The sequence below is a fragment of the Argopecten irradians genome, chromosome 5 (genome assembly GCF_041381155.1).
Source record: "Argopecten irradians isolate NY chromosome 5, Ai_NY, whole genome shotgun sequence".
NCBI lineage: Eukaryota > Metazoa > Mollusca > Bivalvia > Pectinida > Pectinidae > Argopecten > Argopecten irradians.
Window position 1 is genome coordinate 11,705,128 of NC_091138.1, and position 67,405 is coordinate 11,772,532.

Sequence of the window (67,405 nt, forward strand, 5' to 3'; positions counted from 1 at the left end):
TTCGTATAGAACCCTTTTGGACAGAAATATTTTGTCTGACCCATCCTTTAAATCAGTAGCTGACATTAACTTGACATAATCCCATAAACAATACAAACAACAAAGACTTTGTGTAATATATATAACTTTATTTTGCTTCCATGTTCTCAGTTCATCAGGTTCCGACCCGTCAGTTGCTTTAGATTGGACCCTTCATTGGAGACGTAGGTAGATGTGTCATGCATCTGTTTATAACAGCACCGGGAGTTCTGTAAGGGGGAGATAATCAGTCACTACCACTACTAACGGAGTCATTCATTATATTACAATTCACTTTACATTTATATCAACAAGTGAACATTTGTATTTTTTGGTATGCCAATACTTATATTTTAAATTCACATTACTAAAACAGACTTGAATGTGAATCAAATATATTGCAAAATTTTAATATGTATTTTTTATTTTGTGTATGTTTTTTTATCATTTTTTGTTTTTGTTTTTTGTTTTGTTTTTTGTAAACATTTTATGGTTGTTAAGACAGTACAACCCTATTCCCTGTTTAATTGTGAATTTCACAACCCCATAAATGTTTATTTAATACATACATTATGTGGAACTGACCTTTATACTACAGTTATGAAGTCATTGCTTCAGGAAATGATTATCATTTAGATGCTCCTGACGATGCCCCTACGGCTTCGACAGCCTGAGCGCACAATGGGTGAGAGGCATTGTCACCTGTAATTAAAAACAAAAGTTGATAAGACAGGGATACAATAAATATCACTGACAGAGATAATGATACTATGATGACACTATGTTATAGTGTACATGTTGTGTTATTGCGTGTCTCGAGGATGGTGAACAGTTAACAACTAAAACATCACTCACTGTGTGACAGTAAATGAATGCTTTAACATTATATGGTTTCATATTGATAATAGCATACAATTTAAAGAATGAAGTATTTATAACAGGACACCCTCCTCCTCCCCCCCCCACCAAAAAAAAAGAACAAGAAAAGACATATTTGTAAACAGTGTATAAAACATTGTCAGCATACGGTACACACCTTGTTTGAACTCGGTGATATTACAGGACCACACCAAGTCGGACTCTCGGTATAACTCACAGGCTTCAGACTTTGTGGATTTTTGTGTGGTGACCTTGTGACCCGCGGACGCCAAAGCCGCTAAAAGACAAAAGTCAAATATTTCAATGTAATAAAGCTACTTATAGTTCTATATTTCATCTTTTAAGCATATTTTATTAAAATAAAATACATGATGTTTTGTTGTGTTTTCTTCGATATGTATTAATTTCAATTCACTTGAGTGTATAAATCACAAATAAATATGATATAACATATTTATATGTAACAAGCTTAAGCATTTTACTGGCCAAAATCGCAAAACTTTGCGCTTTATTAGATGACAGCAATATCTATATTTATAAAGTGAAAACAAGTATCTCTAAAGAACTGCATTTGCAATGAAAAGTAACTTGAACTCGTCTAAAATATTACAGCTTATACACGAAGGTGGCGAGGAATCACTAGAGTTAAAGGTAAATATTATTCTTCTTCAAACATTTCTTTAAAAAGACAATACTATTTTTTTATTGAGAAAAGTTTAATGTCCTCGCAAATGCTTTAATAGACTAGCGTATGTTGATTTAGTTATAAATAAAGAAACAATTATCAATATAAGACTTTGTTTGATTTTTATCTTTAATGACACAGCAGACTTATGTTCTTTTCTTACATAGTAGGCCGGACAGTCGCTTCAGGTTGGTCACCACACCAGATCACTTCTGAACAGGTCCATATTTCAGGACAAGTCGGACCATCTACAACAACAATTGTATAATTAATGAAAGACTTTAACTTACATCTACGAGAAAACAATATAAGCATTACTTTGCAATTATAGAACATAAAAAAATCCGTACTATATTAAATATTGTATAGAAATAACATTTTAATCAGCATACAAAAACAGATAATAAAGAAGCTTAACCACCCCCTCCCACTAACACACATTCAATCCCATGCAGATTGATGAAAACGATACTCATTGAGCCTGTTTCCTCCAAAACCATTTCCCTCAATTTGATGTATTAAGAACTGAACTGTACATTACCATTCACCTATGGTTCCCCTACTTAGGTATGTGTTGGGTATTGTATTTCGACATAAAGAAACCCAATATTGGGTGTTTACTGAAGTATGTGTTGTAATTGGTTTCCATTGTCTAATGATAAGTTAAGTACATTATGAATATCTTTTATGCGGTGATATACTCACTTTGTCCAAATTTCTGCCTATTCCCTCAGTAGTACTATGTGACCACCTCTGTCTGCTCAATCTTGTCGATGCCAAATATACAGGTATGGCCAGCACTAACGATAACCCTATTAACTATAAATAGATTACGACCAATACATTTAAATACTTATTTCCACACATGCTATTGTGTACACGAACTTGTGTTTTTGTCTCCATGATACTTTGGTAAACTTATACGGTGATATGTAGATTCACGTATAGTTTAAATGTACAGTATTCTCAAGAGCGATCCGTAATCGGTTATCTTCCAAACCTTTTTAAAAGCTTGATTGTTTGAGTAGTATAAACTAATGTAAAATGATAGTCATGTATTGTTATTCCCGTCAGTGAAAGGTAAATAGAGCCCTGTATAGTATGTCTACATATCCTATCTCCAATAGCAGGCCTTATTTTACAAGGAGGGTACGCGAAGCTTTTCACCAACATTAAATAATGATTTGATCATTCTTTTGAAATGCTAATTGACCAATAAAGTTTTATTCCTATATGGTAACTTACGCAGACATTAAGTGTTCACCAGCTTACTTTTTATTTGGCCTTTGGTTTGTCCTTTTCGGTGATTTTTTCTTTTAAATTGTATATTGGATAACCATGTAATGTTCACACATACCAATGCAACTTTTTTATTATAAAAGGTGAGTTTTCAAGTGATTGCGCTTTCTTCTCCGCTAACATATTTCAGGTTTTTTTTATATATTTTCCGGAGTTCTATATTTCATAAGGTTTCTGTTAATATAAAGTAAATTACAGGATAATTAAAAAAATCATTACTGCACCATATGGAATTACTTCAGGAAAAATACAAAATATAAACATGTTTGTGGAGAACAAAAATTGAGCGCAAACCTTTAAAAGAGCATGCATAAAATAGTCATTGAAGACAATTATCAATACAATAGTATGTACCCGTTGAAATTTTGTAGAAGCCGAAAGCTACAACATGGTTCATCTTGTTTTATTGCTATACTAAAGTACATCTATGTTATTGGTATTTTAATTAGTATTGATCAAGTTTCCTTTACAGAAGAAAATCATTAAACATATAGTGTCATGAATGAAAATAGAGATATAGAATAATTTTTCGAAGAGTGTAATCTTTCACCGATTTCAGTAGTCAAAAACAAAACTTGTTATCTTGCTTGAAAAAGCATTGCCCCACAATTAGGCACTCGGCACTCAAAGGTAAATTGTAACAACAAAGGAAAGTGTTTTTTCTTTCAAAATTTGAAACTGAAAACAGATTTGAACAAGGGCATATAAAATGGCAAAATTACAACCATATGAACAAATATTTATTAAAAATAAGTGTTTGTTTTCATTTTGTTTGTTTGGATGTTAATTCGTATATACAATCAGTGGCGTAGGAAGATGAAACGTAATGGGGGGCAAAGGTCCTCAATATTTTGTAACCGCCGCACCTACAGGAGGAGATTAATTCAACTCCAAACCATGTATGCTATATGTACATTTTTCATATATCATTAAATTTAATCCTTGTACACATCTATAGACAGTGGGGTCGCTAAAAGGAAATTAACGAATATGCAAATCGGCCAAATTAGCGTGTGAGCGCCGAAGGCGCGAGATTTTGGGGTTTCAGGGGTCTGAGGGTGACCCCCCGGAAAAATATTGTAATTTAGAATGACTGAGATGAGTTTTACAGTGTATTTTGATGATTTTGCGAGCGCCTGAAAGCGCGAGATTTTGGTGTTTGGGGGGTCCGGGGCCTCCCCCGGGAAAAATATTACGATTTATAACAGCTTAAATGAGTTTTGATGAATTTGCGAGCGCCCGAAAGCGCGAGCTTTTGGTGGGTCCGGGGGTCTCCCCCGGGAAAAAAATTACCATTTAGAATGGCTTAGATGAGTTTTACGACGCATTTTGATGAATTTGTGAGCGCCCAAAGGCGCGAGAATTTGGTGTTAGGGGTCCGGGGGTCTACCCCGGGAAAAAAATTACGATTTAGAATGGCTGAGATAAGTTTTACGATGTATTTTAATGATTATAAAGCGTTCTCAACATGGTAATTTTTCGATTTAAAGCTACCTGCATTTAGAAATGATAATTGTGTCGTCATAACATTATGCAACCCTACTAAATGAATTAATTGTCTCGCTAAGACATAAACAAATTGATCTTTTAAGAGACATTTTTTTTAAATAGTACATAGAATCCCTTGATGGACATGTTTAGTCTAATATTTGTGTGTATTGAATTTTCACTATTTTAGGTTTGACATTATATGCTTGAACGTTTTAGTAAATGCGTCGCGCAGTGGAAAATTTTCTAGAATGAAGTACGAAAAATGTGCAGGAGGACCCTTTTTTCTTTCAAATAAGCATTTTTCGAAAATTTCAGTCGGCGAAAATGGGGGGGGGGGGGGGGGGGGGGGCAAAAAGACATGTTTGCCCCCCTGCCCCCCCCCCAACCCCCCCCCCCCCCCCCCCCCCCCCCGCTTCCTATTCGTATATACAATATCAATAGCAAAAGCAAGACATTGTAGGATTGATTTATTTGTTTATTTTCTTTCAGCAGTCTAGGTACATCAAACTCCAACCCGCTAATGGTTTAGGTAGGAACTGTCATTTAACTGGAGACGAAGAATGAGGTAGGTAAGACAGCAATGTCTGAAAGTAACAAATTTGTTATATTTGTAATCAATCTATTAAATGTTCTTTCTATATTTGAGAACCACTGGGGACCGTCAGCGTCAGTCTTTCTCCACTTTTCTATAGTTTGACAAAGGGCTAGGTTGAGAGTCTACAATTATATTAATTAAAGGCCAGTCCGCAATATATTTACACGTAGAGATCTAATTATATTTGTTAGAACACATATAAGAATATATTGAAATTGATAAGCAGCGATAGAGGAAGGCGAGAGGAATAGAAATTTCACATTTTGGTAGTATGTAAGTGAAATTTCTATTCATTGTAGAACATAACCAATAAGTATTTTCCAATCAAACTTTCCGCTTAAGACCACGACATAATCATTTGTCACATTAAATAGCTGAAATTGTTATTCCTATAGTACAGTTGGATAAGGCTGAATGTGGTCTTTGTAATATTTTCAAATTAAGGTTATAATAATACATGACTCGAACACTTACATCATTGCTCTACGATGCTAGATGAGCTTTTATGGCCTTCAGAGCGTCCACACATAATGGGTGATTGTGTCCGTCACCTGGGAAAGAGCGTTAAGTTGTGATGAGTTGTGTTAAAAACCCATTATGTTCTTAAAATATGGTCATTTGCAGGTAATCAGTTTTCAGGTTGAAATCCTTCAATTAAAAATTTTAATTTCTCATTTATTGTTCATATATTTTTTATTATTCAAATATATGAATAATATTACTTGTCCAATATATAACATACATAGTTGTAGTCCAGTGATGTTTAAGATATTATTACTAGCCCGATATATAACATACCTGGTTGTAGTCAAGTGATGTTACAGATATTATTACTGACCGGATATATAACATACATAGTTGTAGTCGAGTGATGTTACAAATAGTATTACTAGCCCGATATATAATATACCTGGTTGTAGTCGAGTGATGTTACAAATATTATTACTAGCCCGATATATAATAAACCTGGTTGTAGTCGAGTGATGTTAAAAATAGTATTACTTGCCCAATATATAATATACCTGATTGTAGTCGATTGATGTTACAGGTAATATTACTAGCCCGATATGTAACATACCTGGTTATAGTCAAGTGATGTTACAGATATTATTACTGACCCGATATATAACATAAATAGTTGGAGTCGAGTGATGTTACAGATATTATTATTAGCCCGATATATAACATACATTGTTGTAGTCGAGTGATGTTACAGATATAATTACAAGCCCGATATACAATATACCTGGTTGTAGTCGAGTGATGTTACTAATATTATTACAAGCCCGATATATAATATACCTGGTTGTAGTCGAGTGATGTTACAAATATAATTACAAGCCCGATATACAATATACCTGGTTGTAGTCGAGTGATGTTACAAATATTATTACAAGCCCGATATATAATATACCTGGTTGTAGTCGAGTGATGTTACAAATATTATTACAAGACCGATATATAATATACCTGGTTGTAGTCGAGTGATGTTACAAATATCATGACTGACCCGATATATAACATACATAGTTGTAGTCGAGTGATGATACAAATATTATTATTACTAGCCCGATATATAATATACCTGGTTGTAGTCGAGTGATGTTACAAATATTATTACTGACCCGATATATAACATACATAGTTGTAGTCGAGTGATGATACAAATATTATTATTACTAGCCCGATATATAATATACCTGGTTGTAGTCAAGTGATGTTACAGATATTGTTACTGACCAGATATATAACATACATAGTTGTAGTCGAGTGATGTTAAAAATATTATTACTTGCCCGATATATAACTTACATAGCTGTAGTCGAGTGAAATAACAGATATTATAACTAGCCCGATATATAATATAAATAGTTGTTGTAGAGTAATGTTACAGATATTATAACTAACCCGATATACAACATACATAGTTGTAGTCGAGTGATGTTACAGGTTATATTACTAGCCCGATATATAACAAACATATGTGTTGTCGGGTGATGTTGTAGATATCATTACTAGCCCTATATATAACGTACCTGGTTGTAGTCGAGTGATATTACACGACCACACCTGTTTAGAATCAATGTAAAGTCCACAAGCTTCATGCTTCTGTACTTTCTGTGTAATGACAACGTGACCCGAGGAAGCTACTGCCGCTGGAAGTAGTAGAAACATAGACACAGTTAATCATTTGGAAAAAAAATCCAGTGTAAGGTGAATTTTGTTTTTCTGTCATCCTAGGAAACGTAAGTAGGGGAAACTGACACAAAAACACTTACATAGATTATACGAAATTCTAAATAATAATTTGAATACTTCTCATAATTCAATCATTTGTAGATTAAAAAAATGAACTAAGAAATAAAGCGTTAAGAACATATGCAAATTGAATGTGTATTTTCATAAGTGTATTTATTTTTTATTTTTGAGGAACAATTCATTATATGTGAAAGCTGTCTTATTTATTATGTAGATTTAAAAGGTCGACGACAATTTTTGTGCATATTTTCATAATTTTATCTCATGAAAAGCATCGAAGCATTTGGTTAAAAATTCACTCAAAGAAACCTTCATTACCACTGTGGTTTTCTTTAGATAAATAGTTCCTTTTCAATTAAGGAAGAAAAGTTTGCATGGACGAAAGACAACTCTGTCAGACTTACACAATAAGCCCTGAACCTTCCCAGCATTGTGGTATACACCGTTTCACCTCTGGTACGGGCCATACTTCAGGACAACTCGTACCATCTACGACAAAATAAACCCTGACAGTGTGTAAGGAGGCTATAGTTCACAAGAAAACATAAACGGTACCAATTAAAAGGCATCACACATCAGTAGTGTAATTAGCATGTTGATTGATTAATATATTGAATGGTCGATTAAGTATTGTCAGCTTTACGGCGAAGAAATACATTATTAAACAGATGTCTATATATACACCAACAGTTCTAAATATTGTAGGTTTTAGAAAAGAATAAAGTAATACGGATTGATCTTTCAATAATCCATTATATATATACCATCCGGCCATTCATGTTAAGATGAAAAATACGTTTTTGTATATAAGAATATATGCAGACAATTATTTTATCATGAAGATAACCAGGAACATGATTTAAACATGTTGGTTAATCAAGGCAATGTCAATTATACATACACATACGTATGTGCTAAAGTTCTATCAGCTTTAAAAATTAGGATAGAAACGATAAATCGATAAAGCTGTGATATCATAAAAAATATAACTATTATACTAATACGAAAAAACCAGTAAAAGCTCCTGGTAGATGCGTTTGGTGTATTGTACCAAATTTATAAATGTTTGATATTTCGATATGTAAATCAACTTTATGATCTTCTAAGCTGACAAGGGACAGCGACAATACGTACTTTGACGTGTAATGGTGATCACCAGATTTCTAAACAATAAATAATATTTTTACGTTTACGGTTAATTAATCACACACTACAGTTCTATGCTGTCGATACCTACGTACAGATCTGATTGTCAGGCATTAAGATTGTTGGTTTTTGTTTATAAAGATAGCACAAATAGGTTGACGAAAATATCATGATATTCTGTATGTACATGATGAACCACCAAACCGTTATTATGTCTGAAATCTCCACAACACTATGGGACAAGGAATTGTGTGACACAAGAATAGTTGTTCAGAACATTGAAACACGTTTCATGAAGCAAACCGCTGAAGGGTTATTGACATTTGAGCGCTACCAACGCTGACATATTGAAAAATTCAGTTCTTCAAATTTGAGGGACTGTCTTTTAAATGTTATATCCAACTGAACATCATTGAACCGTTACACAATTTCACACATCATCAATTATATGTCAATACATTTACGAATGTATTTCGTCATGTCATGAACTTACGTTTAATATTTGATACTTGCCTTGTATAATTCCGAGTATGGTATTTCTCGTATTAAATGGCGACGTAGACCAGCCCTTTCTAGTATTATGATATACCTGTAAACATAAACCGAGCGGTTTAAATATAGACCGTGACCAGTATCGATCTATGTTAATCTATGTACGGTGATGTTTTGGTCTACCCAGGATACGGATAGTGCCATAGCCAAATGACCCCTATTTATTGTTCGCTGCGCCTTTAAGCAGTACTACTTTCTCTCACTGGAAATCATACTGTTTGAACGATTTGACAAAACAATCATGTTTGATGCCATGAATATGTCTGTAAGACCTTACTACGGATTTGACTAAAAGTTGTTTGAATTCTCTGTAGTAGAGATTGCTTTCTGTTCCGGAAATGTTTGGGAGTCGACAAACAGTACTTTTGGTAGTTATTGGCATTTTCATTTACCAATAGTTTCCAAAGAAAATAATAGGTAGGGTCATCATAATATAAAGTTATGACGACAACAAGCACTTGTGTAATCTCCTTTCACTATTCCCTGCATCTACGAACCCATCTTTGATAAAGGATTTCTGTCATTTATATTGTATCATATTGTGTTACACTCAAACTTTTTTTTGTACATTTATAACAATAAACTTTGATTGAATCAATTAATCAAATTAGGGATGTTAAAAACACTTGGACCAGGGAAGGAATTACACTAACATAAACTTCACTTCTTTGTTTAAAAATGCTCCACAGCCGACATATCATAAATGATACTCATCATTTGATTAACAACTGATGTTTAATCGTGTAAAATATGTGTCTACGTAACGCAAAAATACAAATAAAATTAATTATTTTGCTTTTGGTGCATGCGTTATTCCTTCCATATAGGACAAAGCGCGATGGAGTTTTTTCGTGACGCAATTAATTATTTTTAATATTTCTATCTTGAAATAAAACAAGAACCTCATTTTTTTCAATGGTGTAAAAATAAAACTACGTAACTTTTGTAACTGAACGAAATTACTACTCCGTCTGCTCCTGTTTTTATAGAGATAAAATACCAGTCGTCAGCGGTGTAGAACACTGCTATATATAAATACATGTAGACAAAATGTATGTGTAACCCTCTTGTTTTGGATTCCAGAAACTAGTTCTATAGTAAACAATGTATCCCTTTTCACCTTTGTGCCTAGACATGTTTATATTACCTTTCGAGCTGACTGAGGCTTCAAGGGCCAGTCTATTAGTGTTTATATGTCTGTTTCACTCCAACGAACTCAGGTGACCGTTAAGGCCCATGGGCCTCTTGACTTCCTTAAAATGATTGTTCTTACGCATCACATCCCTTGTAATTCTAAATTAATATAGAAATAAATGTGACTTATAACGGATTACATGCAGTATTTCAATACTTAACCTGGTCATTAGCAACGCCGACGCCAGGGTGATTCCATAAATTCTCTCTCTTCGAGCGGCGAGCAAGAAAGGGATGTCTAGAATCTTACAGAAAGCAAGCAACACTCCTACCCTACCGTCAATTACAGGCTCTAATTTATGGCAAGTTATTATTGCTTCGTTATGCTATCATCGTATGAAGTTTGAACAAATTCTGTTGCTGTGCTCTCAAGAAATGAAGTTATCGTCTGCAAACTTAAAACAGAAACATATATTAGAGATTGGCAACTCCGCCATTTTTACATCCGGCAGATGTACAGCTGTATGCGCTTAGTTTTTTTTTTTTTAGATATAATCTTGAATAGTTAGATACAGCAGAATAACTTTGATATGTTACAGAAGTTCAGTAATTTTTAGATGGTTTGAGTACGGACTTTTGGATAGAATTTTTTTTATATTTTAACTTAAATATTAATAAAACAAAATGCACTTCCGGTTTTGAAAGGCTTATTTTTCCTAAAACTAGGTAAAATTGGTCATTTTCATAATTCCAAAAATAATATTAAATTATATCTATCTTAAATGTAACCTTAAGGTATGTGCGTGATTGAAAGTGCGAACGACGAATAAGTCTCCTCCTGTGAGAGGACAGATGTGTATTTTGTTGTTATGCTCATTATAAATAAACATTTATTTTGAAAAAATATATATATATATATATATATATATTTATCGGGACAGTTGGTCATGTCAAACCATAATATAATGTTTAAAATTTATATTGATGCAAAAATATCATATTTGCACTTGCCAAGGTAAACTGCCTATAAAGTGAGGACCCTCTGCCTGTCAACAAAGACAAAGAAGGATTTTCCAATCTCTTTGTATTTATATTTAGCTTAAGGGTGTATTCTTCTGATGTTTCAGTCCCGTTGAAGTCTCTTTTCGACATAGATCAAAGAAGTTATGAGATCTTCTAATAAAATCTATCAATATCTGTATCAACTTGCCAGTTGCAAATTTTGTCAAAAAATCACATTTCTATTTTTAGTAGATCTTTTTATACGGGGATTTTAAGAACTGGCCCATTTGGCGGCCATTTTGAAATTTTTTTTTTTTTTTCGCTTTGAGTAGAACCACAGTTTTACAATTTTTTACTGAAATTGTTTTTACTTAAATCATCACTGCGCCAGTATTTATAGCTGTATCGGGCTTATTTTTGCTGTAAATATTTACTGGGTTCGTGGTAATCAAAATAATGAGCATTAATGTGTGAAATGATACACTTTTGTCACTTTATTTTTATATTTAATGCTAATTTAAGCACTTTTATTTTTTACTCGAAAATACTGAAAAATAACAAATATTCAAATGGGGCAAAAAAGTAAGCTCACGGACCCTCCATTTTTCTGCCTGATTTAGAAAGAACAACCCTTTCCCTGTTGATATGCAAAATATTAACAAAAGTTTATACCAGAACTTTTTCTATAAATGGTTATATTTGACAAAAATGGCTGAAAATGGTGCATTTTGTAGCTCAAAATTAAGGGGTAGGGTTAGCATATGTTGTTATTCTGAGAAATTTTTTTAGTCTTATTTATCAAAACTGGTATATTTTTAAAGAAGACTACTGGAAAATAAATTCTACAATCATCCATACATATCAAACATCTCGTTAGGAAATTATGGCTTTAATCTCTTATGTATGTGGTCAAAACGGCAAAATTCCTATAAAATCCAGTATTTTGTCAATTAGGTATCTTTGAGTGACAATAGCTCAAAAACGAGCACATGGACATACAATGTAAGTCTTTTCTTCTATTTTCTTTTATGGTATGAACTCCTATTTCCAAAATTCTCTATGAGAAAAAAAGTTTAATACTAGAAAATGTTGACTTCTCAGAGGAGTACGTCCTTAAAACAGTGACCTTTGTAGTTTTTACCCCAAATTCAACCTAAGCTGTATTTTCTCATATGCTATTCGTTGTATTAAGTTTTAAACTGATAATGGTGGGCTAAAAATAGAGGATGCATTTGAGTTTCATGATCATTTGAAGATCAAGGTCATTTTTTTTACAAAATCGTTGTTTGCCTTTCCTTCTTTGTTATGCAGCTTCAGGGGATATTTGACGTTTCATTATTGCCAGGTCACGGTCACTATAGAAGCTTGCAGGGACTGGCAGGGATTATTGCTTAAACAACACTCATCATGATTGTTATGAAGAAGTTTTTAATGTAAATTGGTCCTGATGCAGGATAGCTGAAGATACCACACAAGGGTTTGCCTCGACTGACTATGGAAATCAACATCACGGCTCTGAGATAAACCAGACATTTTCATCAGCAATTATTTTATTAAGTAATTCTATAGCAACACAGCCATCTGAAGCAGGCCAATCCTGCAGTAAAATTATTTCACATTAAATTCTTAGGCTAAATCCTGAAAACTTCAAAATTGATCAGAAACCCACTGTAAATGTACACAAGTAATAATTACATTATTGTACATTTATTTCAGTTCATTGAAGTGGAAAGCTTAGAAATTAATTTATAGTCACATTAATATGATAAATATCCATGTTGAATTTGAGAATGTTCTAAAAGAGAAGGAAAAAAAGGTTTTAGAATTAGAAATGGAAAGTAAAGAAAAGATAAGAATGTTGGAATCGGATAACCAATTCCTAAATATCTATGTTTGGATAACAAAAGAAAATGAATCACTTATTAATAAACAAAATGACAACATGCAACAAACATGGAAGCTTCAACAAAACATACAGATTCTACAGACATATGGTACACTACAGTAGCTCCTGGCTACATGTCAAACTGAAATTAATGCAAGCTTTTAAAGCCTGAAAATTTAGTTTTTATGCATAGAATTTAACACATCAAACTTTGTGTAAATATTACAGGTATATAGCAGGTACTGTCATTAAGTGGTACTCGCTCAGGTTAAATGTCACCAATTACAGGTCCACTACCTATCCACAACAGTTTCTGATTTTCAAAATTGGAATATACAACGTGATTGATACTTTTGTAGAGTGGGCAGTATTTAGCTTGCCCTTAATACTACACTTACCATCACCTTCTAAACAGTTTAATTACCATAAAGTAAATGTTAATTTTCATAACGCGGGTCGCCTTATGTTTTCTGCCATTGTTCTAATCACCGCACGGTAGTTGACAATAACTGCGCCAGATGACAAAAGAGCGAAATGAATCTTCACTGTTAACATATATTACGCAGGAAGTCTTGTATTTCTTTGGTGTTGTAATTTCGTCTTAGGCCATTGATTTATCTTTTATATGTTATTTATCTTTTTAGGATTTTGTTTTTTGTTTCGGAACGGTAGTGGGCCCTTAAGTGTATGTGAGTCCTAAAGTAGAGCCCCAAATCTGTTCCAAAACATTGCTGATACAGAGAGCACAATAATAGAACTATACCCGAACAAAGAACTTAAGTATACATTGAACCTTGCAAAGAAATCAAATCATAAATCTCTGCGTATGTCTTTCAATTCATTTTTTTTTAATAATAATTACACATCTTGTCCAATGTAGACAATCAAATATACATTATTGCACAATGACATCATTGTGAGGAATAGATAACAAAACTTTCAGGTACACCTACAAAGCACTATAAATACCAAGACTTCCGCCTTCATTAGAACAGATTTCCTGATCTTTTTATACAATACAACAGCTTTGGAAAAAGACACATTGATTCTTTTGTGATAAGAAAATAGAATTAATCACGTTTGCACAAAATACTGTTAGCAGCAAAGCAGTAATTCAAACCATCTCAGTGGATGAGTAAGTTAATTTCTACACATGGTCCACTGTATTTTCTAGGCCTATCAGACACAGCCAGACACTTGTATCAGCGGTTGTTAAACTTGCTGTTGTAGCACTCAGTCCGTCTTTTTATAAGCAACCATAGTGTCAAGCTTGTGTATGCTGGTGGAGAAAGAGCGCAGTCTCACTTCTTCAGAGTTGGCGATGAAGTGAGGGCCATCTTCTCCCCAGGAGCTGGGCACCTCAACATCCTTATCTGTATACACCAGTAAATCAAACGCACCTGGAAGGAAGAACACCAGATAAGTCATAATAACAGGGATTAATCAACGATTGGGATCTAACTCAATATTGGAAGAAACAGCTAAATTACAATCTAAAATAAATTATTTGCTTCATGTAAATAATATAAGGGACTTTGACAAATCATTAGAAAATCTCAGGTAGAATATGTATTGAAATTTATTAATTATAACACTCCCCCTGCATTACTATATCAATGCTGACAGATGAAACATGCATGATGACTATAGGTCATCCTGACTCTTCGGGACAGATGACCTAAACAGAAAACTATATGCTTACATGCACTCTCTAGCAATGGTAGGAATGTCACTGAGGCTGTTATTTGTCGTATCACAGAACAAATCTCTTTGTTAATCTCTTTCACTGACTTTTCTCTCGGCTTACTGAAACGTAAAGTTAAACACTTGTTTATGGAGATAACTTTATGGTTGAATTATCATGTTAAATTAACAAGAGACCCATGGGCCTTAACGGTCACCTGAGTTAGAATATATAATGAAAAAATAATGAAACAAATAAAAGACATATAAACACTATATACTGGGCCTTGAAGTTGGCCAGTGATTTATAAATTTGACTTTAATACTTTGAAGAGTATTTGCTTCCATCAAACCTGTGAACTTAGAAGTATATTTGAAATTTTAATCATTTTGACCCTGTTTGGTCCTGCCCCTCTGGTCCCCCAAGGGGTCATCGAGGACAGATATGGACGTAAAAATGCTATATCTTAGGCTAATAATTCTAACCAAGTTTGACTCATTTCCTATGAAAATTGAGCAAAAAATACTCATTAATGTGTTTTTCCTATATAAACTATAGTAGACTTGACCCCCTCCCCAAGGTGAAACACGAGATCCCAGGGTCATATAATTCACAACTATTATAAAACACCTTAAGACCTTTCCATCTAAAATTATTTGATTCTACTACTTCCAGAATTTTAGAAGATTTTTGAAGTTTTAGCCTATTTGACCCTTTTTTAGCCCTGCCCCTCTACCCCCAGGGGGTCGGCCAGGACCAATATGGATATGATATTAAAATGTTATCTCAGGCTAAGAATTCTAACCAAGTTTGACTCATTTCCTATGAAAATTGAGCAAAAAATACTCATGAATGTGTTTTTCCTATATAAACTATAGTAAACTTGATCCCCTCCCCAGGGGGAAATGTGAGACCCCAGGGTCATATAATTCACAATTTTTGTAAAGGACCTTAAGACCTTTCTATCTTTGAAAAGTATTTGATTCTACCATTTCCAGAATTTCAGAAGAAGATTTTTGAAGTTTTAGCCTATTTAACCCCTTTTGACCCCGCCCCAATGGCCCCTGGGGGTCAGTCATAGAAAATTTGTTAATAGGATTTAATGGCCATCTGATACTGATAATTCTGACAACATTTGACTCATTTCCTATAACAAATGACCAAATAATTATCAAAAATGTGTTTTTCCAATATAAACTATAGTAAACTTAACCCCCTCACCATGGGGAAACTAGAGACCCCAGGGTCATATGATTCACAATCTTTGTAAAGGACCTTAAGACCTTTCTATCTATGAAGAGTATTTGATTCTACCACATCTGTGAGTAGAGAAGAAGATTTTTGAAATATTACTCAATTTTACCCCTTTTGGCCCCTCCCACAGCCCCCAGGGGGGTGGGGACCATATAATTCACAATTTTGATTGGCCTTATGCCTTAGAAGGTTTGTGCAAAATTTCATTGAAATTGCTTCAGCAGTTTTGGAGAAGAAGTCCAAAATGTAATTATTTTACAGACATATGACGCACGACGACGGACAAAAGGCGATTAGAATAGGTCACTCAAGACTTCGTCTCAGGTGACCTGAAAATGGTGTAAATAAATCAACACTCAACAGTTAGTGTACTAGCTCTCAGTCTCCAGAATTGGCAAGGTATGAAACTCTGCCTATTTAAGACAGACACCAGTAATTCAACAGATGTTCTTCATATCATGTTATACCATTAATCAGATTGTATTCTAAATGTACACAGGCTTGTGAATTGTAAAGATGAGGGGTTTTAACATATAAACATTTCTCTGGTAGGCTCATAAATTGTATACGAACTAGGGCTGGATCAATATATCGATATACCGATACGTATTGGTTTTCAGCAGCATATCGAATATCGATACGCAAACATGCTGTATATCGCTGTATCGTTTTAACAATCCAACCTTTTGCTTTTGTTATAGAAATAGGAAATTCCAAAAAAAACTTCATTTTAAAACATCATTCAAGTAAGAGCATTTCAATCAAAAGGAAGAGTTTAATGCATCTGTGTCACCTAGATTGATTAGAAATGTCTTTTCATAACTAAGAATACGAATTGACAGAAATTAATTAACACAGATGATATAAACCAAATCAAATGTTCGGTAGATTTTTTCAAGATTATAGAATGTTTTATCAAAATTGTCTTTTATTGTCATAATATTCAAAACACTATGGTCAACTGAATTTGAAAAAGAGGTGTATTGTATCGTCAATATGTATCGTGTATTGTTTCGGTGTATTGTCAATACGTATTGTATCGTTTTAGACCTTCCAATACCCAGCCCTAATATGAACATGTCACTTGTCATATTAAAATGAACAGGAGAAAGAAAGACATTTAATTAATTAATATATCTCTTAATGAATGTTATGATACTTATGGTCTGTACCAATATAGGACCTTCAAATAAAACTCGAAGTTATATTTGTATGTAGTACTAACTTTATCCAACCACTGATAAACTATTTGTAAGTTGTTTATAGTCAGAATACAAGACACAGCTGTTGTTTGATAATTTATGTATGTAAATTAAATATTAAATTAGCCAATATTTTACATGCACTTGATTATATATTTGTTGTGACATTTACTAGATTATGTTAATGCCTTTTTGGTGTTCAATGAGTAACAGAGATATGCATGTTAAAATTTATTAGCTCTGAAAGTGATATATTTTTTAAAAACATATTTTATGGTCATAACGAAAGACAAAGGAATAAGGTAAAAGTTATTACAACTTATAAAAGCCTTATCCTAACATACAATGACGAGACAAGAGACAGTTGGCCTAAACAATATAAGTGATCTATAGCGGTATATAAGAAATACAAAGGAGGAATTCGTACATGAACAATGAAGCTCATGGTGACAGATGTGGGATAACCAACATCGTACTACTAGTACCTTTCTTCTAAGACAGTTTTGTCACATTCTACATCAAACTGCCAGCGCTCCATCACCTCATTAGTGTCAATGTCTTTGATGACAACCACTAGCTTCTTCACGGTCATACTCAACAGCCATTCTGTAAAGGTACCAGAACATTATAAAATTACATTTCATTGACATATATCCATTAAACTTCTAGAACATTTTAGCAGAATATGTACAAAATTTTGTAAATTAAATTTGATGCTTTTTGGTTATTTCAACTGTGAGAAATAAGAAATGTTCAATGGACTTTCTGTTACTTAATTCATTGGTCAAATTTAGGATCTACAAGGAGGACCTTTTTGACATTTTAGAGCTTTCTCAAAGCTTGGCAAACTGACAACACACTTTTGGAAAGCCTGTAGAGTGGAAATATCTACAGGGTCATTGAATACAAAGGAGTAGATATGAAAGGACCAGTATTTGGCCTTAATTTTTTAGGCCGAAAAATATTAACCCTGATCCACATCAATTTCACATCAATAAATACTCTCATAATTGCCATTCATCAAAACATAACTTTTTATAACCATGTACACGATGTGCTCCACCTATGACGTCATCAAATTGATGATTTGCCTCTTATCGCCAAATTTTGCTAGAAATTTTATCATCTTTAAGTTAGAAATAGCTTGAAATGGATTTGGCCGCCACCTTGGAGCAACTTTATCTTTTGCATGAATATGCGTAAATACACGATACACAACGTGTGAAAATCTCTTTCTGCTCCACGAAGGCGGCCACATTCATTTTTAAAGAAAACCACTCAAAAAGTATGATTTTACAAGGATTTTTGTGAAAAATGGCGGGAAACTGCATGTTTATGATGTCATAGTGAACATAATTGGCACATGCGGGATATTTTCGGGATGTAATGTGTTAGCAAATGTATTCAACTGTTATATGGCAAAATATATTGTTCTTTACTGGAAAATTAATTTTGCAGCTATATTTGAGTCTTAACGTACCTTCTCCTTTGAACTAAATAGGTTACTGAAGAAAAATCTTTTGAAATTTGTTGCTCAAACTTTTTCACAATCTTCAATGTTATATTTCATGAAATTTTAACTCTAACAAACTGTTGTAAAACATACAATGTGTGAATATGGATTCATATAATATGATGTTTCAGATCCATAAAAGCACCAATTGCAACATACCATTTGGATAGATGGAAGAAATATCATAGATTTTAAAAGTGGCCACCGATCAACGTCATGTTAAAAACCTTCAGATAATATTGGAAACTTGAGTTAATTACATGACCAACATCAGCATTACCCATACAGATCAGAATAGATCTGAACACTTTGGAGGCTCCAAGCTATGTAATGTGTAAGGTACAAAAATCAATATTTATTTAATTACCTAATTGCTTTACAAGTAAAACTTTATACAAAGTCATGTATCTTATTTTAATATTTCAAAATGGTAATTCTGGTTGATATGTAGATTTTGTTAATTAATTATCAACTGTTACACACTTTTGACATGTGATAGCACTTCGTTTAGATAGTTTTTGAGAGCGTCGTCTGATGACACCAGGAGAGTCAGGCCATATTGTTGGACCCTGGTGAAATCCTCAGGAGGGTAGATTCCTCTCTGGTACAGTATACTGTTGATTCCATACCCTGAAATACAAATATAATTACGGGTGATTTAGGGCTGCAACACATGGTATTCAATTTAATTTCTGATTGATAGTTTGATACATGTACACATACAGGGTTGTGATATCAACCTTGTGTATCAATATAAGCATGCATTGTAGTTAATCATATATATTAAGATTCAGAACACGTGCACTAATTCAGGTTTCTCTTGTACGAAACTGAGATAGTTTCAGAAACACTTGGCATTATTATTATCATTTATTCTTTTATTTCCTCCATTTCGAAGATAACATAAACAGAGTAACATGATACATCGAATCCCATCGACATATCTTGTAAAGACATCATCTCTTAATAGTTTAACACTAACCAGGAAAAATATTAACTAGGACCCACAGTACGAAGTGAGGCCTAGTCTGCTAGTTCAACTGTCATCCGATTATTACTGTCTACACTTGGCCTGTTGACAGCGACCAAGGCTTCGCGTAACAACTATATGTGTCAACAGGACATGTTTTAGTAATGAGTGACATAGATCTGACACTTGAATACTCACAAAAGAACTCAGAAACAATCTCTGTCGATCCCTTCAAGGTGATGGCGTTCTGTGATGAAGTAGCAGCCATTATTCTAATGTTCGCGCCATTCGTTGCGCCCTCTATATAATTTGACAAAATAAGGGAGGCAACTCATCGTATATATAATTATACCTATAATTATACCTATTATGCAAGGGAAATAACTCTCACATTCTTATATGCATTTTCATGATTCCTTACAAAACAAACTGAGGCCTACCGTAGAACGAATATATAGGTGTATACACCTTTCGGCCGGCTACGAATTGGTCCCTATTTGTCGTAGTTGGAGCACTGCCTCCGAAAATCACTCGGGCATAGTTTTCTAAACTTTTTTGTAGGTTTCCAATTATTTTATGCGTATACATGCATTTACATATTATTTTTGTCAAAACAAACATAACTACTATTCTTAATATCTACCGTACCGCTCACAAGACGTCAAATTCACAATTTGTGGATTTGCCGTTTAATTCCCTTCAGAAAGACCTTCATATGTATTAAATAAAAAAATAATGCAAACATAAACATGCAAACAAACGTTTTATAATGTTTTGTATAATCATTACTTTGCTCCATTAGCAGTAATAGGCACCAATTGTAGCTCTAAAGACGACACCATTTTCTGTCAAAAAGTCTTTTGAGCTACAATATTGCAGCTAAGGCCTACCGGTGATAGAAAAGTAAAGTCTCAGCTTTAAACATAACCATCCATTTTTCTGTTCAGTTTTGAATTTTATCTAAGATATTATTGGTTTTGGTTTCTAACTAAAAGTGAATTAAGGCATGATTATTTAGTATCAACTGCAAATATTTTTCAAATACTTTCAAGATTAAGAGATGTGTCATTGAAATACAAATACAAATGTAACGTAATAATGGACCTAAAACTGACCCTTGCGGAACGCCAGGCATATGTGCAGTTTTAACGGAATGTCTACTATTTCATACAAAACTCCATTTCTTGTCTGCTATTACTGACATAATTTTCAACTAATTTTAAAATTAACGAATCTATACCATATACTGCTAATAAAACAATAAACAAAACATCGATTGAAAATTGTCAGTCGTCGAGATGCTCACACACAATTTGACATACACTTTATTTTTCATTTATCTTACGAAACATTTACATCCCATACAATCTAAAGAGGTATGACGCATATCGGCCCTCTTCGACCTAGATCTTATTTGCGAAGAAGTAGTGTTAATTGCAGTATAAATTAATCTAATGATCGCAAAGTTGCATCATTGTGCGACTTGTGAATTATGGGTCCTGTTTTTCCTAAACTAAATTCCGTGATCAACTTCTGCTATGGCTCATTTTATTCAGTGTAGTAAAATACAACTTTAATCCTATTCCTAAAAAATGGCCCTCTCGTGCGCTCGTAACCAAAAAAGGAGAAAACTGTTGTTGATTAAATCTTTTAATCTTTTAATTTGATTTATAATCAGCTAGACTGCGTATGAATTTTAAAAAAAGAACAAGGTTTGTAACTAACTACTTTTTTTTTAACTAGCTCATTAGTTCTCTTTAATCATGCGGTTGAGATTCTGCACTGTAATTCGAAGATTCAGAGTTCGATTCACAGCAATTTTGCCTTTTATATTTATTTTGATAAGCAATAGAAATTTGTTTCGTTATGATTTTCAAATAGTGGATTATATATTACACTGCACTCCAAAAGTTTTGTTACACATGTATTTTTACAAATATACATTGGTAAACTACAGACATATGTAAACCTTGTTATTACAGGCATCAGTTTATGTTATTTATCAACTTATTTATCATCTCGAACTCATTAATTGCATTTCCGAGTTTTCTTACAGATAAATTGTCAGAAATTTTAACATAAGTAACAGAACTTTTGGAAGGCAATGTATGTAATATTTGATAAATTAGATGAAAGTTTAAACAATTTTATCAGAAAAAAAAATGTCTTGAAGTAAAGGATACAAATACATTTTTGTTTATTTTTCTTTCTTTTGTGCTTATTCAACATCAGTTGTAAACAATGCCACAACGTCAACCTCGGTAGGGAAAGAGAAATAAGGTGTAGATTCAGATATCTTATTCGTGTTGTCATTGCCGTACTAAGCAGATCATGCCATTCTATTTTTGACCGGGGAAATCCATGATGTTACTTGCCATTTTACCTGTTGCGTATTTTTAGCTCGGGCAAGAGTTGTGCTCGGTCGCGTAGGTTGTGGCAAGCGAAAAGTGTTTGTTTCTCTTGAAGGAGACATTACAACTGTTAAAGCCCAATGTCTTGGTCAGATTCCAATGTCCAAAGAAGATCATAATATTCACTGGAGAAAGCACAGTCATACCTTCTAACATAGTGAGACTGATTCCGTCATGATCACAACTTTATTTTTATGTAAAGATTTAGGATGTCGAAATTCGATGTCACATATTGTATAATCCGCCCTAATATAATTTTATGCGACCTACACATATTCATATACTATTTGACGATTTGCTTTTGTAACGTTTTTTCCCTGCACCAGTGAAAAAAATTAAAAAGAAGACAAACACATATCCATGAGACCCACCAATTCATAATTTTATTACATTTTCACAACATAATTTTCATCAACAATAACTTGGTCGTATAACAGCTTTCAGCATTCATTGCACTACACGTTTCATATTTAACACTGTCGACAGTTTTTATGGAAAACTTAGCGATGTAAACTCGCTGTTTCGGTAAATCATCTTTTTGTAATGACCTTCTATATAGGGTTGTCTTTATAAATATTGAAAGGTAACGATAAGAAAGGTGTAATGATTGAAGAAATCATAGACAGTTTATAATGATATTTTTATTCAACCAGGGTAACATATTTAGACATTGTCTACAACATGGCCCTGCAGCTTTATTTTGTAAATGGTCTGAAACAAAATAGAAAACGAAATTACATTATATAATAGGACAGATGTCTTTATAGTGGACAGACAACTGTGTAAGACATGCATGTAGAAAAATAGTGAAGGTAATATCATGTCATTGTTATGTTTTCTATTTAGAGGGAGAGAGAGGGGAAAAAGGAAATAAACTACAAAACAATAATCTTGTACTTGCTCTTTCAATTAATTTCCTTAGCATTCTAACTTATTTAACCTTGACAGCTGTCTCCTAATTTAAACATTACCAAGTTAAAATTAAGTACTATTTACATAGTTAATATCAGTAGGTATCAACTTTAAACAGAAATTAAAAAAAAAACAGGTAATAAAACATAATGTTATTTGATAGTATTTTAGTAATACAATGCAGTTACAAGTTTGCTGTACTTAAAAACATCACCAGTTGTTCGTCTTTTGTCAAGTATGTAGAAATATAGACGTAACGGGGGAATGACTCCTCACGTTTTATTTGAATACAAACTTACAAGAGCACATAACTCTGGATAACTTAAAGATGGAGGGTATATATGAAAAATGTTAATAACCAGATATCGTTACAACTTATCATTCCTCACAGTCGATAAATAATTGTCTAGTGGTAGTCAGCATAATCATATGAACGTTTTATTGTAAATATCGTATTACTAAGCGAACATGCCATTCAAAATCACATTTTAATATGCTTGCTTTAGATTTCACTGTCTCCAAATCAGACCAATGGGACTCATGAAATACTGGATATCGTTTCTACATGGAAAACATAAATGATTCCTTACCGAGGATGGCATTGATGTAGAGCCATTTTACACGATATCTCTGCTTTATAGATTACTATCAAAAATAAGAAACAAGCGTAATATCTACTTGCATATTATCACTCCTCTATCTTGTGTTACATTCGTTCGAAGTACACCTACTTTAGACTCGATTTATTGTACATTCTTAAGCAGCCACACAAAACGTCAAGTGTATACACTCCACACATATACGCAGTTCGTCCTGATCAAAAATAAAGATCAACGAAATATGCATCAATTTAAATAATTAATCATAAGCAAAATATCATATTTGAAAAAAACCCAAACAACATATATACAAAAAAAATAAAAAAAAAAATTAAAAAAAAATCAATACGTATTAAAATCTCCGAACTATCAACACTTTTTGTGACCAGATATGCAACCGGTTAACCATTGCTGAAAAAGTTTAGTATTTAACGTAATGAACAACATTGACATCCATAAAATATACAAAAATATCATAAATGGAAACATTACGTATGAATCCAACATTAGTCACTTCACTTTATAAGCTATTCACTTATACAAGAAGCCCAAGGGCATTAACGGTCAACGGCACCATTTTAATAGGAAAAGATTAAAACATGTTCCAAGATGGTGATTTTAACATCATTTATGTTTTAGATGTCTTCCTAGACAGCCCTTCCTATACATTCAAACACATTTTCAGCACTGAACCTGAAGAACTTAATATATTCTTTCAAGATGGCGGTTGCCGCCATCTTTGAACTTCGGATTTACCCGAAAAACAACAACACTTCTCATGTCGAGACCATGTCAGGATCATTTCAGGCAAGTTTCAGCTAAATCATACCAGTAGAACTTGAGAAGAAGTTAAAAATGTAAATTTTTACTGACGGTCGACGATTGACGAAACAGGATGCCTATAAGTCATCCTGACGCTTCTGGTAACATGACATAATAAAAGATATCTATAGTCTTCTAATTTGAAGTTTCCTCGTTCAAAGGATACACAGCAGAACATGAAACACTTAAGACGACTTTACTGATCTATCACCTGTCCTCCCTTTCCTCATCTGAATAGTTTTAGGGGAGATAACTTTTCGGTCGGATACTAAACCTAAAAGTGCAAAGAAGTCTATAAACATTGTAGTGAAGTTGTAACGTAGACCGAATTCACTGGTGGCATAGTCGTGTGGGAACACGTGATGGTAGTTATGGAAACCTTCACCAAACGCACAAAATACCACCGCGAGGTTGTTCGAGGGGTTGATTGTTCTGTCGTAAGGTTTAGAGCCCCACATGTGGGCAGCGCTATTGACTAACCACGTGCTATTTAATACTACTGTGTACCGCAAAATGGACGCAAGGTAGAAAGAGTTCCAGAGAGTCTCTCCCCAGAAATACCACGGCACAATCGTCGGAACTATAAAGCACATTAACAAAACCGACAGCTTGTAGAACCTGAAACATAAAGAAAACAGGATCAATGCAATCCTCACAACCATACAGTGCGTCAACCTATTCAGAACCACTAGAGGGCGTTGGATGTTGTCGTTCAACAGTAAGACGGTACCAATACTAACACTAATACACTAAAACTTTAGCACTGCTTTATATCTATGGAGTACTTCTAATCTAGTCACATAGAAACAGTTTGACATGCATTTCGTTATTTTGATTTATTGCTGTGGTCGATTCGACCATTCGTGATATTGTAAAATTATATAAGACTCAAAAGGCAAACGCAAAATCAATGAAACTTATGAATAATGAATACAAACACATAATGCACCATGCAGCTGTTTCGGTCTTCAATGAAATTATGACTGATAAAATAAGGACCCAAAAATATATTACGGTGATTTGATTCTGCGTACAGGTTCCTGGTGAACAAACGCTTATTTTCCAAGGACACATACATTGTATGTCTGGGTATCCGATGTCAAAGAAGCCACTTGGTCATCCATGCAAAAAATCTATTTTTATATTTAGGAACATACATTATATGTAAAAATGTCATGGAGTTGGTTGGAATACCATCTTTTATTGACATGAAATCCTATTTTACATTATACGTAAAAAAAAACATGTACTGCGTTAAGCGACTTAGAAGGTATTTATTTTGTACAGTATGAAAGTATAATTAATCTGTTATTATGAAAACAAAGAAAGAGGACCAGCTCTAGAATTCATCAGTACAATTGAATAAAGATAGAAACAACCATACTTTTTATCCAACCATAACCATAATGGCCTTGTGAATTCTGTGCCACTATAAGAACGACCGATCAGCCAGTAACATATGACATTAAAGTCTCAGTTGGTAAGTACCTTTTCTGGATCATCACAACGGGATCATCATACAGATCCTGCAGGCTTATTAGTTTGCCCTTTGCGATGACTTTGGGATGTTTCTTCACTAAGAGCCAGCCGATGTGAGAGAAGAAGAAGCCACGTGTAGCATTGTGAGGATCAGCATCAGTCTCAGAATATTTATGGTGTACTCTGTGGTCTCTCACCCAGTCGAAAATGTCGTTCTAAATAAACAAATGTCAAAATTAGTATATACTATATATATCAACATCTGATCTGTAAATACTGGAATCTTTCTGGTATTGAAACAATGTGTGGATGTATGGACGTCTGTGGGACATCACAACAACAAATAAAAGAGCAGTGGGCTGGTAATGTTTGAAAACAAAACCAGTGGGATTAGTGGATATTTCCGGAAACAATGGCCTCCATGTCACAAAGAACTACGGGACAGGGAACATTTCAGGAAGCAATGCTGTCCATGTCACAAAGCTATCTCGACCATTTTCTGTTGTACGTAATCATGACGACGTCCATGACAAGTAAAATCTCAGCACTGTAAAATGAATATATTGTATTTAATATGCCGGGGAGACAACGGACTTTTCGTGTTGATGTACAGTGGAAGATGACACCGGTTATGTTTATGACAATGCAATAACAGATTGAGGACAATTCAGGTAATGGTTAGGTGTGATTTGTATTCCGGTAGGACGATATGCTTATGTTTCATATGAAATGTGTATCTGATCGGACGATACTGTTTCATTAGCCGTACTATAAAACGTTATGTAACATATGTATTACCACGCCAGCACAGACTCCATCTAATATTACAGATAAATATAAAACGAAATTCGAGTGGATCGATAAATGCACCATTACATTGCGCTGGTGGAGGTTGTGAACAGTGCCGAAGTGGAGAACCACAGTACAAGGCAAGGTCACAGAGACAATAAATGAACACAGCAACAGCAAGGTGGTGCAACCAATGTTTGTGGTGTATAGACAAGGCTAGACAATATCATACTTTTAGATTGTCGTGGTGGCGATCACGTTCCAATGCACAGTTCATAAGAGTTCATTCAATGCAGCAACAACTTGTATACTTTACTCATACACTGTACATGGACTTTGATATTACAAGGTTATTATCTGGTTTGATGGATAACAGTGTTTTTTTTACGTAAGTGGTCGGGTTTTTACGTAAGTGGTCGGGTTCATAAAGATAATATAGTGTCTGACACTCTAGTTATCACTCTCTTACTGTTCTGAGTTCGATGTTAAAGCGGTTGCGAGGTGCTGGTCGTCGGTTGTTGTTTTTTCTCTCATGGTAATAGTCTAACTTGGTCAATTGCTATTTCATCTATTTCTATACTTCACGTTTTGTGTATATCTAGAATAATTTTTTGTTATCCGACATAAGTGTTGTTTAACTACGGTCTTATAAATCACATACAACGTCCTATTAAGAACTCTTGTCCTCTTTATAGTGCTGTCATACTGAAACATGATGCCAAATAAACCAAACAACGCATCCTAAACTATTGGTGCCGACATATAGTTCACTTTTACTGGTGCTTACTTCATATGTTGGTTTGAATTACTTTATTGGTTAACGATAAAGTTGTTTACCTGTAAGGCTGCCGACTGGCAGACCGCCAACAGGACTCGGAGTGGGGTTCTGGCCTTGTAAGAGCGATGTGACCAGAGTCGGTGGGCTCCGGCTGTTACTCCCATGCCGGCTAACATGAAGTACATAACAGCTGGAATAAAAACATTTTGTCATACCGTCATTAATATACATATCCTCTCCGTGGTAATTCTTGATGTCGTCATTAACCTACATTGACAATAGGGTATATTATAAAGGTTTTGAAATTATGATACTCATTTCAACAACTTATGGATTAAACTGTTGTCTTATATATCAGTTGGGTTTTGTCACATTGTTCAAAACATAAATAAGGGAAGTTTACCCTTCATCTAAATATTAACATACATACATTCATATGCTATTTGAATCCAGTTCCATATATGCTTTCACAAACTAGTATTTTATACATTACTTTTCTATGACATATATAATAGACCACGCGACAATACCGTTGTATATGAATTTTGTGATCCAATTTATTTTAAGAGCAGCGTAATTCTTCGTTTTCAATACTAATGTTCTAAGCTTGCTTACTAATAGCTTTTACTGAACCCCTAGGTATTTAGCATCATACCTCTGAAATGTCGAGCAAGGCAACATACAACCATAAGTACCATTTCATTTCAAGCATCTAGTAATTCATTTACTGTATCTGTTTGAGTTTTCAACAATATTGATATTTTTTCAAGAACGAAAATTCATATGCAATTCAAAGGATTCTTTTGATAGATATAGATTATGCGCATCTTACATCGAAGTTGTTATCGATTTTGTACAGTGATCCATTTTGCGAGGAATGATGTCAACCTAGTTTCGCAATAAAATACATTTTAATTGTTCCGTACCATTCTAAAACGATTTATGGGAGGTGAATACGTTAATATCTGGAACCGTCAGCAAGTATGTTAAAATGCATCCCTGGAGGTTTTTGGAAAGCTTTTGGACAAGAATACGTTTTCTCCAGCAGACTGTCTGCGCAGCCTATAAGATTACAATGGATCCCTAGAGGTCGGGATTTAAGAAAGCTAAAATGTAACGACATGATGTATACACTGTTCACGTGAGCACGTGAGAGTTAAACGTTGGTAATGTTCACGAGCTTGTTAGAGTCTTGTAGAAAGCGTAAGCCCCTAGCATGCGATCGAATATGAATCGATAGGAAACCATTTTACGCCAGACGATAAAGATGACGTCACTCAGACACAGACGGGATAGAACAGTGGTTCATTCTCCTGTGCATTTCAATTTGAATTTACCGTAATTTATAGGAATCCTCTATGAAAATCCCTGACGTCAGACAGACAACCCTTTTAATTAAACTCATGGCCTATGAATAACAGTGCTTAAGTGGGTGTGCATGCGTTTTACCTAATGTGACATCGAACATTTTTATTGATGAACTAAAGCCAAAATATCAATTGTCCATCAATATATATCAAAGAGCTATCAAAAGGTATTCCGCTCACCATCGAAAATAGATAGATTTATAATGAAAGAAAGAAACGCCTATAGCCTATGCAAGCAAGAGAAACGTATATTAAAACATATATGGTGAAATACATTTAGTGATTTTTCATCATTTTATATTAACAAGTGGTTATAATACAGATCTATCCCGCAGTATGATTAAAACTCCACAAATAATACTTACACCACACCCATGTTAGTGGCTGCGATCTGGGGATCAGTGTCACAGCGTATAAAGCAGCCAGATGGAGTATTGCAAATATCACAACATTCCTCCAAACGATTTTCATCGGAGGCTTGTCATCGTTTATCGCATCCGCTTTAACCACGTTGTCAAGGCCTAGTTGATCTTCATTGCACGTGGTTACAGATTCCGGTTCCAGGTTCCTTGGTGCCATTTCTATTTGGCAATCGGTTACAGCAAATTGCTATGGATACAAATGTAAATTTCATCATTTAGTCACTGTCTCATAAAACAATCTCTGAGGCTTATAATCGATGAAGGACATTGTGCAGCCAGTCAGCCGAACATAATTACAATTGTATCTTTCTCGGGAAACTCTCTCGCACATTCATCAGGTGCTGTCTCCTCTGCCTACAGCTACAGTAAATATTTATTAGGTTTTCACTGACCACGTAAAAAACGTGGGCAATACTTGAATTTCTGTGTATCTCGTGTCAGTGAAACATATGTGACATGGTTTTGATAAAAATAGTTGTGTTCGAAATGTGATGTATGCCAATTAACCGAAAGTTTATATGTCTTATTGTGTGGTTACTAATGTAATTAACAGCAAGGTCCATAAGAGGCCATTCCATCTGTAGTAACTGGAGACGTTTACATAAGTTTGCTCGGCGTTACAACTGTGCCTGCTATCCCAATTGCATGATCGTAAAATATGACTTAAACTTAAAATGCTATTTTTTCTCTTCTTCCTAATTGACTATTATATACCTAACGTCTCCCTTGACAACGCCTCGATATTAACCTTAAGTTGAGCGCTCACCCCTGTGGGGAAGGTTATGGGTTTTGTCTCCTGGCCGAGAAGCACCGTAGTCTATAAAAATGATAGTTTCTGTTCCAGCTGTAGTTTCTGTTCCTGCTTGGCGCTCAGGTTTAAGAGTGTGTGAGGACTAGGTCGCCTGTTGTCAGTATAATGTGACCGGTTAGGGTGTGTTGCTTGGTGTTTTCGGCGGCATGTTTCAGTAATAGCACTTAAAAAGGGTAAGAGTTCAAGAAGACATAATATGAATATACCGCAGTCTCCAAAAACATGCACCTTGCACTTCACAGACATCATTACACGGGAGGCCGTCCTTAAAATGACCAAGATTGTTGATAGCACGTTAATATAATACACCAAACCAAACAACCAATGAACATGAGATCAGTGCGGTATCGAAAGTGGAGTTTAGCATTGTGCTAGTGCGGTATCGAAAGTGGAGTTTAGCATTGTGCTAGTGCGGTATCGAAAGTGGAGTTTGGCATTGTGGTAGTGCGGTATCGAAAGTGGAGTTTAGCATTGTGCTAGTTCGGTATTGATGATGGAGTCTAGCATTGTGGTAGTGCGGTATCGAAAGTGGAGTTTGGCATTGTGCTAGTTCGGTATTGATGATGGAGTCTAGCATTGTGGTAGTGCGGTATCGAAAGTGGAGTTTAACATTGTGCTAGTACGGTATTGATGATGGAGTTTGGCATTGTGTTAGTGCGGTATTTAGGGTGGAGTTTGGCATTGTGCTAGTGCGGTATTGATGATGGGGTTAAGCATTGTGCTAGTGCGGTATTGGTCATGGAGATTAGAATTGTGCTAGTGCGGTATTGGTGACGTTTAGCATTGTACTAGTGCGGCTTTGACCATTGGTTAGCATTGTGCTAGTATGGTATTGATGATGGAGTTTAGCACCGTACTAGTGCAGTATTGATGAGTTTAGCATTGTACTTGAGCGGTATTTATAATGTTTAGCATTGCACTAGTGCGGTATTAATGACGTTTAACATTGTCCTAGTGCGGTATTGACCATAGCGTTAATATTGTGCTAGTGCGGTATTGGTGATGGAGTTGAGCACTGTACTAGTGCGGTATTGATGAAGTTTAGCATTGTACTAGTACAGTAGGATGACGTTTAGCATTGTACTTGTGCGGTATTGACCATGGCGTTAGCATTGTGCTTGTGCGGTATTCAGAATGTAGTTTCACATTGTACAAGTACAGCATTAAGGATGGAGTTAAGTATTGCACTAATGCGGTGTTAATAATGAAGTTGTGCGGTATTGATAATGGAGTTTATCATTGTATTGATGATGTTTTTGCCATCAATTGACAATCTGGAATAGAAAGGAATGAAACATTATTATGCACACTGCAGTCATGTCAAAGAAGAACCTAAATGTTATGCCTTCACCTGTGGTATTGTCTTCAGAAGCAATAATGACCATAACGTTGAGAGATCCACACAGAGGACCAGGGATAACAAACAGCTGGAGACAATGCTCGTGTAGTGTTACCTTCTATAGGACAATTGTGCTATTACGTTCTATCAACATAATAAACATGCTTAGATAATGCTGTGTACGCGAGTAAGGCATGGAATTACGATGCTGCTATGGTAACGGAATGTTACTGTTTGAATAAGCTTGTTAGAAATAGCAAGGCTGTGTTTTAGGGAGGCCTGTTAGACGATAATGTTATCTTCTCTTTTCTGACCAGCATGTGTCCTCTTAATGGTTGTGATAAGTATAGCTCAATAATGGATGAAGGTGATATACTATTTATGAAGCATGTGAGTGTACATGGTGTGTATTTAGTAAATATTGTTATCCATATATGTCAAATAAGCACAAGATGGTAATGGTTAATGCAATGTATGTATGCGTGTGTTTTCCGTTGTCCAAGCCCACTTTTTAATTTTAACAAGTTCTATTATACATGAAGACACATATAAATGGATCAAATAACAAACTAAGCCTATATGAATCGTCTCCGAAGTGGTGTAAATACATATATTACTTAAATATATTGTTTTAGTTTTATTTACCTGCTTACACACCTGTCATTCCAGTAGGCTAGTGACTTAGACTTATGCATCATATTTTAATTAGAATTGTAAATACAGATGCATAAAATTTGTATATAAGTCTATATATGTACAAATAGTTTTCTATATATGAATTATTTTCGATAACATGATGTAAAATGCACAAGTATTTTGATATAAACAAATGTACATGTAATTCAATATAGAGACATTGAAGATTTAATCCATTTAGTTGCAGATATATACTATGTGATTTTCGATAAGATACATTTATTTATATCTTTAGGTTATTTGAAAATGATGGATCAGAATTAGGTGATCAGTAAAATTATCATTATTATGTTCCTTAATTAACAAAGTATAACATTCAACTTTCTAGAATTACAACTAAAAATATAGGAGTAACATTTAGATGAGCAGGACCAACATTATTCAATTTAGTTTTATATATACCAACTTTTTGTTTCCAATCAGAGAAGTAGATCTCAAACAATCAGAGAAGTGGCCCTCAAACCAGTTATGTAACTTCCTTTAACTACATGTTATGTTTAAGTTGATATAGTAACCCTTTATGTAATAATGTTATAGTGGAAATAAGTGGTTAACAGTTGCGTCTCCATCTGAAATTCTGACTGGTGTTGACTTATTATATGATGTTTACTAATATGATTAAAGACATACTTAAAAGAAGATTTAAAAAATTGTATACAACAATATGTAATTGAAGTTGGGCGATAGTTTGGAGTATTTGCCATTTCTTCTCTGTATAAAGTTGGTATTTTACTTAGAGTAAGTGATTTATGAAATATTTTTTTAGATGTTTAACGAGTGAGGGCATAAGGCTTTTTTTTACTATCATATGTTAATTAATCTCGTCCATCAGTAATATTAATATCATTGAAATAAAGATGATTCAAGGTAAGTAAATCTGTCTCTAAACTATCATTGGTGGTGTCAGTGGAGTGGAAGTAAAAACAATAATCGTTAAGAGCTTCAGGTTTGTCTACTGGATGTAAGAGTGTGTTACCATTGACTAGCAGGGGGTTAAAAGTATTTTTTGGAATTAGACTTTAACAGTATACCACTGTATAAAGATTTAGCTATTCGCCACCACTTACCTGGAGGTAATAATTTATCCATTAAAGAATTCTCAAGTGTTTTTAAATACTATGTTTTGGCTAATTTACGTTTATCTTTAAATTTGGACCAATCGCTTTCCTTGTTTGTGTTTTTAGCTTTTCTGTGTAACCGGTTTTTACCCTTAGCAAAGACCTGATTGTGTTTGTCTTCAAAGGCGTATCGTTTAGACATATTCTGATGTTTTGTTTATGATATATTGGTGTTTTTATTTATTTTTATCAAATTATTTACCTCATCAATATCATTATTTTCACCTATAATTGATTCCCAGTATTCAGTTTGAAGAATTTTATACATCATCTAGTATCTTTAAAATTTTTTTTTTCTAAGATTTAAAAGCCCACCTTGTAGTGATGTTGGTAAAGTACTCTATATCTAACCAACGTTTCACCCCATCAATCTTCTCATTGAATCGGGCCCTCGGGTTATAGGGTAAACATTGCGTATGCTAATAAACGTTAACTTAGTGCAAGCCAACCTGTATACTAATACAAATATGTCGCTTTTGGTCAGTTTGGAAAACAAACAGTTGCTACTGACCACAATGTAAAAGTAGTTTTATTGAATAATTCAAAATTACGTATATTAATTACCTTCACGTGGTGGTCAGTAGCAACTGTTTGTTTTCCAAACTGACCATAAGCGATAAACCGACTACTGGTTCGACAATGCCCTAAACTTCTCAGTATTACCTGTATTAGCTATCATGATGTCAATAATCTGGTCCTCCCCAACACGCATACCAGTGTGGCTTACCGAGTATATACCATTACAACAGAGTTGGTCACTAAAGTAAGTAAGCCTATTGGTCCAGTCAATTAAATGAAATTATAAGCCTAACTTAGAAATTATTGCAACAGAAAATATTTTTTTTTTTTTTTTTTTTTTTTTTTTGCTATTTGAAAAGTATTGGAAAATCCAAATTTGGGAAAATTCATTTTTCACGCATCACAAGATCAGGAGGAACATTTGCACAAATGACAACTTTTAAATAGTGGTATCTGAAGCACATATAATCTGAAACGGAGCAAAATAATTAATAGAAGGACAAATCTTTAAGCAATCAAAATGGCGAAATATGTTTTGGAATAGGCATTTTTAACATTTAAGCCCTCCGCAGATGCATAACACACTAATATTTCAACCTAAACAAAATTAGTTTGTGATTCGATTCTTCAAACATAACCTTCTGTATAGTCTCGTTGCATTTAAGACGATGTATCCACACGATGGAGATAAACAGAAATCCTCAAAGTTGGCCGATCATGTCAATTTTATTTTATATCATATTTTAAGTAATTATGGGGCAAGAATTTTAAAAACTTGAAAAGCTGATAATTCCAAATAGCAGATTTCATTTTGTATGCATTAAGTGCATATTGAAATATCTATTTTTGGTTCAGTAAGTTTTATTGTAGTTCATAATGTACTGAAAAAATATTGTATTACATGCAATTTGGCATAAATGCTGAAAAATGGCTTCCATAAATCTGAACAACAAAAAATAATGCTTTGTCCAATTAAAGTAAACTTTTCCGTGTTTAACCATGATACAATAAATGATTTAAAGAAATAAATTTGAACTTTAACAAACATATTTCTAGTACAGTCGAGACTGTCTGAGCGACCCCCTGTATGTAGCGACTCCCTGTCTTATGTGACCTTACTTGAGACCCCCAACGTATTTTGCTATATAATGGGTCTGTTTTCAGCGACTCCCTGTCTTACGTGACAAGCGACCATGTACTTTCTATTGAGGGAAAAATAAAAAATAAATCCTCAATTGAAATACAGGACTACCATGGAATTGGAACCCACTTAAAAAAATTCTCACTATAATGGCAAGTTTTGCCAAAATATATAAAAATCCAATATAGTACGAAAGAGATATTCCAATTTTTGTGGTTCAAAATTTATGCGCTTGGTAATTTTTTGAAGTTTATACAAATTACCACCAAATGAGCTTTTTATGGACCTGAATAAATCATTACAAAATGTCATTTTTATGACGAATAGCCTACATAGACAAAATATCAATGCATACATTACTATCTGCTAATATGATTATTTAGATGTACCATTCCTAAATCTATAGCTCGTGCAGTTTTGACTTTATAACGGTCAAAATGAGATCTACTCGAAATTATCTAAATATTTTTTCTTTTGTTGTAAAGAAATTAATTAGCAAATCATATTTAACAAATCTCTATACAATCAGTATTAAAAGCTATGCTGATTATCTCAATATTCTGTCTGAAAAAAGCCAACAAAGGCTAATGTGGTTGGTAAAATAGCAGCATTTATATGAATTTAAAGCTTTCATATTTTTCTGTAGGATAGTAAACATTTTTGGAAACATGTATTGTACATAACATGATCTTGAAACACCATTGATTTCTTTTATCTTGTGTTGCAGAGAGGAAAGTTATTGAAGTTCAAACGTGGTGCATTTTAAGCATTTTTTTTTAATTTTTCTGTTGTTTTGGGGATTAAAATGACCACTTTCCCAACTTTTGATTCCTTAATATTTTTCCTTTATCAATGTATACTTTAATCTTTATAGAAAATCAAAGACATATTCTGCTGCAATTAGTTTGAGGTAAATCCCTAGATTGATTGGACTATATAAGATTAAACAACTATGGCTGACACGTCACATTCATTCGTGCTTAGTAGCCCACATTTGGTTACGGAGGATACAGACATCTATGGATCGATCACAATGCGTGACGTCGTAAATGACAACATACTACTATAATAATTAAACGTCTTCCTAGGATTTCATCTTGAGCCGATGTGTATAAATAACTAGTACAGTACTCATAGGTGATATTCTTCACAAGCACGAGGTTATATTTATCTAACATATAGTTAATTTAAGGCACAAATCATTGAACAAATGGCGAAAACATATCAGATTTACTATAATAAATTACATAAATACAATTAACGGCAAATGGACCTTTCTATTGTACTACAAGCAATGCATTAATCCATGAACGTCTTGATGCATACTGGTACTCATTAAATGATGGGATCCAGATGGTCTTTTCCCGAGTAATTGCAATACACCATTGAAAAATAAATTGTTAACTTTAAAAAACGCCACAGATTAGGTGTGAATACTGGAAGAATGTGCGCCCTGTATGACTTTAACATGATTATAATAAATAATGACAATTTATCAACTTGATGCTACCAACTAATGAAGCGCTATTAACTTGGCTCTATCAGAAAATGGAAATGTATAAACCTGACTCGATTAAATTCGATTCAATTCATTTATTTGCATTTTTACATCCACAAACAAGGATCGATAGCAACTACTTGATATGGAGATTTATATTAGCCCATGCTGGAGTAAGTTAAAATATTAATTGATATATTTACGGGAGAACAATAGAAATTGCTCATGAGATGATGATTTCATGTTTATGATCAGCCGACGGAGAATCAGTGAATCTATCGACTTACACTGCAGCATCCTCACCAACACTCACTGTTATGTGGCAGGGCCTATTTCACCACCACGTCGTCGAATGTATTCGGAATGACCTTTAAATGATCGATGAACCCACTAAGACTTACCTTATTTCCGAATAATTTGACATGCCTTCATTAAGATGTCCAGCCATGTGTATGTTTATGTCCTGTTTAGATAAGTGCACCGCCAACAGAGGCACAAGACACTGCATGCAAAGAGACACAACTAATGGAGCGATTCGCTAGACACACACGTGTAGCCAGAAATAGCAAAGGAAAGCCTTAGTATTGATACATATGTGACACATAGTGCAGAGAGCTTGTCCTTTCCTGACAATCAGCGATGTTTCAAAATATTTTTATAAACATCAAATATACAAAGTAATATCAATTTGTGTTTAATTCATAGCATCCTCGATATTCAAGGGGTTATTACCACTGACGTGGATATAACGTCAGTGATAGTATCCCTGGAGTATAGAGGACGACTTAATAGAAAAATAGAATGAATCCAAAGCTTTCCTCATATTGGCGAGTGAGTGCTCGATAAAAGACCAAAAGTGAAAAAGTTAGTCAGTTTGGAAGAATAGAAAAGTTAGGTGTCCTAAATTTGGTTTGCTCGTGTGTCAGTGTAATGTGACCGGGTGGAGTGGGGTGCTTGGCATCTTCGGCAGCATACCAAACAGAAATCTACGTTAAGATATAACTAACCAACACACATTCCGAAAGGTTTGACCACCCCTACAATACCGGAATCAAATGATCTCCCCGAGAAAAAATATTACGATTTTGAATGGCTGAGATGAGTTTTACAATGTATTTTATGATTTTAAAGCGTTCTTAACACGGTAATTTTTCGATTTAAAGTTACCTGTGTCGTCATACCATTATGCAACCCAGCTCGATCTGAACATACCGAATTCACACCATCGGCACTTTGTTTCGTAACTCAAAATAATAATGAATTGATTGTCTTGCTAAGATATATAAACAAGTTAATATTTTAAGAAGCATTTTTTGAAATATAAAAATGTAGTGTAATCCCTTGATATGGACATTTTAGTCTAGTTCGTCTATATTGAATTTTCATTATTAAAGGTTTTAACATTACGTGCTTTAACATTTTACGAAACGCCACGCAGCGGAAAATTTTCTAAACTAAAGAACAAAAATGTGCAGGAGGACCTTTTTTCTTTCAAATGTGCATTTTTAGAACATTTCACTCGAAAAGACATGTTTGCCCCCCATCCCCCTCCGTTTCCTACACCCTGGTTAGTGAACTATATAGACGTGGCCGCTGTATATAGCCCGTATGAATTACTATAAATTACAACATACCTGAAGTTTATTAACCAACATTACATTCCGTTTTATTTACAAGGCCAGAGAGATTAGCCCAAAATATATGTAATCTTTATCTTCCGGATACAGACAAGAAAATTCGCGATCGATGAGTTTTATCAAAAAAAAAAAAAAAAAAAAAGCATTGAACGTTTGCCATGTATTGAAAAAACAAGTATTGAAGGATTTCCCAACTATTTTCTATTTTTAGTCCTTGCATCAAAATGACGTCATCGTCACCATATGACGCTATCCTCTAAAACGTTGCATCAGATAATCTTGTCACAAGTTGTTTTTTTAAAATAATATCATATACAGAAAATCAAACACAGGCATTAATAGAATTCGAACTTGTGGCTTATTTCATCCACGCTCTTAAGATGTTTGCTATCACTGTCGTTATGTGGGTTAATCATGACATAGGACTTCTCGAGTATCGAGGATGGACACACAATGATCGATCGCACACCCGTCAGAATAATGCTAATTCGAGTACCGCTGTTTATCCCCAGGCTTGACAGATTTCTTACCGATTTAAAAACTCCATTTATTATATATACGACCTTATGATATAAGCAATGGACGTTTCTCCATATGCTTGAAGCTTTGGGCTGTTATCAACTTCATGATCACATTTTAAAAGTCTTATAGTTACTATTTTAAATATAATCCAATTGTTATCTCTAAATTAATAGCAGATCGTATGCAATCATAACATGCCACCCATATCAACAACCCAGCAGTTTGATATGAAAGACTGATATTTTAATTATATCATTCGACATCCGTTTTTGAAAGGCGAACATTAGATTTGATCTCTTATGACTACAAAATGTTTTAATTATTTATTTCTGTCCATTTTCAACAATTACGTACGAGATGTTGGTGATAATTTGATAAAAATAAAATATAAATAACACGCAATAAACGTATTGTCATGAATGCACATGTAATCATAATATAACCTTTTTTTATCTAAAATTATCCGTGTAACGTTTCAGCTCTAAATTATGTATCACTTTAAGTGTTTGGTGAACACATACAACTACCACAATATGAGAGATTAAAACATTCGCTTAATTAGTTGACCGCAGTAGAAAACTTTTCAAGATACCATTTTTTAATCGAGACATATTTCATTGTTAAATAACAAAAGGATTTGACACGGGTAATATCATTCAGTCCTCTATGTATAGTCCTAAATATGAAATTACATCATTACACATTACATCCATCATAACTAAAATAAAATAATTACGGTTACAAAATTTACGACGAATTACAATGCGAATACTGTTGAATTAATTCTCAATCTAGTGATATTTTTCTTTGTATTGTGAACAATACAGACATATGTAGACTTACCTTTGTGTGTTTGTAGTGTTGACTAAGTAATAAGTACGCAGACAAACGATTCCCCTTGCGCTCATGATCAGCAGACCACGTGGAGTTGTTTACTACCGGTGGTGTGATGAGCGAGTGCGTTACCACGTGTTCGTAAATCAGATGATACGACCATGCAGGCAAATTAGAATAACATTTCAACCAATCAGAAAGTCGGAAATATTTCATCATTGTTGTTTTTCTATAAAACACTAAATGGTCAGCTAAGGAGTGCGTGGTATATCCTTTGACCGATAGTATATTAAAGGTCAGATTTAACAGACGATGGAAAACGCGTGTTTAGCAAAGGTCAAAAGGTTACATGCATTATTTCATAGTTCGACGATTATTTTAAGAGCTAATCTTTATATGAAGACTTCCAATTCGGACTGTCTATGTTGACGACTTGTTGAAGCTATCAATGGCTATTTAAATAACAAATTATATTAGATATAGACCTTTTCAATTGTTTCTGTGGTATACATGTATAAGTAATTACGGTATCGTGGTTACATATATATATATTGAATATATATTAAGTGAATACCTCCACATTTTGAGATTTTTATACGCTGTTGTTGGTCAGCTGTGTTTGCCCGAGAATAAATTCCTACTATCCTTGAGTTGTTTTGTATTTACACGTATAGATCAATAAAGTTAATCTCATTTATTGTTGATTTGTAACTGCGCACTTGATACAAGTAACCCACTTTTGTCCCTATCGTTATTATAATCCCATATCAAGTTAAACTTGTGAGGCAGGATATCACCTTCCCTGTAGATTCTAAAGGTCATCCTATGGTTTTATACATGTAAATACATTGACAGTTTCGAAGTCCAACATGCATCATCTTTTTCAACGGAAAAACCAGTCACATGCCGTTATAAAGCAATTCAAGGGAAGCAACTCGTGTTGATATGTAAAGGTTATGATTTATTACACCCGAGTGAAGCGAGGAGGTGATAACTCAGGGGCGTAGGAAGCGGGGAGGCAGGGGGGGGGCAAACATGTCTTTATGCCCCCCATTTTCGCCGACTGAAATTTTCTAAAAATGCTCATTTGAAAGAAAAAAAGGGTCCCCCTGCACATTTTTCGTACTTCATTCTAGAAAATTTTCCGCTGCGCGGCGCATTTCACATAATGTCAATCCTTAAATAGTAAAAATTCAATTCACACAAACTAGACTAAAAATGTCCATCAAGGGATTCTATGTACTATTTAAAAAAATGTCTCTTAAAAGATCAATTTCTTTATATCTTAGCGAGACAATCAATTTTTTTTTATGTTACACAACAATGTGCCGATGGTGTGAAGTCGGTATATTCAGATCGAGTAGGGTTGCATAATGTTATGACGACACAATTATCATTTCTAAATGCAAGTAGCTTTAAATCGAAAAATTCCCATGTTAAGAACGCTTATATTTATTAAACTTTATCGTAAAACTCATCTCAGCCATTCTAAATCGTAATTTTTTCCCGAGGGAGTCCCCCAGACCCCCCTAACACCAAATTCTCGCGCCTTTGGGCGCTCGCAAATTCATCAAATGCATCGTAAAACTCATCTAAGCCATTCTAAATCGCATTTTTTTCCCGGGGGAGACCCCCGGACCCCCCTAACACCAAAATCTCGCGCTTTCGGGCGATCGCAAAATCATCAAAATACATAAAACTCATCCCGGGGGTCACCCTCAGACCCTTGTAAAACACCAAAATCTCGCGCCTTCGACGCTCACACGCTAATTTGGCTAATTCGCGTATTCGTTAATTTCCTTTTACCGACCCCACTGTCTATAAATGTGTACAAGGATTAAATTTAGTGATATATGAAAAATGTACATTAAGGATGTATTATATGGTTGGGAGTTGAATTATTTCCTCCTGTAGGTGTGGCGGGGGGGGGGGGGGGGGGGGTTGGGTTTACAACAAAAATATTGAGGACCTTCCCCCCCCCCCCCCCCCATGACGTTTCATCTTCCTACGCCACTGTAACTGATAAGTCCCGAGTGACGAGAAGTAATGCATTAACTGACAAACTGCATGCTTCTTAACCTCGAACCAAATGACAGGTTGATTGAAAAATACACACCTTTCCATCCCTATACACTCACTCTCCCATCGTTCTGTTTGATTTACATGTACCTATTATGCTTGTGAATACTTTTCAGAACTAGGGGTTCTTTGCTCAATGTTAATACATCAGTTTGTCATTATTCATCGTAAGGGCAACACAGGTTTTTGTGTAGAGATAAAAAACTTTTATTATACGAAAATGTAACAGTATGACACAAATGGATTATTATCAAGCTCTACTCTACTCAACGATTAGAGGAAAAAGAAATATGAAATGAAAAACAGAAATTGTCGGAAACATTAAATGCAAGTAAATTGTATTTAAAATCAATTCCAGCTGTATAATTCAAAAATGTCATTTGTTGCGTAAAGGTTCCTGATGTGTTAAAAGTCTGCCTTACTGCATACTTCCAACCTCTCATAAAGGAAAAGTGTGGCCAATAAAGTCTTGTTACCAGAGTTGACTCCACAATAACCCCCTTTCATGGCCAAACAGGATTACTTGACCATGAAAGGTGTATATTTTTTAATCAGCCTATCTCTTTGTTCGAGGTTAAGAAGCATGCAGTGAGTCAGTTATTGCATGATTTCTCGTCATTCGGGACTTATAGCCCCCTCGCTTTGCTCGGGTGTAATAAATCCTTTATTACTCGATAACCTTTACTTAAAATACTTTGAAGTTGCTATTCAGATATCATATGATAACTATCAATAAATTAATTAAAACGTTAAATATTTGAAGCTTTTTGGTGTTTATTTGAATAATTTGATTTCCTTATTGCATTGTCTTTTTAAAAATCTTGTCAGCATTGGTTAGTTGGTCTATTGATTGACCAACACATTAGAACAAGGTGGGTAATGATTATCTCCCCTCTTTTACAGCATTTGTTACCATGGTTGACTGCACACCCCTGATTGGCAATGAAAGGGCAGATTCAGCCCCTTTTGTGGCCATGTAATCCTGGATGGTCATGAAAGGATATGTGTGGACTCAACTGTGGTAGTGTGATGAAATACGGTTGTATTACCATGCTATCCGGAATCGCTGTCCGCTCTATTTTGTCTGTTAGTCTCGCCGTCAAGTAGACGCTTGTAATGTTAAGCTATATGTAAGTTAAGCGTTCTAGGGCCTAGGATTATTGTAAATAGAGGGCGCTAATGTCGTTGCCCGGCAGTATATAAAGCCGCGGTTTCAGCGAAAGTTTTTCTTTGTTGGACGAGCTGCTGAAGCGAAAACACCTAAGTGGTTAATACAAGGTAAATATAGATGTGCCTGAACAAGGCTTGCCTATATACGTCAGTTGATAATAACTTACGGTAGAGTTGAGAACGGAGATTGGCGTGCCTGAATAAGGCTTTCCTCCTCCGCGTTATATACTCTGGAGAGTAAGTTGTAAACTGAGCCTTGGGATTGCTCGTTGAATGATTGCGTTTACGTGAATCATTGAGAGTACTAGTGATTATAGTAATATGTAATGATTGTGTGTGAATCATTGCTGGAGTGATTGCTCTGAGAGTACTCGGTAAACGTGAGTGCTCAGTAGCAGTGAGTACTGTGAGTGCACAGTGATTTTGAGTACTCGGTAGCTCTGTAGTGTTAAGCCTTAGGGAAAGGTTCTTATAGATAATAATACATATCGTAGTCTGATTATATATGTGCGAGTAGGGATTATCGAAGCACCCGAGGTAGGGGAGGCTACTCGCATAGGCTTATAGATCACTCAGTATTTGTTGCTAATCGTTATATGCTGTTTGTATATTTTGAAGTTAAGTTATCATGATCACTCAGAGGCACTGAGTGATCAGTAGGATTGATATTGTTAATCATAATATTTAGGGATATATAGAATCACAGCTAGGTCAGCTGTGTATTATTTGTATATATTTGCAATGAGTAATTTGATAGGAACAGTACATAATATAGACACTATAGATCATCAGTTAATTGTGACTGGATCGGACCCGGTAAACGTCACATAATTTGGTGGCAGCGGTGGTGATCTTGTCTATATTTTTGTGTTGTTCGATTACTCAGTTTTAAATAAAATCTGATTCTATATTTAACTGTTATATTGTTGTCAATATGATTTCTGATGAGACATCTCGCACTCAGTTGAGAAATTCTGAGATGGATTTTGGTGAGGATAGTGGACAGGGATTTCACTCTACACCAAAACTACAGATGTCGAAGTGGAGCAGTCATTATAGAGATTCTGGTATAACATCTATGTATGCAGATGGCAGAACTTCTGAGGTAAAGGCAGATATTGCTGATTTATATAGCAGTATGAGCACGCCTGAAGATATTTCATCTCATGAGATTGAGAGGGAGATAGAGAAAAAGCAGGAACAGTTACGCCAACTAGATGTTCAGAATCAGAGCCTGCGAGAGTCTGCTAGTCAGCAAAGACTGAAGAAATTATCACACGAAGGAAATTTTGGAGTCCGAAGTAAAGGGGAGAGCACTCCTAAGGTGAGATTCTCGGAGAACACCCATTCCTCGCAATTTGATGATGATAGAGCAGACAATATCACTTATCGAGACAGAAATCAAAGAGGTACAGCTCGATTATTTGAGAAAGAAGATGTATCGAGCTATTATTCCCCTCAGCGGAGGAGAACAAATCCAAAGTCGATCGCTGATTTGGATGATAGCGATTATGAGGACCAATCATTGTTAGGAAACCCAATGTAAAGCATGTGTCAGTAAAAGCCTCTACATATGATGGCACGACACCATGGAGGGATTATTTGTCTCATTTTGAGACATGTGCTCGAATTAATCGCTGGTCAGAGTATGAGATGGGACTATGTCTTGCTGTGAGTTTGAGAGGACAAGCTCAGGGTATACTTGGTGATTTACCTACCAGGAAGCAAGATCACCATTTCTCATTAGTGAGAGCTCTCGAGCAAAGATTTGCCCCACCAAATCAAACTGAACTTTATCGAGTACAGTTGTTGGAAAGGAGGCAGAGGGCAAATGAAACACTTCCAGAGCTGGGTCAAGCTATTCGTAGGTTAGTTAATTTAACCTATCCAACTGTTGAAGGTGGAGTGAGAGAAACTTTGGCCAAGCAACAGTTTCTAGAGTCACTAGCTGATTCGGATATGCGTATTCGCATTAAACAAGCGAGACCCGAGAACCTTACAGATGCGATTCATCTGGCGGTTGAGTTGGAGGCTTATAAGAAAGCAGAGAAACATGGAAATGATGGTCATGCCTATTTGAGGAATACAAGTACTGAGGGTACTGATGTCAAACATCCAGTAGAGACTGAGAAGTCTGGGATGGAATCCATGTTGAGTAGCATCCAACAGAAGTTAGAAAAGATGCAAGGAGATATCAGCCAGTTACAATCGGGAGTGAAAAATCAGTATAAGCCCGATCAGCAAAAACAAGGTGGGAAGGATTCGAACTTTGAGCGACGCTGTTTTAAGTGTCATGAAACAGGACATTTTCGTAGGAATTGTCCTCAGCTCAAAAAGAAATGTGATAAGAAATCAAATGGAGCTGCTAATCCAGTCAGGAACAAGAAGGCGCAGGAGTAAACAATCAGCCGGAATTGGAGTATCCTCTGCAGCTCAGGAGGCTGGACTGTATATCAATGCAGAAGTTCAGCATACCAATGTGAAGCTGTTGGTCGATACTGGAGCTACTGTGACAATCTTGTCACAAGAAGTGTATGAGAGAATTCCACAAGAGCGGAGACCAAAACTGAGAGAAGTTAAAAAGGATGTCTTGGCAGCTAATGGAAGTGAACTCAAAGTCCTTGGTCAGGGAGGTTTTATGATAAAACCTGAAGGCTGCAGGGATGTTTACTTTGAGGCAGTAGTTGCACAAATAAGCATTGAAGGAATCCTTGGCCTTGACTTCTTGAGATCAAGAAATGGTCTGATTGATCTGAAGCGTGGATCGCTTGTTCTAGACGATATGCCTGTTGACACAAAGTACGAGGGAACACTTGGATGTTTTCGAGTTGTCGCTACTGAGAAGATAACCATTCCTGGTAAGAGCGAAATGATCATTACTGGACAAGTTAATTTTCCTGTGGGTAAACAGATGAAGGATGAATCACTTATTATAGAAGGTACCAACTCCTTTCTGAAGAATGATAAAGCTCTGGTAGCCCGATCCTTGGTGAGTAGCGAGACTACTGTTCCTGTGAGGCTCATGAACCTGCAGGAGGATCCACAAACCATTTACCCAGGAACCAATGTTGCTCATGCTAGTCCTGTATCGACTGTGATGGAGACAGTGCAATCCTCTAGTGATGCACCTACACGAAAACTCCAAGAAGATTTGGATCAACTATTAGAGAGATCAAAAGAGCATCTGACTTCAGAACAGAGCAACAGGTTCAAGGCTTTACTATTGAAATATAGTAACTTGTTTGCAGCATCCGACAGTGATCTTGGACGGACTACAGTCATAAAACACAAGATAGAAACAGGTGATGCTCGACCCATCAAACAACCTCTCAGAAGAGTACCAGCACATCTGAGTTCTGAAGTAGATAGACAAGTTAAGGATATGCTCGATCGCGGAGTAATCCAGAAGTCTACCAGCCCATGGTCTTCTGGTATTGTTCTGGTACGCAAGAAGGACGGAAGTCTCAGATTTTGCGTTGATTACAGGCAACTCAATGCTGTGAGCGTTCATGATGCATATCCATTGCCACGCATTGATAAGGCACTGGATCACTTGTCAGGGTGTACGTGGTTTTCTACACTCGACCTCAATGCAGGATACTGGCAAGTTGAACTGGAAAGCGAAGATCGTCCTAAAACTGCCTTCTCGACTCGAACTGGATTATATGAATTCCAGGTGATGCCATTCGGATTGACGTCTGCCCCAGCTACATTCGAACGGTTAATGGAGACTGTGTTGGCCGGACTTCAATGGCAGATCTGCCTCATCTATTTGGATGATGTGATTGTGGTAGGAAAAGATTTTGATGATATGCTACTAAATCTACAAACTGTGTTTGAGAGACTCTCTGTTGCAGGTCAGAAATTAAAGAGTCGGAAATACCAACTATTTGGAAAGGAGGTAGTCTACCTTGGACACGTGATATCTGAGAAAGGTACATATGTATAGCCACTGATGATGAAAAAGTGAAAATTGTAGAGCAGTGGCCCATTCCAAAGAATACCAAGGAAGTGAGATCATTTTTGGGTTTTTGCGGATATTACAGAAGATTTGTCAGAAACTTCTCACAGATTGCGAGCTGTCTACACAGACTGACTGAGAAGGGCAGAGCATTTGAGTGGAGTGAAGCCTGTCAGGAGGCATTCACTACCCTGAAGAATCACTTGATTAATGCCCCCATACTGGCTCATCCAGATTTTAAGCAGCCTTTCATCTTGGACACCGATGCAAGCGATAAATCTATCGGTGCAGTTCTTTCACAGAACATTGATGGAAATGAGAGACCAGTTGCTTATGCAGGTCGTACGCTGACCAAAGCGGAACGAAGTTACTGTGTAACAAGAAAAGAGTTGTTGGCAGTCGTACACTTCGTGAAATATTTTAAACACTACCTATACGGTAGGAAGTTTACAGTGAGAACGGATCACAGTTCTCTGCGCTGGCTGCTCAATTTGAAGACACCAGAAGGGCAAATGGCAAGATGGCTACAGGTTCTGAGTTCCTACAACATGGACATCAAACACAGGCCGGGAACTCAACACCGCAATGCCGATGCATTGAGTCGGATACCATGTCGACAATGCGGGTTTGACCCCATGTGGGAGAACCAATCAGAGACAACTGCAAATGTTGAGGCCTGCAATCCCGTAGCAATGGTGGATTCAAAAGATCACAAAATTGAAATGAAGCCATCTATTCAGCAGAAGCAGGAAGATGATGCTGATATTGCAGTAGTGGTTGAATGGGTGAAGGGAGGAGAAAAACCTCCGTACAAAGAAATTGGTGACCGGAGCATAGTGGTGAAAACACAATGGGCACAATATGAATCCCTGGTGATACATGAGGACATGTTGTATCGGAAAAATCCCCATTCAGAGGCAAATCTACAGGCAATTGTACCTGCATCGGAAAGACGAACCGTGCTGACTCACAGTCATGACAATCGGAGTTCGGGACACCTGGGAATAAAGAAGACTTTGGCAAAAATCCGACAGAGTTTCTATTGGCCAGGATTACAGGCAGACGTAAAACAATACGTAATAGGATGTCCGCAGTGCAGTAAAAGAAAGAATCCAAGTAAAACTAAACGAGCTCCTGTGCAAATGGTGGAGTCAGGGTTCCCCATGGAAAGAATTGCCATCGATATCCTGTGTGAACTCCCTCTCACACAACAGGGCAATCGGCATATACTAGTTGTATCAGACTACTACACAAAGTGGACGGAAAGCTTTGCAATGCCGAACATGGAAGCCCAGACAGTGGCCAGGATCCTCGTTGAAGAAGTGATTGCTAGGTTTGGTGTTCCTTATGCCATTCACTCAGATCAAGGATCTCAGTTTGAGAGCGCGTTGTTCCGGGAGATGTGTATATTGCTACAGATCAACAAGACGCATACCACTCCCTACCATCCAAAATCCGATGGCATGGTTGAAAGATTCAACAAGACCCTCGTAACCATGCTGAGTGCGTTTGTGGATACTCATCAAACGGAATGGGACGAACACCTGCCATATGTGATGATGGCCTATCGCTCCACAGAGCATGAGACGACAGGAAGCTCTCCGAACGCCATGATGCTAGGAAGGGAAACGAGTACTCCATTAGACATACAGTATGAAATGCCTAGGAACATCAGAGCGATTCCCCAGAATCAGTGGGCTTGGCAATTGAAAGAGAAAATGGAAACTGCACATGAGTTAGTAAGGAAACACTCAAAAGGTGCGATGCTCCGACAGAAGCGTTATCATGACCAGAAGCTGTCTTGGACCAAATTTGAGTCCGGTGATTCTGTGTATGTCTTTTTCCCGAATATTCCAGCTGGCACCACGCACAAGGTAGCAAGTCGTTGGCGAGGACCATTCAGGGTACTTGCTAGATTGACAGATGTGACTTACAGAGTCTCATGTGGGTACAAGGGGAAACCTAAAGTAATCCATGCTGATAGAATGAGAGCGAAACATCCTCAGATATTGCGTGGTGAGAGTAAAGCAGAAGCTTTTGACCGAAAGGATGTGCAAGTTCAAGTTAATGAGTCATGTTTTGAATCTAGTTTGCCTGAGAGTGAAGAGCAAGAAAATGTCAGTGAATCAGAAAAGAAACTCATATGTGTTGAGAATGAGTGTGAATCTGACAGGGCAATCCCAAGGCGAACGCGACATAAACCGAAGTGGCATTCTGATTATACTTCGCGTTATTAAAATGTTAATGCTGTTAAGTAACTGAGGGCTCTTTCTTGTTACAGATATCCGAGATGGCGAAAACCAAGACAACCCTGGTAAAGAAATGCCCCATGTGTACATTTAGGACCGCAAACATCGACGATATGAAAGAACATATTCTGAAATGTGGAATTGAAACTATGGAGAAAAAGACCTTGTCATGTCCCAAGTGCAGTTACAAAACTTTTAGACCTACTAATATGACCAGGCACCAGAAGCGCCATGATGCGACAGGCGATGTTCCGAAAGCTGCTGGAAAGAGTCTGAATACTGCATTATCTTCTAAGAACTCTCCGAAGGCTCAACCTTCTACTTCAGGCGCACTTAGCAAAGCTCACTCACCAGAGACCGATGTAGAGAGCTGGAAGGGACAAGACCCTGGTGATCTTCTCGGGGAAGTTTCAGATTCATCCGTTGTGCATGATGATTCATCCTCCGAGGATGACTGCCTCTTGGCAGGACGTGCAATCAGAAAACCTACGAGGCCGATTCCTGTCATGGCACCAAAGAGAAGGGTGGACCCTAAGGATCCGATCAATATGGTTCCGATGCCACTTGTTTCGAAGAAGCTACGTAGTTCCATCCCTACACAGACCGATTTTGAAAGAGCGGATGCATCAACACAGACTGATCCCTATGAACCAGAGCTACAACAGCAGCCTGTGAACAGAAAAACTGTTACGAAGACCACCAGATACTCGGACAACGGCCGAGATGTCGAGCTGGTGGAGTACTGCGAATTCTTCGGGGCAGAGGCACTGGATAGGTCCTACTGATTACCCGCGACAAATTGATCGTTTTCTTTGTCAGAAACCACCAATAAATCCTTTATCTTTAATCTATTTTGTATCTTATAGTTATCTGTAATGGCACGTGAGGACACGTGTTGCTCGGAGGCGTGGGTAGTGTGATGAAATACGGTTGTATTACCATGCTATCCGGAATCGCTGTCCGCTCTATTTTGTCTGTTAGTCTCGCCGTCAAGTAGACGCTTGTAATGTTAAGCTATATGTAAGTTAAGCGTTCTAGGGCCTAGGATTATTGTAAATAGAGGGCGCTAATGTCGTTGCCCGGCAGTATATAAAGCCGCGGTTTCAGCGAAAGTTTTTCTTTTGTTGGACGAGCTGCTGAAGCGAAAACACCTAAGTGGTTAATACAAGGTAAATATAGATGTGCCTGAACAAGGCTTGCCTATATACGTCAGTTGATAATAACTTACGGTAGAGTTGAGATCGGAGATTGGCGTGCCTGAATAAGGCTTTCCTCCTCCGCGTTATATACTCTGGAGAGTAAGTTGTAAACTGAGCCTTGGGATTGCTCGTTGAATGATTGCGTTTACGTGAATCATTGAGAGTACTAGTGATTATAGTAATATGTAATGATTGTGTGTGAATCATTGCTGGAGTGATTGCTCTGAGAGTACTCGGTAAACGTGAGTGCTCAGTAGCAGTGAGTACTGTGAGTGCACAGTGATTTTGAGTACTCGGTAGCTCTGTAGTGTTAAGCCTTAGGGAAAGGTTCTTATAGATAATAATACATTGATTTTATCGTAGTCTGATTATATATGTGCGAGTAGGGATTATCGAAGCACCCGAGGTAGGGGAGGCTACTCGCATAGGCTTATAGATCACTCAGTATTTGTTGCTAATCGTTTTATGCTGTTTGTATATTTTGAAGTTAAGTTATCATGATCACTCAGAGGCACTGAGTGATCAGTAGGATTGATATTGTTAATCATAATATTTAGGGATATATAGAATCACAGCTAGGTCAGCTGTGTATTATTTGTATATATTTGCACTGAGTAATTTGATAGGAACAGTACATAATATAGACACTATAGATCATCAGTTAATTGTGACTGGATCGGACCCGGTAAACGTCACAGTAGCAAGAGATTTATTGGCATCATTTTTCTTTTGTGAGAGGTTGGAAGTATGCAGTAATAATATAAGACTCTTTCATATGTGGATATGAAGGATAGGGATATTCTACCCGACGGTCACAAAATGTTGTAAAACCCGAGTCTTGCCTTCACAGCCAGTATGACAAAGCCTTCAGATTGATTTACAGAATATTATAGCAATAAAAATGTGCGTTTTACTCAATTTCATTAAATAATTGGTCGGTAGAAAGTGAGTATATTTTCAGTTAAGTTCTTTATTTCCTGAACCATATAGTTTATTATGTCCGTATAGACGAGTTTGGCATTCAACCATGAAGGAAGATCTAGTCACAATATATATATCTGATGTTAGTAACATCTCATATACAGTATTGAGATGAGTGGGTACGATTTAACGACTAAATTAACTAAAATATGTGCTTTAATTACACAAATTATATGCATTGTATATTACACAGTATAAGTCAATGAAGTAATTCCAACCGTGTAGACAAAATTGTCAAATTTTCGAGGCGATCTGCCCCTTTATAAAGATATACAAAACGAACATGATTACATAATAGGATACGAACAGTAATGCGGGACAAAGTAGAAAAATATCAAAATTATACAGCACAATTTACCCTTCGGCAAGTCCGGATCTACAAAAATGTATCTATGCTGTTCGACAGAACGCAAAAATATGAGCGATGACTGGAAAGCGTGCCACGTGTGACGTCAAATGTGTGGCGAAATTCATATATAGTGCTCATTGGTATAGTCGCCTATTTCTCGGTGTGTTGGCAAAGAAGCAAAGTCCCAAATTTAGCCGCCTTTTGCTGGGCAGCATATGTAAAGCACAATATGTATATTAAATTTGTTACCCCTAAGGTACCAAATATGCTCCACTTTCACTCAGTGTAAATAGCGAAGATGTGTATCTGCCTTAAAATCATCCATGTACATTTCGATGTTTACATTATAAGTTCTATACACAATACATGAAGAAGTAGTTGAAATGAAAAACAAAAATATCACGTAATCAAGACAATTTCGCACCTTCATCATACATGGGTACGAGAAAACATTTGAGAGCTTTTTACATAGGTTTGAAACATTTTTATGAAGACAAAAGTTTGACGAATAAAAACATATAGATGTGCATTATAAGCATACAACATTATTCAATGGCAGTAGTCAGGACAGCAAAGCTCGCCTCTGGCAGCCTTAGAGCCCCAAGAGCTTAATCATGGAAATACATTTTTACCCATTAGGCCTCTTGAAATTTACAAAATCTGTGTTTACCCCTAATAAGATTGTCCATATCCATAACAGCATATTTTGTAATCATAAGCCCCTACATCAAGGCAGAAATCAATGTCAGTTGTAGAAAAAAAATACAAATCAGGCCTTAGGTATCTTGACTCTCTATTTTTTTTTAAATCTACAGAAAAAAACAATCAATGCAGAAATTTGAGATAACGCCATTTCGCAACTTGCACCAAAATCTTAAGGGTGTACACCTCTGAGAAGTCAAAATTTTCTTGTATTAAACTTTTTTTCTCATATAGATTTTTGGAAAAAGGAGTTCGTACCATAAAAGAAAATGGAAGAAAAAACATATGTCCGTGTGCTCGTTTTTGAGCTTTTGTCACTCGAAGACACCTAGTTGACAAAATGTTGGATTTTATGGGAATTTTGCCGTTTTGACCATATGAGATAGCGATTAAAGCCATAATTTCCTAATGAGATGTTTGATATGAATGAATGTTTGTAGAATTCATTTTCTAGTAGTCTTCTTTAAAAATATACCAGTTTTGATCAATTAGACTAATATTTTTTCTCAGAATAACAACATATGCTACCCCTACCCCTTAATTTTGAGCTACAAAATGCACCATTTTCAGCCATTTTTGCTAAATTTAACCCATTATAGGAAAAGTTCTGGTATTAAACTTTTGTTATTATTTTGCATATCAATAGGGAAACGGTAGTTCTTTCTAAATCAGGAAGAAAAATTGGGGGTCCGTGTGCTTACTTTTTTGCCCCATTTTAATTTTTGTTATTTTTCAGTATTTTAAAGTAAAAAATAAAAGTGCCCAAATTACCATTAAATGTAAAAATAAACTCACAAACGTGTATCGTTTCACATATTAATGCTCAATATCTTAATTACTACGAACCTAGTAACGATTTGCAGCAAAAATTAGCTAAATACAGCTAAAAATGCTGGCGCAGTGATGATTTTAGTAAAAACAATTTCAGTAAAAAATGGGAAAACTGTGGCTCTACTTGAAGCGAAAAAAGACACAATTTCAAAATGGCCGCTAAATGGGCCATTTCTTAAAATCCCTGTATAAAAAAATCTACTAAAAATAGAAATGTAATTTTTTTACAAAATTTGCATCTGGCAACTTGCTACAGATACTGATAAATTATATTTGAAAATCTCATAACTTCTTTGATTTATGTTGAAACGAGACTTCAACGGGACTGAAACCTCAGAAGAATACATCCTTAACCCGGAAATTTTGATCAATTTGGCCTCTCAAATTTCTAGAAATCACGTAAAAACTAATATAAGTTGCATCAAAACCATAAAAATTGGCTAATCGAAAAATTCTCAAAAACCATCATTTTTCCTTGGAATGATTATCCTTACCATCACAACACTTATACCAAGTATTGTAAATATAGGAATTGATATCGGTCTAGTTACGGATATCAGCCTATTTCAATTCTTGCACCAAAACCCAATATCAGTATCTGTCTTATTTTTTCATGATTTATTAGAATGTTGAGAAAAAAATCCTGTTGTAAATCATGCAGAGACAGGACTAAATCCAACTCAAGATGAGCGATAATGATTCGGAAACTTTTGTCAAATTAATATTGAACAAACAAACCGAAGTTAACCGACATTGTAACGTCGTTGCCGAGAACGTCACGTGACTGTAACTTTTCGAGTCGGGTTGCGTATTTCAGCAATTAACAAGTAAAAGTAATATATAAGGGATTCGGTTCCAGCCTAGCACTTCTCCATAAAAGAACAAAGTCAGGAATAAAAATCAACTTATGATTTATTATAATCACAAATTATCAAAGTACAGGTACTGGATACATCGAGATTTACAAAGGCTATACAAATATTCTACACTAAATACTGATCTAGATTCTTGAATACATTATTGGAATATGAAACATTTCCATAGATGGAGGTGCTTCCATCTATACTGGTATAATGCTCCGAATATGGAGGAAATAAATACCTACTATATAAAAGCTATTATAATAAACATTAATTATTAGATAAGAATATGTAATGAGTCTATAGACAGAGGTGCTTCCGTCTACAATTAGTGTTTCCGAATACGGAGACGTTTCCCCGTTTTCGCCAACGGACAACACTCATATTCTGAGAGCTTTGTAACTTAACTCTATAAGAGTTATTCCCCTTGGAGCGTTATGCTCCATATACGGAGATGTTCCCGAACCTGAGCCACTAAATATTAGGTCATTGGTTCGGGATAACTCAATTGCTTACCATCGTTAGGGCCAAAGGCGACCAGCTGCACGGAAGCTTGTGATGAGATCTGTTGACCGTCTGCTTCGGCCCTTTTATATAGGCCGCGCTGATGGTCATCTGACGAATCCGAGCCAATCAAAACGCTTGTTACATAGCTCGTGCGGAAACCGCGAATTCCAATCATCACAAGTGATTTGGCTAGAATATGACGTTTTATGACCTACCAATCTCGCAGACTAGTTTAGGTGACTTCCATAAATATAACAGAATGTATTTATAAATGTTTTCTTGATAAAAAGATATGTACTTTTGTGTCATTTCATTATCCGTCGAATCTCCATACTACATGTAACTCGTGCGTTAACGCGCTAGATTCAAATCTCAGTTAGTTCGACAGTTATTCATTACAAAAGTAATTATAATAATACAATATACATTCCATTAATTATGTCAATCTCAGTAATGAATTTAATTACGATTCTCTGTCTTTTAATCACGTATATCACATTGAGTGTAGCTGAGTTTATACCATTCTCAGATCAGGATTAGGCCTCCATTATTCTGATAGGAAATATGACGATGTCATGAATTTACATTCCTGTGTATAATATTCGCCATTACGGATCGTAACATGACTAACGTAACTACGTAACGTCTGTCAAAAGTCTTCAGAGAACGGGTCATGAACTTTCCGACTTCCGTTCTACAAAAACCGTAACTTATATGGCTACCAGTTTCAAATGAAGGCATGTTTACAAGTATCGACTTTCCACAACTGTTGTACCAAAGTTATTAAGAAATCATTATAATCATTCTATGATATAACTTAATTCCAACTACATCTAATAATACTAACAATATTGGGGTCGTATCTAACATTATTTTTTGTTGTTGATTGTTACGTATAGTAGGCCTATGACTTTAACTTAGTAAAAAAATTATCAAAATCGAACATTTTCTTTCTTAGAATACTTGTCCAAACCCATTCCAATTCTTATAATGCAATATTAATATAGAAATCAATGTCAGTTGTAACGGATAACTGTATTACTACACTTAAAACCCAAAACCTTAAGCAGGCGTTTCCAACGCCGACGTCAAGGCGATTCCATAAACCCAATCTCTAAAGAGGCGAGCTATAAATAAACAATAATTGCTGAGCTATTATGACAACTAGTATCAAAAAACGACGAAGTTAAAAAAAGACTTACAACCTTTGTTATGAACGTCAAAGGTGATTTAATGGCGCAGTTACGACCTTTTTGTTATGAATGTCAGAGGTGATTTAATGGCGAAGTTACGACCTTTTTGTTCAGCAGTGGCGTCATATTTCAGACACGCTTACAAATACGAGGTATTCAGTAATTTGAAGTCCCCACCGGATATTAAACCATTTAAAAGAAGCATTTTGATGTAGGTCAAGGTAGCATTACAAGTCTTTACATACCTAATATTTTATTTTGTCTATGTGTGACAGACTCAGGGGCAAACGATCTGCATTGTTTATCAAAAAAAAAAACATGTAACGTATATACCAACTAACCCGATATCTTTAATTTAACTGAGATATTGTTATAAAGGTTCATTCATGTTAGACATGTAATCTCAATATTTAGGAAATAAAGAATCTATCTGTCGTGTTATCCCTAGGTCAGAATGACGATGCAATTACGTGACATGTGATTGTGACGACCTGATTCTCTTCCTCAAACTATTTCCTTGTTTACTAAAATCTGATGGTCAAAAAGAATAATTCCCGCTTTATCTATAGATAAATATTCTGCAGTGTTAAAATATCCTACAATACCGAATAATGAGTAGGATACGGAGATTTGAGGGGATGACTTCAAATCAGTCAATTGTAAAGTGAGCGGTGTGATTATGACACATCGAGGATGAAAGATAGCTATCAACGTCAGGTACAGATATCTATGCAGGTGTTGGTAATTCGTTGGGTGTCAAATGTTGTGAATTATGCCGATCAATTGAGATTGACCTATAATGGAAACAAAAGCTCGATTATTATATATAGATGTAACAAATTAAATGCAAAAATACTGCACATGCAGTATTTACATCGAAGTTTTGTGATGGTAACATTCTGGTAAAAAAAACTGTAAATGGTAGCAATATTATTAATTGGGCATCTAGAAAAATGAATAAGAAATTATACTCATATGAAACATAAAAAAAATCAAAACTAAATAAAACTTATAAATGACACAAGATGTGAAAAAGGTACTTTGTAAGATTTATTCTTACTTTAGATTCAATTTTCCCAGTGGTCAATATATTTTACAATTTCATCTTTCGGTCAGTTCAGGAGAAAGTAGATATTAAAACACTATAAATGTTAAAATGTTATTTTCTTTTCAAAGATTATGTCAAATAAATAAATTGAATTGTATTCACAAGAAAAAAATGAATTATCTTTTGGATGTATTGCTATCGACCAAACAGCTTATTCAAATTTATAAATCTTATTTTTTTTGTCAAACAATATATCAATTTTACATTAATTACATAATCATGAAATATTAATATAGTTATCTTCCATGCACATCTTTCACTCTGCCATTCTTTCATTCAACAGTATAATTACTTTGTTTGAGTTTTTTGATAGAGAGGAAGGGGGAGAGAGAAAAATAAATTAAGGAGGAAAGAATCAGGAAGGAAAGAAGGGATAATGGGATGAATTAGAAAGGAGAGATTGTGAAGAATAAGAATTAAATGTAGATATTCTTAGGTATATGAAAAATAATGAATAAACCAATGAAAACATGAGTAAAAAAATAAAGAAAGAAAGAAAAAGAAATAAAGAAGGGGGAAAAAAGGCGGCAAGAAGTTAGATAGACATTTTTTATAGTGACAATTGAATTAAAAATTACTGCTCAACATCCCGATTAATAGCAAGCTTGACACATATGTGTATGACAACAAATAAATATATATTCTATTTTAATAAAAGATATGTGCAACTGTCAGGATTTGGAAGTTCTACTAGCTTTATCAATTTTTTCCCCATCTTTGGTAAAATTTTTAAAAGTTTTTTTCTCCTTTTTCCATAAGCTATATATCTTTGAACATAATAATAATCTTTAATACAGTTTAAAAGAGCCATCACATTTAAAGAACCATGTAAACATCTTGTTTTATAAATATAGTGTTTGATAAAAAGAACAATTTCATTATCTATTCTTTGATATATGCAGTTATGATTAAGTTTTCCGAAAAGTATAGTTTCTTTATTAATTGCAAATGGTATAAACAGAATATCTAAAAGACTTTCAAACTTCGCTAGAAAGTTCTGAACTTCAGAGCATTCCCAAAATAGATGAGCGATTGTCTCCCTTTTAAAGCACATAACAAACAGTGAGGATTACTAGAGAGACCAATTTTACAAGTAAGTAAGATAAGTGTTAGTTGTTAGTATATAGTGGGAAATTCGGAACTGAAGCCACTGAAGTTTAGTATTATTGGTAGAGATGAAGGGTATATTGTATATGTCTTTCCATGTTTCTTGATCGTAGTCAAAAGAGGTTCCCCATTTAGCTTGACCACTTATTACAGTATTGTTTTTGACAAGTGCTCTATAAAAGTCTTGGACTTCACAAATGCTTTTCAGTATAATTTCAAGACTAAAAGGAATAATTAGATAAAATAATTTTTCATTTGGTAAATTTACCTTCTTCAGATACTTTTTAATGCTGGATATCAGTCCATGATATTGAAGATAATTACTTATTACACCATAAATATTACAAAATTCATCATATGTAAGGAATGAACATATAGAAACACTTTTTAACAGGTCTTGTATAATTGAAATTCCCTTTCTAAACCATGATTGGTAGAAAATCGTTTAATTTCCATCAATTATTTTTTTTATTGTACCAAATTGGTGTCTTAAGAACAGAGTGTTTTTCCGCTTCTAATTGGTTATCCTTTAATTTTAGTTTGAATCATGCTGTAAATACACATTGGAAGTGAAATAAAAAGATGATTTAACTGAGAAATTAAGAAAGTTTTTATGATACACACTCTACCAATAGGAGATATTTTCCTTTTGTTCCGTGTTTGTATTAAGTTTTTTAGTTTACATAATTTTTTATCAAAGTTCAATTTTTGTTTTATGAAGATCAACATGAAAGTCAATACCAAGAAGTGTAAATTTAGTTACTCCCCATTGCAAGTTCAAGCTCGGAATAAGTGTATCACTACTATACTTTTTACTGCCTATCCAAATAACCTGGGATTTTCCTGTAATTAATCTTTAATTTATTAAATATAGTTATCAAATATGAACTTGTTAATGTTGCAAAACAATTTATTAAGACTGTACTTCACATAAAAATCTTTTTATGAAACAATTCATGAATATGCTTAAACCTGGCGGTATAGCCATCGCATCAGGCGTTTGTCGTCTGTGTGAAATGGCATCTGTAGATACTTACATGTAAGTACTTAAAATAACTTACGAGTGTTAATTAAATTCCACGTCCAAACACTCGAGTTTTGTTGCCTGTTTCTACCACAATAAAACCATCTACAAGTTCGTCAGAGTGAGATAAAGTTATTTGCCGACATAATCAGTCCATTGACCAATACAAGAGGTAGTGTCTACTCCTACTCAGTGCTCAGCGTAACGGGAGTGGGACGACTGGTTTACCTGTTGTCAGACAGGGTGGGATAGGTTTTTCGGTGTGTGGTGGCATGCTTTAGTGAGATAGTACTAAAAGGGGCAATATTTCCATTATCACGATGAACCATAACACGCGTATAAGTCCAGTCTCCCAAAACATACAGACGGTCACACACTGCGCCACAAAACACACCAGTCCTTAAATGACCCCGGCTGTTAACAGGACGCTCCACCTGTTACACCAATGCAAGTTGGAAAATATAAAGAAAGATGATGTAGTAAGATGACAACATTGCCATTTGATAACCTTAGTAGTGAAATGCGATATCATGCTAGCATCCTTAATGACGTTATCGAATGCAAGATATTCATGGTTGGCATGTGGCTGACCTGGTCGTATAACCAGTGGACCGGAGATGGTATGTAGGGCATGATGTATCATTACAAAAAGTACACCACCTACGTTAGCCATCTATGAAATGCTCGCTTTGATGTGTGAAAACTTACTGATACAGAGGGCTAAATTAATAAAAATTAATTTTGGCATGCATATTTCTCATCTGATATCTAGCCTGTGCAATGAAGCAGCTGCTTTTTTTCTTCGGGAAATAGATGTAAGGAATAAGAAAAATAATTATAAAAATCGAGTTACATGTATTTACTATCTTTGTTTTACAACAGATAGACAAACGTATCTTTTCTGAGATCGTACAAAATGTGATGTAATTGGAGAAGGGATAGGGCACGTGTTTGGCGATTCTGAAAACATAACCATCAAAAACCTTATAAAAACTAATTACAGTAATAAAGTCAAACATACCGAGATAGATTCGCCTAGATGACTCGTGCCGTATATATAAACTTTTGTGGGAAATAATATTGAATTGATAAATGTTCAGTGTCAATTTGGGCCATCTGGCGGCCATGACCGATAACCATTATTTTTTGTTTACAGATACCCGGGGGTTAGGACATCATGATATGACATATTAAGGTCAGATCGGAGTCCATTGTGAGTTATTGGGGTTAAATAGGAGGGTCAATCTTCTATTTTGTCTAGTTTTGTTAGAACTAAATGATATTTGTGAATGATTTTTCATGAAATAAATTGGAATACGTAACTTAGTGTAAAAATAGGTCACAGTGACCTAATTTTATAAAATATCGACTATGCAAGAATAAAGTTCATCTAGATTCGCAATATACCAGAAACAAATGTTATATATTATATTATATTGCGTTGAGAAATATGTTTGCATATTATATACTTCGGCAAATAATATTATGGATGGGATAGGAGTGGAGAGGGGGCAGGGGTGAGTTTTATCTTTTTAACTTTAAAATGCCCAAGGATGTATTGCTTATAAGATAAAATAATGCTTATCGGTGATGGCCACCAGAGGGCCCAAATTAACACTCCTCCAAATATTATAACTTCAATTTTCAAAACGTCAGTAATACATTAGAAACAACATACAGCTGTTTGTACGTCTTTGACACCATCCATAATTTCTGTACCTTTAAGACATATTATAGATACTGTTTTGCAAAGAAACAACTCTCTAGTATTGCTAGGGGTCAGCGATGAATAGAAAGACTTACAGAGAACACAATGAATTGACAGGAGTAATGATGGAAGGCACAACAATATCCGTAATTTCAAGATTAATGTTATATTTCATGTAATTTTCACTCTTGGAATTGTTGTAAAATATACAGTGTGTGAATATATCATACTTCAGATTCATAAAAACACCAACATACCATTCTGATGGTTGTAAATGTTGGCTGAAATATCACGAATAAACCCGAGACGCATCACGTGACCGACATCGGCCATACTCGTAGCCGTATACAGATCCAATCTATTTTGAATGTATTCACTAGAAAAACTAGCATAATTATATACCGTATTATTTAATGACTTTGTGAACACGAACATGACAAACATCGGTAAATTTGGAAGTATAAAACTAAGAGAAGCGGAGAAAAATATGTAGACCATTTTAAGATAAAATTAAAATAAAAAAGAAAGCAAGTCGTAGACCATGCAATTTTAAAAACAATTTCATCAGTAAACCTCCATTTTTATGAACAGGAAAATATTCTAAGCTGCGTGACTGCAGCGTGAACACAATCTGCCCAAGTCGTCATTGTAAAGGTTGACCTGTATTACAGGGTATGGCACCATCTGTCTCTACCAAGCGTTACAAAGGATTGTCAGCAGGACAATAGTGCATATAAAAGGAAACACCAAATTAAAGGCGCACACAGAACATCAAATGTATGTCCTTGACTTGAAACTTGATAGTATATTCAGTCTGTTTTTAAGGTAAATCAACTCACCTGGTAGGTGATCAGCAAATTTGTCATGATGCTGCAGAATGGTGTATAAAACAGTATCACATCAGAACAAAAAAACGTACTTGCCATGATTTTTAAATTGAACGTTAAATTATCAATTTGACTTTGATTTTTAGCCTTTATTGGCTTAGTCTTAAGCTATACATTTTTGTTCTATTTCTCAGCGTTATAAGTGTAAATATTTAATAGAAATACTATACTAGATCATTTAATGTCTCATCATTTTCTTATAATTTCGGACTTATTTTAGTTTTCATATTTACATTAATATACACTTTGTACAACATCTGTACTAGAATTGTAGAATTTTCAGTTTCTTATTGATCTATACTTGACTGTGTTAATTTTCAGTTATCAAGGGCGAGAATTTTCCTCTTTAATTCAGAGGATTTCTTATGTTTGGACAATATTAAGGAGAAACAAATATGTTCTGAAATATCATAAAATGACCCTTTTATATACTTAGTGGAGGGATTTCTCTTATAAGTCAAGATGTTTCCTCCCTTTGTTGATAGGATCAATCACTATTTTCATCTGTTTTCTGTAAAATAAGTAAGGCTTTTTGATCAAGTATGACATTTAGGCTTATTGTATAAGTTGAAAAATCGGAATTAAATGTTAACTGTATGATTGGTTTGAAGCCTATTTATCTGACAGAAAACAATGCGTAATCATAAACAAATATCAATTAATCCAATGAAAAACTGATAAATGGTGGAGTACTGCAAGGTTCAGTACTTGGTCTTTTCTTTTCCTATTGTTTATAAATGACTTAACAGATAATGTAATAACTTATATAAAATTATTTGCCGATGACACATCTCTGTATGGATAATGATGACCTTTTACTGACAGTAACACATGCAGAGTTCTTGAATGGTGATCTATCATCAATTTCTTCATGGGCTCATCAATCAATGGCAATTTTTTTAATCCAAATAAAACAATATCATTAACATTTACAAGAAAACTTACAGATTTTCATTCACAACTCACTTTTAATAACCACTAAATATCACAACATGAATATCATAGATACTTAGGTTTAACATTTAAAAAAATGATCATGGTCGGATCACATCCTTAATATTGAAATATTGAAACATTAACTACATAGAAATTCAGCAAGAACTTTATATATCTCCTATATCAGACCAATTTTAGAATATACAGACATTATTTGGGATACCAGAACGGAACCATTGACTTGATGACATAAGCCGACTCATGATCAGCATCACAGCTGCTGCACCTTGCTTAAATTGGCTAAAACTATTTTGCATATGAGCATGCTTTAATGGTAAATTACTTACTGTTTTAAAATATATGCGACACTTTGATAATATCTTATTATCATATCATTACTTTGGAAAGCATTGAATTACATGAGTGCTAGGATTACTGTAAAATATATACCATTTAAAATATCTTATTAAAAGTACACATTCTGTTAAACTAGTGCTTTAATCAATTACTATTGTAAAATATGTGTGACATTTTAATAAATATTGAACAGTGTGTTTTATATGATGATGAAAAAAAGTAATAATAATTATATAATGAAATATAAAATATATAAGTGAGTGCTTGTACTTAACTAACAAAACAGTAGTATATCTTTTATGTATCTTATCATAGGTATGAGTATAAAAATTACCTGGCTGAAAAGTTACCTGAGTTGGTGTTAGAGTTTGAAACAGACTATAACTAAACTTCAAAGGGTTCCCTACACAAACACATCCCATTGTATTAACCAGAGTTGGTGTTCGGGGAATGAGCCGTTTTTAAGTGTTGTAAAATCATTCTAGTGTAAACAAATCTGATAATACCTTATTACATATTACAGCAGGTATGTACATCTAAAATCAAACCTGGCTATTTTGAGCTCTTGTTTAGATGTTGCATGCATGCAAATTTACTCAATTTTTTATATGTGTAGTGCGTTGTACTCGCATGGCACTCCTGACAGGTGGCTTATATTTCGATGAACAGCATACTTTTTATCACAACATTGATATGTGAAACACTTATGAATGTTTGAAATAAAGGACCAAAATCAATATTTTAAATATTTTAATCGAGTCGATGATGACGACCACGATGATAATTAGATTAGGATTTTTTTTGCACGCAGATGAAGATTTAGACGCGAAAAGACTGATAAAAACATATAATAACAACAAGATGACTCATCTTTTTCTCTGATTGTGATGGACCCTGCTGGCATGTAATATAGATGCTATAAATTAAGACATTAAATTAAAATAGCACTCCACCAAGCCATGTTATACTGACTAAATAAATGGTGCTAAGAAGGGGTTGTTGGTACAGTCATTATTCAAAACACTAGCTTAATTACAATTAACTTGGTCACGTTATAAGCGTAAAGAGCCCAATATCATATATGAATTTAATATACCTCTACATTATTTACGCTATATAAAAGTTAGTTGGTTAGATTAATTAGCTACCTACTTTTTTCCTAAAACCCTCGCTCAGCTGTGTGTTAGTCTTTCGAGCTAACACACCACCGAAAGCTAGCACACACCCGGACTCGGCTATTTTCATTTAACAAATCATTTAACAAATCAGATTCAAGTGGGCGGGACTTGTTTCCCCGGTCACGCCATCAGGTGACGTAACATGTTATCTCCGTTTACGTAAAGCAAGTGACGTTAGTATCGATAGGAAACTGTTAACGAACACGTCGTCATGTTTATCTTGTTTAGTGAGGGGTTTGTGAAAAATGAAATGGGGTCAAAGGTTTAGTTTGTTTAGTTTTACGTCCTATTAACAGCCAGGGTCATGTAAGGACGTGCCAGGTTTGTTGGTGGAGGAAAGCCGGAGTACCCGGAGAAAAACCACCGGCCAGCGGTTAGTACCTGGCAACTGCCCCACATGGGATTCGAACCCGCATCCCAGAGGTGGAGGGCTTGTGGTAATATGTCGGGACATCTTAACCACTCGGCCACCGCGGCCCCGGGGGGGGGGGGGGGGGGGTCAAAGGACAACATATTTATATGTACATGTACGTTAATTGTTATGTACATTTTTAGGCTACCTGTAAGTGGTTAACGTCTCAAAATTTCAACAATACATGTATGTAAAGTTAGCAATATGTCTAGTGATATAAAATGTTGAAACATTGAGAAATAATGGCAGAATCAAATTATAACCTGCGGTTTGAATAGAAGCCAAACAAAACGGACATAGAATCACAATTATCAGCTCTGAATAATTTGAATGTTTGAAGCTAACATTGTGTAGATCTATTACAAGGTAAAATTCTCTCAATTTATAATGACCAAGGTCTTACGCGACAGGAATATAGCGTATGAGAGAAAAACTTTTTTAGTCGAATTATAACTTTTGTATGTATCGGTATATTAAAACAGTTAAAAGGCTGGGGTTGAGTGATATATAAAGTTTCTGGTTTCCCTCATACTTGCCTATTCAACAAGTCTCGGAAAACCATAATCTTGCTATATCCTTCAACTTTATATTTAAGGATAAACCTCTTACTTTGTTTAATTTATGACATGACAAACCAAATGGAGTACGAGGCGAAGCGTTTACGTACCATTACCGACTGCTCCATTGGGTTTATCATCACATAAACTAAACAAAGTAAGAGGTTAATTCTTATATCTAAAATATTTTATTTAAACAATAACATCAACCAGAACATAAGATGCAATCATTAACTGTGTGTTATTCGATGTCAAAATAATTTTGCCGTCATGTTCAACAGTGCAACAACCATTCAGAACATCCGCCCTTTTTTCTATGACGTCACAAAATATCGTTCTTATATATTTCAGTTATATGTTTCAGGTTAAGTAGCAATAACACATTCAAAAAATTAAATCTATTATATGTGATTTTGGGAATGTCAAAGGAAGTTCGCCAAAGTCGGGTCAAGTTCTGCACTCAAGTTATTGGGAAATAAACAGATCTGGCCCGACATAGTTTATCGATACAGAAACAGTGGCAAATCCAGCCATATCATATGGCTATGCCATAAATATCGTAAGACACATATGTAATAACACTATTATGACGTCACATATAGAATTAAAGTCGTAATATATATGTGACGTCGCATGATTGTTTAGACGGAAACGTCACATCCAAGCCGGATTTCTATTGTTTCATATAGAGACGAAATTTTAAGTTTTGCATATATTTCTACTAATAAAAATTATGTGATAAATATAATCTTACACTCGTGACTATGTAATATGAAATTTATCAAATTCGTTAAACAATTCGATATGCCACGAGCCTTTATCAAATTATTGAACTAGTTTGATAGATTTCATATCACATAGTCACTCATGTAAGATCATGTATGTATACATGTTGAACGTAGTCTTCGAAACTGGTTCGTTGAGTGAGTTTGTAGTTGTCCGTAAGTAAGACTGGTATCGCTGGAGTATGCAGTCTTTATCCAGAATAGGAGAGAATTGTGCTAGCACCAGCTGATGACGGGTACAGGAGTAATGTACCCTCTATATGATCTGCTGTTAAATGTTGTTCCTATAATCGTAATAAATGTTCTTGACTTCCCACGTTTTGACGTTACTTACATACATACAATTAAATGTTATACATGCCTGAACATTATACCACTAACCACTCACCAGGTACACGGTGACACACATTGAAAACAATAATGACAGTTACGTATACGGTAAGCTCTGATAAATCTGGGGGAAATAAAATTACTATAGACAGATTTTCAATGATTAGCTAATCTGCAGTGTTTTTGAATAGTTCTATATCTTTGGAAAGTGTCTCGTATAATTTCAAAAATTTGGTTTTCGTCGCTAGGCCTTACTGCTAACACAGGCCTGAATACGCATGTGAAGACAGTAAGGCCTAGCGACGAAGTCTAGTGTTTCTCCTTTTTATAAATATACCTTCGCAAGGTACTTTCTTTTGCTTTATAATATAAGACTCTTTCATATGTGGATATGAAGGATAGGGATATTCTACCCGAGGGTCACAAAATGTAGTAAAACCCGAGGCTTGCCGAGGGCTTTACAACATTTTGTGATCCCGAGGGTAGAATATCCCTATCCTTCACATCCACTTATGAAAGAGTATTTTTCTTTCATACATCAACGTTTTATTGCAATTTTACAAACTATAATATCCCGCCATTTTGAAATAAATTCGAAGAAATCTACGGCTGAAAGTCAATTGTTCTTACATGAAAAATTACATGATATTTTCAACAAAAATTCGTTGTTTGCATTTTTTATCGTAAAACCAGTCAAGTTTGTGAAAAAATGTTCAAATTTTACCGAGGAAATAGAAATTTTGTTGACGCCGTGACGTCACGAGGCTTTATTGCATGCCTCAGTCAGCATGAGTGTATTGCCCTAGACCAGCCAGCATTACACCCGTAGGTATGAAAGAAATATATTTATACCACCACTACCCATGCCCCGCTTGTATACACAAGGTTGTTAAGCCACCACTACATGTATTGTCACACTAGAGGTGGCTACCTCACACATCGGAGGAGAACGCCAACACGGCCTACGTATACGGGTTTCGGGAGATTTTAGGTAAGCCTTGAAACTCATTGTTTTAACGCATTGAAATTATACATATAAGATTTTAATTATGGGAAGTTTGGTATCATAGATGTTGTAATTGAGTCATTGTATGTTTCCACCAAAAGTGAGGCCATGACCCCACCTTTCCCTCCTCATTACGCCATTGACAATAAAAGAAAATAGTTACCCGTTTCTTATGATTTTTAATGGTCATCATTTCATTAAAACCTTCATTTTTAACAAAATATATATTTGCCCAAATCAGTTAAATGTTTAAAAAAATGTTTTAATGTATTAAGCAACTTTTCTTTATGATGCGCGAACTGATTCCGAATTTTTTATATCAAATTATCGAATAGAATCGTTGCACGTATTTTACTATTATTACACAATGATAAAGATAATACTAGAAAGCATGGTTATTGAGTCCATGTCAAAGCAATCTGTAAGTATACAGACATATCATTGTTTTATCCCGCAACTGCCCCATATACTGACGGATAACTCCTGCCGTATAAACCTGTACTTTAATCGTCATCCGCATCAAAGAAGTGTATGGCTTCGAGCGAAACAAAGTAAATAACTGGCAATTTGCTTTCGTTTTGAATGTCATAATGGTTGAAGGAAAAATAATACATTACAATATATTACAAGTTTTATTTTGGAGCTCAACTCGGCAGAGCCTCTTCAT

General features: G+C 35.1%; 3 protein-coding genes and 1 long non-coding RNA gene across 6 annotated transcripts; 1 reads left to right on the forward strand and 3 right to left on the reverse strand.

Moving 5' to 3' along the window:
• Positions 1 to 4,826: 4,826 nt before the first annotated feature.
• On the reverse strand, positions 4,827 to 10,299 carry LOC138322864 (uncharacterized). 2 transcript variants are annotated; one of them, XR_011208497.1, is made up of 6 exons: positions 10,281 to 10,299; positions 8,886 to 8,961; positions 7,631 to 7,715; positions 7,004 to 7,123; positions 5,442 to 5,518; positions 4,827 to 4,956 (listed from the first exon to the last, which is right to left on the reverse strand). It is a non-coding gene; the product is annotated as an uncharacterized lncRNA (long non-coding RNA). The 2 variants fall into 2 exon arrangements; XR_011208496.1 differs by lacking the exon at positions 10,281 to 10,299 and having other exon boundaries at positions 8,886 to 9,039.
• Positions 10,300 to 12,592: 2,293 nt separating this feature from the next.
• On the reverse strand, positions 12,593 to 19,871 carry LOC138322865 (mitotic spindle assembly checkpoint protein MAD2A-like). Its single transcript, XM_069267011.1, has 5 exons — positions 19,767 to 19,871; positions 19,082 to 19,228; positions 17,571 to 17,691; positions 14,648 to 14,751; positions 12,593 to 14,345 (listed from the first exon to the last, which is right to left on the reverse strand). The coding sequence occupies exons 1-5, from the start codon at positions 19,834 to 19,836 to the stop codon at positions 14,179 to 14,181; spliced, it is 609 nt and encodes a 202-aa protein (XP_069123112.1). The 5' UTR covers positions 19,837 to 19,871; the 3' UTR covers positions 12,593 to 14,178.
• Positions 19,872 to 22,338: 2,467 nt separating this feature from the next.
• On the reverse strand, positions 22,339 to 39,496 carry LOC138322866 (stearoyl-CoA desaturase 5-like). 2 transcript variants are annotated; one of them, XM_069267012.1, is made up of 5 exons: positions 39,272 to 39,496; positions 29,091 to 29,334; positions 27,418 to 27,548; positions 25,801 to 26,006; positions 22,339 to 24,930 (listed from the first exon to the last, which is right to left on the reverse strand). In XM_069267012.1, exons 1-5 carry the CDS (start codon positions 39,479 to 39,481, stop codon positions 24,498 to 24,500), a joined length of 1,224 nt encoding a protein of 407 aa, XP_069123113.1. In that variant the 5' UTR covers positions 39,482 to 39,496; the 3' UTR covers positions 22,339 to 24,497. The 2 variants fall into 2 exon arrangements, with proteins under 2 accessions (XP_069123113.1, XP_069123114.1); XM_069267013.1 differs by lacking the exon at positions 39,272 to 39,496 and adding an exon at positions 36,671 to 36,908.
• A 2,894-nt stretch (positions 39,497 to 42,390) lies between these two features.
• Positions 42,391 to 49,809, forward strand: LOC138324503 (uncharacterized). Its single transcript, XM_069269563.1, has 2 exons — positions 42,391 to 42,619; positions 48,754 to 49,809. The coding sequence occupies exon 2, from the start codon at positions 48,763 to 48,765 to the stop codon at positions 49,504 to 49,506; it is 744 nt and encodes a 247-aa protein (XP_069125664.1). The 5' UTR covers positions 42,391 to 42,619; positions 48,754 to 48,762; the 3' UTR covers positions 49,507 to 49,809.
• The last annotated feature ends 17,596 nt before the right edge of the window (positions 49,810 to 67,405 follow it).

What these genes read in the sequence shown, in the direction of transcription:
- LOC138322865 (XM_069267011.1), bottom strand. Translation starts at nt 19,836, where the DNA reads ATGGCTGCTACTTCATCACAGAACGCCATCACCTTGAAGGGATCGACA. An exon ending in GATTGTTTCTGAGTTCTTTT is followed by an intron (nt 19,229 to 19,766) that starts GTGAGTATTCAA and finishes TTTGTATTTCAG; the next exon opens with GGTATGGAATCAACAGTATA. An exon ending in AAAACTGTCTTAGAAGAAAG is followed by an intron (nt 14,752 to 17,570) that starts GTACTAGTAGTA and finishes TTTACGTTTCAG; the next exon opens with TAAGCCGAGAGAAAAGTCAG.
- LOC138322866 (XM_069267012.1), bottom strand. Translation starts at nt 39,481, where the DNA reads ATGATGAAATATTTCCGACTTTCTGATTGGTTGAAATGTTATTCTAAT. An exon ending in AACACTACAAACACACAAAG is followed by an intron (nt 29,335 to 39,271) that starts GTAAGTCTACAT and finishes TTGTATCCATAG; the next exon opens with CAATTTGCTGTAACCGATTG. An exon ending in GCCAGTCGGCAGCCTTACAG is followed by an intron (nt 26,007 to 27,417) that starts GTAAACAACTTT and finishes TTGTTTATTTAG; the next exon opens with AACGACATTTTCGACTGGGT.
- LOC138324503 (XM_069269563.1), top strand. Translation starts at nt 48,763, where the DNA reads ATGGCGAAAACCAAGACAACCCTGGTAAAGAAATGCCCCATGTGTACA.